The following is a 72,089-nucleotide window of genomic DNA, read 5'->3' as shown; positions in this document are numbered from 1 at the left end:
AACTACAAATCACAGAGTTTCATGGGATGGAACCATTAATGTAAAATCATAATGCTATGATTTTGTAACATGAAATGGTTCCTGGTTGAGGTAGGCTGATGTGGAAGAAGGGCTGAGATTAGGGGTGCATCTACACTCTAGGAATAATGAAGTCAAACACCACTTGGACCAATCCCCCATCCTTTTGAAAATCAGGGAGACTTCTTGTTTAGAGTGACATGAAAGGGCAGTGCTGTGGAACTGCCAGAGACCATGATAAAGCCAGTCTGGGCTCAAGCACAGGGAGTCACAAGGCAACTGTGGCAACAGGAGTTGGCAGAGAGGCCTGTCCAGACAGTCTTGTGTTCAGATATCTTTTCTTAACCGTTTCAGAAAGGATCAAGGAGTCAGAATGAAAGGAAGCGTTAGAACATGCCAGGGCCAAGTAGCCAAGGGATTTCATGAGCTAGGAGCTAGATAACATGCACGGGAGGAACAACACTGGAGCTGATCATTTGATGTGCGTGTTCTGTAGCCAGCTATTTGAGAGAGTCCAGCTGATGCCTGATTGGGCTGATGGCTTCTGCCTTTTTAGGTTCTCTTTAATTCTGGCACTCCGCTACAGCTGGCCTCTTTCCAACTGTTTTTGGTTCTGGTAATAGCTGTATGAGATGCTCAGCATCTAGTTCTTCTCCCTGCTGCATGAGGGATGGATCCCTATTGGGAGTCCTGGCTCTGCCTTTTTTGCCACTAGAATGGGGATGACAGTTGGAAGCTCCAGCTGCAGCCCTGAATTCCCCAATTGGAGCCCATTATCCTTGTCAGAAGAGACCTCAAGGTAAGGCATGACATGCGAATCTGAGGCCTGGTACATACCTCCCCGAAAGTCCGGGCTGGAGGCGTCCGGTTTTCCTGTGGAGGGACACCACAGCAGCCAAACTGTGCGGCGTCCCACCACCCCAAAAAGAACCCAGAAAAAACGCCATTGGTGCACTCGTGATGTAAGTGATGCACAATGACGTCTATACGTTGTGCATCACTTAAGTCATGATGGCGGCCCCCATATGGATGGGAGGCTGCCATGACACCAGCGCCCGCTTGTCCTAGGGTTCCAGAATGTGCGGTTTCTGCGCACTCGGGAACCTGAGAATTGGCCAGAGGATGGCGCTTCCTGCCTGTCTGTCCTGGTCCTGAGAATGGAATTTTGACTGAGTAAAGGATGCACCTGAGTTGCAGCCAGCTTTTATGTTTTCACAAATGAAAGCCAGCTAGGGGCAACCCAATGCTTATGCACCTGTTACTTGCTCTGCAACCTCCATCCAAGAGTCAAGTCTAAACTGCATGGCTTCTTCCACACTACACAATCATAATGCTATGATTCCACTTTAAGTGCCATGGCTGCATGTGATGTCATGCATTGTATTGGAACTGCTGGGGTTTGGTTCCAGGACACCACCCCCCCCCCCCCCGTGGATACCAAAATCCATGGATTTTCAAGTCCCATTATATACAATGGTGTTGCAAAATGACTTCCCTTATGTAAACTGGCATAATTAAGGTTTGCTTTTTGGATTTTTATAAAATATTTTCAAGCCACGAATGGGTGAATCCATGGACACAAAGGGCCAACTGTATCTAAAAGTTTTGTATGTGTTATTGATTGTATATTAGAGTCTAAAGTAAGGAGCTGTTGTATCCAACTCTCAAACACCCATGTCATGGGCAGCACTTAATATGGGAGAGTTAATGTCCATTGAGGATAGTAGTTGCACAAATCCTCATAGATACCTCGAGGGCATTTAGATGGTTCCCACAATTGGTACCAAACAGATGGGACAGAAGGAAGACCTTACATTATGGTCAAGGTGGGGATCAGAGAAAGCCCTCACTTTTGGTAACTGCAGTGGCATCATGGAAATCTTCACAACTGCTGGCATTTGGCCACTGTGGCGGGATTGTCTGAGAGAACACCCTTTCAGCTGGTGGCACTATTGAGATTGCCCAAATGAAAAACCTCACAGCTGGTGGAATAAAGGTTGGAAAATCCCCACACTGCATTCTATGGAACCCTGTGATTTGTAGTTTGGAGAGGCACTGGAATCCTCTGGCAGAGAATTCTATAAAACAGGCTGCCAAACTCAGGATTCCACAAGATGCTGCCATGGAAATTATGGTAGAATCATAGTGTTATAACTGTGCAGTGTGAAAGGGCATCTGGCCTCATGGCCACAACACAAGGGCTAAAATAGGCAGGTAATGTTTCTGTTGCTATGAGTGTGTGTGAATTGACTCTAGGTTTTTATGGCTGCCTCTTTCACAGATATTCCAAGTTTGACAGGAACATTCCAAGTACTGGATCCTATTTCTGTTTGTCCCTGTAAGAGCTCCCATAGAATCCAGAGCAGATGTGGGAGAAGTGGCCATGAAATCCAGAGTGGATTTTCACCTCCACAGCAATGGATCTACCAGTCACCACTAATGGCCTAATGCTTGGACTCTTCCCTCTCATTCTTCTCTCCTCCAGTTTCATTCTCATTCTTCCCTCCTCTGGTTTTGTTTGCTACCTAGCTAGACGAAGAGCTCATTTTTGGTTAGATGTTGATTAAATGTGGATTTTTGAAAGTGTTTCCTTTGGTCCTCCATTTGGTTTGGACTTCAGCTCCCAGAAGCTCCACCAACTTGGCCAATAGTCAGGAATTATAGGAGCTGAAGTCCAAATCATCTGGAGGACCAAAGGTTGGGAACTATTGCTAGTGCCTCTCCAAACTATAAATCCCAGCATTCCACAGGATGCAGCCATGGCGATTAAAGTGGAATCTTAATAGGATAATTGTGTAGCATGAAACAGTCCCTTATTCATAAAGGAAATTTCCCTTGAACCAAATGGAGAAGTCATGTAAAGGCCATGTTCCTTTTGTAACACCTGATTAGTTGGAATGGCATTCAAAACAAAAAATTGGTCATTACAGAACCATTGTTACCCAACTTTATTTTTATCCAGCCAAGACTTTCGTCTTCTTTAGCTTGGCTTCTTGCTCCCCTATACTCTTGGAATCACCTTCCTGTACATTTGTGGACTCCTCCTTCCCCTGCTATTTTTAAAATCTGAATTTAAAAACTTTATTGTTTTCTAATGCATTTTGATCTTTAGTTTAATATTGTTTTATAAAGTTAGCGTGTTGGACTATGACTCTGGAAACCAGGATTTAATTCCCAGCTGGGCCATGAAACCCATTGGGTGACCTTAGGCACGCCACATACTGTTAGCCTGAGGGAAAGATAATGGCAAACCTCCTCTGAATAAATCTTGCCAAAGAAACCCCATAATAGGTTCGCCTTAGGTCGAACCATAAGTAACAAATGACATGAACGCACAACAATAAAAGTTTTACCTTATTATTCCTTTCTTCCCTCTGTGTATGTGTGTATGCACACACTTTAGATAGTACACCTTTGGCAGGACTCACTGTTTTTGATTGTACCTATAAAATGCCATGTAAATTGATGGTGCTATATAAAGAAACAATGCTGATTATGACGATGATAATGATGCCAGCAACAGCAGCAGCAACAACAACATTATCTGAAACTCTGTGTAGATGGTGCTTTGAAAAGGGAAAGCACAGAGTTTGTGCTGTTACAGTTGTTGCTGCTGCTGCTGTTATATGTATGTATGGACAGACACACACAGAAGGATGAGGGCACTGCGGTAGGAGAATCTGGAGTGGGATTCCTAGCCAAGTGGCATTTCCAACTCTAAATGAGCATCACAAGCCTTGGGCAGAAGCAATGGAAGTGGCTGGTGACTTCTTGGATTACTGGGCTGACAGTTAACTGGCTGGGAGCCTTCAGTCAGAGAGCAAACCTGGGGCTGGGGGTCTCATTAGGGCTGAAGAGCATGTTGGTCTAGTGCCAGTATGCCCACGGCTCCTGCCACCCTCTTTGCATAGTAATAGAATAGCATTAGAGGAATGCAAATGGTTTGCTGTTTCAGTTCTGGAAGCAAGAAGAACTAGGAGGATGCAGCAGGGCAAATTTCATTTGGCTGGAGTGGCAGCCATACATTTTATCACAAAAGATTGGGAATCCCCTCAGAGTAATCCCTTCCCCGCCCCTTGTGATTACAGAAAGTCTTGGGAAAGCAAAAAGTGAACAACTTTGCTTGTTTTGGTTCATCTGGCCCATTGTGTGATTATTTACTTGTACTTGAGAACTGAGCTCGGAAAAGTTACCATTTTGGATTATAAGGCCTTACATCCTCCAGTCAGAAACCCTAGCCAATGGCGATAGTGGCTAGGGGTTATGGGAGTTGTAATTCCAAATAGTGACTTTTCAAACACCGAATTTAAGAGGGGAAAAATGAGACTCAGGTGGGGAAAGGTGCTGAGTAGAGATTTTCTTGCACAGTGGTGTACAAAATGTGTTGACATGTATATTTGAAATTTATTGTTTGGAGATCGACTCCCTGGTTTCATGGGTTTGTAGAAGGGGAGGTTTCAGCAGGTGTTGTTTGCCATGCAACCAGGCAACTAGCAACGCCTGCATCAATAGTACGGGAATGATCTTCAGTTTTCACTGTGGCAACCATGCGTGGAGGTGATCGGACAAGTGTGATGGGGGGAGGGAAGAGATCTTGGCATATGAGTAGGTCAAGAAAGAGTGGACACAGCATGGAGTGACAGCTGGGGTGGTGATGGGCATTGGTTTAATTGACAGAAGAAAGCAGAGGGATTTAGTTGGGCTGAATGGATTTAGAAGGTTGGAAGTTTGAATGCCATTTATTCCAGACTTCAATTTACCATGTGTTTGTTCTTTATTGTTCCTGAAATAAATGTTCTATCTGTTAACCTGGGATAAATTTTTAGTAAAATCGATCCTTAGAGTGTATGAATACCTGTCTTATATATTTTTTACAATATTATTTGCAATTTATTATTCCAGTTACTGAACTCCGTCTCCCTGCAGCTACGCTCAGCATGGGTGAGGGAAGCTGCAGACCAGCTACAACTGAGGGGACATTGGTTTCCTCTCCTGTGACCTATATGGTACTTGTATCACAGCAAGACTGTATTAAAAAAAAGAGATGGGTATATTTTCCAGGCAACATGGCTAGGTTCCCTCTGAGTTCATGCATGCAGCTTCCTTCTGTAAACAGTCAGGTCTGATTAATTCCCCAAATCTCTAGCACTAAGGAGATGCATGGACTGTGGAGGAAAAGAAACATCCAAAGCTGAATTTCATTCAAGACCAGGGGAGCAGAGCCAGTACCATATTTATCACAGGCAGACAGCATTATAGTGTTAGACTGAGATGCAGGAGAATCAGGATCACATCCCTAGTGAGTTGTGAATATCACAGAGTAACCTGGGTTCCATCAGTATCTCACTTCTACCCACCTTACAGGGTTGTTGTGAAAAGAGAGTGGGTCAGCCAAACACGCTGCCTTGAGTTCTATGAAGAAAAGATGGGATACAAAAGTGGAAAAAGACAGCAGCAGCACATGGTCCTTTAGTAATTGTCACTTAAGTTGTCATCTGGACCATATTTTACTGTCACAACAGTAAAATCATGTTCTGATAGGTTTCCAGTGTCTGGTTCTGAACATCCAGTAAACTTCATAATTATATAATGAACTATTATCTTTTCTTCTCTCACATAACTGCAGAATGTAACCAGTCATAGATAGTGCTATTCTATGTATATCTATTCAGAATTGTCCTATTGAGTTCAAAAGGACGTAGGAATGTTATCTTATCATCCTATCTAGTTCATTTTTAATGTAAAGACAGATTAGTTTAACTTGTTTTAAAGGGAATTATCTCTTCCCACAGCATGATGGCCTACAAACAAGGTCAAGCTCTCTCCCGCCGCATTGGAATACCAGATGTATATCCTTGCTTATTTCTGGAATCTCCTCTCTCTGTTTTGAAAAATGTGTATGCTTGAGGGGATGCATCAATTGAAACAACACAAAGAACCTACTAACACAAAATAACTAGAGGAAAAATAAGAATTCGCAGCAATCAAGTGTACTGTTCCAGTCTGGAGCCCATAAAGAATGAACACACCAACAGTTTTACATGGGTCATCGGTGGTCAGCACCATAGCCCCTTCATGTAAGACTGAGTGTCCTGTGAAACGAGAAGCAAGACAACAAACAGAGAGCTCGGCAAGTTGCTCCACCAGTAGCTCAGAGCCAAATGGGAGCACATATAGACTGGCAACCAGTTGGGTGTCTCAAATTCCAGCTCCTCAAACTCTGTGGTCTTAATGAAAGCCATGCCCTACTAGGAAGGTGTCAGAGTAGCTGCCAGGGCTGGAAAGACTTCTTTTGTCCCTGAATGTGGGGTAGGGATGGAAAAGGGCTCTCCTGACTTGCGAGAGGGTTGTGGGGATGATTCCTTTGATGGGGGAAGCAGGTCTACCTATTCAGGCCAAAAAATATTGTAGGATAGTTCCCTTCACACGAAGTACCTAGTGGTGCAGTTTGGGGAGGATCTCTCTCAGGAATGGGTTCTGATTTCTAGAGTTGGAAGCTTCTTCAGGATGTAGTTCAAAATTTAATTTTTCCAAGATCTGCCTGGATCCAACTTTCATAATGTAGTTGGATCTCTCCTTTGATAGCGATGGTGGGGCAATCTGAGTTTGGGGCCATGATTTCCCCAGACACAAGGATTTGGGTGACTGATAAAGGGCTGGCTCTTTTCCAGAGGTCTATCTAGGGGAGAGGATGGGAAAAATGTTGGCATTGTCCCTGCTACCTAAATAAGAATTTATTTTGGTCCTCCCAAAATGGAATTTCATAGAGTGAAATCATTCACATCTAGAACTCTTCTCTCTCTCTCTCTTGTTAACTTTGCCTGTGCCTTTTCTTTGGATGCCTAAACTGCATTTCTAATAGCCTTTTATGAGAGAAAGGAAAGTCATTATGGAACAGAAGAATAGTGGTTTTCTCTGTACCACTTTGTATGTTGTGGCGGCACTTCTGTTCTTCCCAAGGGAGACTATCTTAAAAGCTTGCTTTTTGCTGAATGGATTTTCCCAGCATGACAAAAGACATGCTTTTACGACAGTCTCTCTCGGGAGACGATGCTATGATGGCTTGCAGAGACAGCTACTACCTTCCCACTACCTTCCGGCTTTCTTTTTTTCATATAGTAAGGCTTTAAATGTTCAACTGAAGTTTTAAGTGACTCCAGTGCTAGAATTTTGGGGGCTGAAAGAACACTTCATGGGCTGCGGGCAGAATTCTTATAGGGGAACAAATCTGATGCTTGCTAATTTCTCCCCTCTGCTTCTTCTCCCAAATGTTTGTGGAGAGGACAAACAGAGGCCTGGAACACAGTCCTTTGCTTGGTTGCTCAGAGCTTCTTTTTGCCTTTTCCTCTGACCCAAGTGGCTACTCTTTTTTAAAGTCCCAGCTTCTGCCAACCTAGCAGTTCGAAAGCATGCAGATACAAGTAGATAATCAGCCACTCAGGGCAGGATTTACCATCTAAGGAAAAAGATTTTCAATATCCAAGCAGAACTGCTCTGCAGTGAAGGCTCCAGTGACCTCAAACTGGTAAATAATACAAACAATTGGGCTTGGACTGATGTTTTAAAAATAGCGTACCACCTAAATTTAATCTCTGATATAGATACTGCCATTTTGCTCCACATGTCTCTGATATAAGCTGACTCTCTGAGCTTCTAAAAGAGGCAATGGGCAGCTCCCAAGATATCAACCAGCTCTCCAGCCATGAGAGATGGAGAGAACTCAGAAAGCTGGTATTGCACAGCCTCTTCTCTTCACACTATCTATCTTTCCTCTAGAGTGACAAGCAGTGGCCAATATATTGCATATATTGGAGCTGCTTGGGGAACAGGAGAGGTGTAAATAAAGGAACAAACAAATCCCCCTGCCCTACCCATTTTTTGTACTATCATAGTCTGATGAAGTGTTCTTGAAAACTCAGAATTTCATTTGTGCATCAATTCTGTAGCATTTTGGTTTCTCAATAAATGTAATGTCCAACTTTGATTTTTGTTATTAACTATGGACTATGCTAGGGATGTGGTGGCTTAGTGGTTAAGACATCAGTTCTGACAATTGTAAGATCAGAAGGTTGGCAGTTTGAGGCCTGAGTGCCGCATGATGGGGTGAGCTCCCATCATTAGTCACAGCTTCTCCCAACCTAGCAGTTCAAAAGCATGCAAATGCAAATGTAAGTAGATAAATAGGTACCACTTCAGTGGGAAGGTAACAGCATTCAGTGCAGTTATGCTGGCCACATGGCCACCAGAGTAATCTTTGGACAATGCTAACTCTTTGGCTTAGTAACGGAGATGAGCACCACCTTCTACAATTGGTTACGACTAGACATTCACGTCAAGGGATTACCTTTACCTTTATCTTTTATGGAGCACACTCCTCCTTTTGTCTATTTTTCCAAACTGAACCTTGATAGCATGAGCATGGAAGATGGTAGGTTTATCTTGAGCGGTCCATGAAAAATCAGTCAATCAGTCAGTCACTTTATTGATATTGTGCTTTTTCTCCAAAAGGAGGACTAATGTTGGTTTGTAGAATAAAAAAAAATACATACAGTACAGTTAAAGCCACATACATCTATAAACATGCAAAAATGGAAGATTAAAATAACCTTAAACTGTCTATAGAATTAAAACCACAAATACATTAATTTGAAAGCATAGATTAAAAACAGAAGAGCACTAAAACACTATATAAAACAATCAGTTCCCAATGTCTGTTTCAATTTTAAAAAATGTCCTCACTTGTTGGTAGAAAGACAGTAAGGAGGGAGACAGTCTAGCCTCCCTAGAAAGGGAATTCCAGAATGTAGGAGCAGCCACAGAGAAGGATTTCTGCCAAACATGTCTGTGAAGATGGTGGGAAGTCTTCCTCCAGTGTTCTTAGCATTTGGAGAAGCTAATACAGGATGTGAGGCCCTTCAGATAGTCTGGAACTGGCGCTGAATAGGATTGCTTGATAGGTCATAACCAGGATCTTGAATTGTGCCTGGAAATGGACTGGGAACTACTAGAATTGTTGTAACACAGAATTTGTGTGCTTCTCGTAGACAAATGAAGGTATGTACCTAAGAGTAGGACTGAGGGAAACATAGGTTATACATTGAACTGATATGTTGCCGCTTGATCTCTGTAACCTATGTAAGAACAGCATTGCTGGAGAACGGCTGTTGTCCTTGGCAGGGTTAATTTATTCATCCCTATCAAAAATTCTTTTCATTAAATGAATCCAATGGTTCATTTCTGAAATCCTGCCCTTGATCTAGCAATTATTCAGCGGTTTCTCCCCTCCATTTCCTTACCAGCTCCTGCATGTCTTGTGGCCCTGGCTGTATAAATCAATTGAACAGAAAAATATCCTCCCACTGGGATTCGAGAAGACAGCAGCTCTGCGGGCAATGAGGGGATTTTTTTTTTTGGTCTGATTGCTAATGATTACCCACAGGGAAAAAGAAGGAAAGAAAAAGAAAGCAAGTGAGCTAGGAATGGGTCCATGAACAGGAACAGGAAAAAAGTTTAAACAGTTTAAACAGACATATGATTGGATTAGGAGGTGGACAAAGCATCATTAATGATGCTGAAGGAAAAGATAAACCCCTTTATGAAACCGAGTGGAGTCCTACCCCCACCCTTGTAATGCTGGTATAATTTAGTCAAACTGTACTGCATTATATTCCTATTAGATCTGAGATGAACTTGCCACCTCAGAATTAACAATGGCAAATCCCTAGAGCCAGACACCTCTTAAACTGTGCAAATGTTGAAGTTCATATTTGAGATTCCCTAGCTGACAGGCAGTATTACATTTCAATATTTCAGGGCTTATATTTGATCACTAGGATCTGACAGCTAATACTTGAGATCCAGGACTACCTGATAGTCGACGTTTTTAAACTTGCAGAGTGTCTGTACGTGTGTGATTCATCCACATAAAACAAAGTTGGCAGTGTTCTGACAAACCATATGCTCCCAGTGAGTAGCCTTCATCCATTTATCTGACTTCTAAGAGGTACTGAAGCTGGTGTAGTAGCTCAGTGGTTTATGAATCACGAAATCTCTGAATCGGGAATCTTTATGAACACTCTCTGGGCTTTTCCAGATTGGTCTAAAGAAGCATGAGTTATTGTGATACAGCTCCTTGGGTTTTGTCAGTTATTGCTTCTGCATTCTTTGTTTCCATTCTTCTATTTTTTTTGGGTGGGGGGGTATTTGTAGTTTCTTAAATCTGCACTAAATCTCCTCCAAAGATTTTTTTAAGGGTATGATTTAGTGGACCTATGATTTAAGGGGCAAATTTTCTTTTCTCTGAATTATTATTTTTTTAGTTATGGGATTATGGTGCAAAAGGGCCATTTCTTCTTTTCGTTATGGTATGGCTTCAAGTCATTATTGACTTACGGTGACCCTAAGGAGACCCTCCAGAGGGTGTTTGCCATTGCCATCTTCTGAAGTTGAGAGAGCGTGACTTGCCCAAGGTCACCCTGTGGGTTTACATGGCCAAGCCAGAATTTGAACCAGTGCACAAACCAGTACACCACACTGCCATTTCTTACCTGCCAATATTTTACAAATGAAAACAGAAAACATCAGATTGTGATTAAGATAGTAAAAGTTATTAAGGAGGAGGAACACTCAAGTTAGAAGAGGCTGCCACTGTTTGCTTTTGCATGAGCCTACTGGGAAGCGCACGATTCCACCCTCCTCTCTTCCCCTGCTGAGTTAATTCGGGGCAAACTACTTTTGCACTTTTAACTCAGTTATCAGCAACAGAAATAAGCTGAGGACAGAGGGGGAAAGTGGAAGGCGGAGAGGGAAACTGGGACATTTTAAAAGCAGTTGAAAAAGTGGGACAGCAGAGGATTAATCAGGACTGTCCCTGCCAAATCAGGACAGTTAAAGGGTATGTAATTTCACTAATGTACTTTAACTTAAATGTACTTTACCATAACTCTAAAAGAAATTTAAAAGAAAGGAGAAGAGAAAGGAACACTTTATTCCAAAATGTCTCAGATTTTCAAAGAAACCCATTCAAGGTTGGGAAGGAAATATTGAAGGAGATGCTGGAAACTGCTATCAAAAAGGCTAGAAGAACAGAACCCTTTTGTGGATATTTTAAAAACTCCTGAGAACTACCACAACAAATACTGCAAACTCCTGACACATTTGTCCTGCCTGGAGTAGCCCTATATGGCCCTAGCATTTCTCTTTTACCCTTACTGAACCCTGTTGTTAATCAGGAGTGCTGAGATAATATTGATTTACTCTATAGGATTATTGTTAGAATTATAACAACATCATGAATAAGATGTGCTTTAAATTAAGGATGTGCACCAGGGACCTAGCTAGGATTTTAGGAAGGGGAGGGGGGCCAGACTAAGTGCCACCATTATAATGGGGCTTGAGTGCGGTGGTGCAGCAGCACACAGCATTCATTTTTCTAATGGAAGGGGGGCCCGAACCCCAAGAACCCCCCCCCTTGGCTACATCCCTGTGTGCACAGATTCTCAGAGAAGATTAAGCTCTTCATAAAATGATTTACCTCTGCTTCATCTTATTCTGAGCTAGTCTGGGTATGTCTAAACTGTAGAAATAATGCAGTTTGTCACCACTTCATGTGCTGCAGCTCCATCCTATGGGATCCTTTGTAGTTTTACAAGGTTTTTAGCTTTGTCTGCCAGAGTGCTACAAAACTACAAATCCCAGGATTCTACAGGATGGCACTATGGCCGTTAAAGTGGTGTTGGACTGCATTATTTCAGCAGTGTAGATGTGCCCGCCTGGGTCTTGAACTTGAGAAACTTAGGAAATTCAAGGGTTCTTGCTTCTCATTGATTATAATGTGATTTTAAAAAAAAATGTCCATAACTTTAGTTGAGAGAAAGCAGTAGGGGGCAAAATGAGAACATTGCAACCTTCAAATAAGACTTTGTTCCTCTAATGAAAATTTCCTTCAGCCCCAATTTTCTAGCATTGCAGAGAATGAGACATTGAAAATCATTCCTACCTCTTGTATTTGCTCTGTTCACATTCTTTTGGTACTTTTCCCAGCCTCCTTTTTTGGATGCCTAAACTGTATTTCTAAATGCTCAACAAGTTTAAAATTACTGCAATGCTAGACGTTTGGAAACTGAAGGAAAATTTCATGGAAGGGCAAGTTGTAATATTATTGGGAGGCATGCCGTCATTTCCGAGCCCCTCCATAGCTACACCCCTGACTTCCCCCCCTCTTTGGTAGAATAACATTAGTAGGTATAGTAGTCTCCTCAGGTGAAGGTTACTCTGCTGAATTTCTGAGAATCAGGTGCAGTTTTTGGGGTGTTATGCGCCTCTATAGTTAAATTTCTTTTTCAAGGGGAGAGCTGATATAACCTCTTGGCAGAACTGCATGCTTCTGCTGGGGAATTAATTGGCTGAAGTAAACCTACACAGAAATGAAGCGGACAGAAAGATATATAAAATCCATTGACCAAGTGTGGGGAAGATTAACTCAAAAAGCACAGTGGCTGGGTTGCAATAACAACAACCGGTGAGGCTTGAAAGCAGCTGCTGTTTTCTTGTCTCTGCAAGGTCAAAATGGACTTTAAAATATATATCTAGGTTTATAAATCCAGGAAGTAATAAATAACAGGGGTAAATCAATCAGGAGTGCAAAGTCTTCCGGAAGAAGGAGGAGGAGAAAGAAACAGGGGGAAAACATCAAGAGGTTAGCAAAGCATGTTACGTTACTTTCAAGATGAACAAATGTAATGGCACACTGAAGTCAGCCACAACTGAATTGTGGCATGATGATGCTTTGTGTCCCAAGGCATCATCGTATTACAGCATAGTTATGGATGGCTTCAGTATGCAATATATCTATTTGTCTTAAAATTAACTTGCCAGCCTCTTTCCACACATTCATGCCTTGCCCCTGGAGAGCTGAATTGCTTCTCTTAAGGATTAGTTTTTGGAAATAATAGCATTAAATTAAGATATGGTAACATTTTGGTACCACCTTTTTGCCTCTGACCCACCCGCTGTTGCTTGGTTGCATCTGTAAATTTCTCTGATTTGGACTGAAGTGGTTTCAACTCCAGATTTTTTTTTAATAATAATAACAATAATTAATAATTTGTTTTATTTATATACCGCTATTCCAAAGATCATAACGGGACACAGTAAAGCTAATTAGCAAGTAAGCTGATTTGCCCCCAACAGTCTGGGTACTCATTTTAGCGACCTCGGAAGGATGCAAGCCTGAGTTGAGCTTGGGCCCTTTTGCTGGTCTTGAACTCGCAACCTTGTGGTTTCGAGTGAGTTGCCGCAGTACAGGCATTTAACCACTACGCCACCAGGGCTCCTTTTAATGAAACTGTCATACACACAAGGTGCCCTCTTGAATTCTGCAAAATTTTAGAATGATAACTTCACAAGCTAGGGGAAATTATGATATCTTGAAAGTTTTAAAAACACATAAAGGTGAAATAGTGGACCATAGCGATGTCAGGGGAAAATGAAGCACAGTCTCTTTTCTAAGCACAGAGATTAGAGAGTCCCTGATAAAATGCTTCCTAGGATTGGAAGGTGAACTTGCCATTTGCTCAATCCTGTTTTCATCCACACAGCTTTGTGCCTTTTGTCTTCCTTCCTTCCTTCCTTCCTTCCTTCCTTCCTTCCTTCCTTCCTTTATTATTTATTTACTATAATTATACTCCGCTCTACAGCCACAAAGGATCTCAGAGTTCCTTTCCAAACTCCAAAGCCACAGTGCAGGGACGTAGCCAAGGGGGGGGGGGGTGTTCTTGGGGTCCAGACCCTCCCCTTCCGTTAGATAAAATGAATGGTGTGTGCTGCTGCGCCACCGCACCCAAGCCCCATTATAATGGTGGCACTTAGTCTGGACCCCCCCCCTTCCCAAAATCCTGGCTACCTCCCAGCACAGTGAAGCTTCAAGTAGATTCTAGGTTTGATTCTGTTTGCTTTGGAAACATGCCAGTCCCAATAGGGTCATTTGAGGACCCTATGGCTTTTCGTGGGCTTATCCTTTCATATTTACCACACTGACCTTTTCCCTTCCCCCCTAAAGATGAATTGCTACTTTTGAAAGCCTCCAGAAGTGGTAACTAATCTTTTTAAATCAGTCACAGACTCTTCTAGCTAAGGCTAGAAACTAGTCAAAACTAGAAGTACTTGATACTAGAGTGCTAATGCTAGAGACTTTGCTTATTAAAAACCATGAGTACTCTAGTACCTCTAGCACTATTATTCTAATACTGCTAGTATCTCTAGGACTCTGGGTTTTGAATATTAAAAACAAGAGGTAGACTTCAAGACACTTTTTGCTTCCCTTTGCTTTTGACATTTTGGGCAGAGGGTTTCAGGATCACAAAATTACCCTCCACAGAGGTTGTCCACCCCTAGTATATATCAACTGTAGACTGGGATGAGCAACTGTGCTGAGGGTGGGAGGCAATTGTTGCCCCATCGTCCCCACTACAGTGTGTCCAGGTGCTATGATAAAATATCATAGTAGAATATGAGTTCCACTTGCCATTTATAGATTAAATCTTGAATAATAATAATAATAATAATAAAATTTATTTATACCCTGCCTCTTCAATGAGATCGAGGCGGCTTACAACATTAAAATATAAATACAATACAATAAAATCTCCCATAAACCCACCCACCCATCCACCATAAACCCAAAGTTAATAACAATAACTAAAACAACATAATTAAAATTGTTAAAACAAAGCAAACAGGGTAGTTAATGGGAGGCGACTGAGTTGTTAATTTGGGAAAGCAGTCAAAATTAGTAATATACCGTATCTCCTCAAGCAGGCCATTCCATAACTTGGGAGCGGCAGATGAAAAGGCCCTCTGGGTAAGCGCTGCCAACCTAGTTTTTGCAGTAAAGTTTTCCCAGAGGTCTTGAGTGTGTGGGGTGGATTGTATGGAAGAAGGTGGTCCTGCAGATAAGCTGGATCCTAGGGGAAGGGTTTGGGTATGCTGAGAGGGTGACAAACTGCTCGCTGTATAAATATGGGTACTTTGGTGAGTTTTTCAGGAAGATCACTTGAAAATCACACCAGAAAAGAATCAATTGAGGGTGGAATGTTCAGGGGGCTTCAAGGGACTTCAAGGCTTTGAGGGTGTATGTCTGTGGGTGCTGATGCTGCTAATGTCAAGTTTGCAGGATCCACATTCACCATCCCTTCAAAACACCCTACCTTATGTTTTAGGGGGATTAGACTGCAGCCTCTACAAGGGATGGGAATATCCTGGCCATTGGGCTCAGAAAAGGCTACCTATATGAGTGTACATGTCTGATAGAATAATAGAATCACAGAATCATAAGAGTTGGGAGAGACCACAAGGGCTCTCCACTCCAACACCCTGCCATGCAGGATAGTTTGCATGCAGACACATAGACAAACCTATGTATGCACACACAAACACAAACTCTCCAGTTCTCATAACTGGTGTTTCAAATAAGGCTATCAAATAAATGATCATCTTCCAGTTATGACACAGATACCCCTGCCTGGTTAAGCAGCAAAGTCACTTTATCCTGCTTCCCTCCTCTGGGAGAAAAGCCACACCACCTCTTGGAAGAGCCTATCCACACAAAGTAATTATAGTGTAACGATTCCACTTTAACTGCCATGGCAACATCCTATGAAATTCTGCGATTGGCAGTTTAGGATGGGGCTTTTGAATCCTTAGCCAGGGGGTTCCTCTGGTACCCCTGGCCAAACTACAAATTGCAGGATCCCATAAAGTGCAGCCATGGCAGTTAAAGCACAATATAGCTGTATAATTTTGTAGTGTGAAAGTACCCTAAGTTCCTTAAATGAGTGATGGCAAAAATGGGGCAGACTTCAGAAAGCAAACTTTGCTTGTCATCCAAACTCCCTCAGTGCTGGAAAAGAGCACTGAGCCTAATTAATATATTCAAGTCAACACTGCAGTTCATGTTGCCTGGAAATCTACTTCCCATCGATTCCTGAAGCTTTTCAAGGTTGTATGCAGATAGATCATCCTGGAGAATACTACTGCAGAGTGCTCCCTGCTCTAGGTTTTTGCTGATTTTATCTCATGTAACTATATGTTGCACAGTTTGAGGAAATGCCTTTTTAAGACCATGGGCCCATACAGACAGGCCAAAATAAAGCTGCTTCAGGTTGCTTTGCAGGTATGTTGTTTAAATGACACATGCATCTTAAGATGTGGCTTTGGCGCAGCTTCTGGCCTCTTAGGATGCATGCATCATTTAAACAGCATACCTCCAAAGTGACCCAAAGCAGCTTTATTTTGGCCTGTCTGTTTGGGCTCTATATTTGCCAGAATCTTTCAAGCAACATGGTTACTGGGCATGCTGTCTGTTAGATTTTGGGAATTATAGTCCAAAATATTGAACTACCCCACAGTATGTAGAGGGGTGAACCATTGCAGAAGACTCTTTTCACTGAACTTGAATGAACAGCAGAGCTCTGTCAGACTTCCAATTGGCAGAATTGTTACCTGGTTACCAGTTTTTTAAGGCATCTCCTGCATTTAGCATTGATTTGCAGACCTGAGGAGCCAAGAACGTGTTTCCTTTTATTGTAAGAAGCTCTAGCTTCTGATATGGAGAAAGGAAGAGGAGCAAGGTCAAGATGTTCTTCTGCATCAGTTGGCAATCCTCCCTTGCCCTGATTCATATGTTATTGTAACAAAGCTTTACTTCAGCAAATTCATTCTCTAGCAGAAGCATGCAGTTCTGCCAAGAGGTTATAGGGACCCCTAATCCGTGAATGGAGTTATGCCAGCCAGTTCTGGATGGGGTCACACTTCCCCTGAAGGACTCTGTCCGCAGCTTGGAGGTGCTCCTGGACTCATCGCTTCAACTGAAGGCTCAGGTGGGTGCAACGGTCAGGAGTACTTGCTATCAGCTTTGGCTGATATGCCAGCTGCGCCCCTTTCTGGAGCTGGGAGACCTTGAAACAGTAGTACATGTGCTGGTAACCTCTCAGCTTGACTTCGGCAATGTACTCTACATGGGGCTACCCTCGTGCCAAGTTTAGAAACTTCAATTGGTATAAAACATGGCAGCCAGGCTGGTCACTGGCACATCCAGAACTGCCCATATTACACTGATTCTAAAATCTCTCCACTGGCTGCCAGTCAGTTTCCAGGCAAGGTACAAGGTGTTGGATCTAACCTTTACAGCCCTACATGGCTTGGGTCCTGACTACTTGTGGGAGCGCCTCCTTCCATACAATCCACCTGCACACTTTGGTCCTCTGGGAAGAATCTGCTACAACCTAAGAAGACCAGACTTTCAGTGGTGACCCAGAGGACCTTCTCATCAGCTGCTCCCAGGCTCTGGAATGACCTGCTGGACAAGATCCGCCATATTACCACCTTGGAAGCCTTTTAAAAGGCTATTAAGATAGATCTTTTCTGGCAGGCCTTTCCAGACTAGGTTAGATCTATTAGATCAATTAGGCTTATCTTCCCCCTATATTGATACGGATACCAAAATTGATTGATGCTATCACTCCCGTCCCTACCCCATTCCTCTAGAAGAACACTGATTCCTTGCTCTCATCTGCCTGAAATTTCAATGTATTCCTATTGGATAGTTTTTTTTAATGTTTAATCTCTTTTTATCACTGTTTTTATGATTGGGGGGAGGGTTGGGATTTTGGAGTTTTTAAATTGTAATTTTTAATTGTTAGAGTTTTATTTATACTGTTGGAATCCACTTTGATTCCCTTGTGAAAAAGCAGAATACAAATAAATATTATTACTATTATTATACCAGCTCTTCCCTAGAAAGAGAAATTTAACTATAGAGGCAAATGCATCTGAGGATGTAGAGTCAAGTCTATGAAAGTTCTTGCTATCAATTTCTCTCCCTCAGTTAGTCTTAAAGGTGTTCCAAGATCCCTTTGCGTACTGATTTTCCAGATCAACATGACTAGATCTCTGAATTGTAACAAAGCGTGTGGCTTGGGAAATATTTGGGCAATTTGCTCTTGTATCTTTGATATGACTGAAGCAGCCATGGGCCAGCTGCATATTAATCAGCCCTTGGGGAGGTTGGCAGAGGGAGCGAAATGAGTAATGGTAGCAGCATGAGGGCTGACTGGAGGCCAGTATGTTGAGTTATCAAGATCCAAAAGGAAGAGGTTCACTAGAGAGAGAATTCTAAATAAAGCCACAAAGGCAGGGCTCAGACTCAGAATTTGTGAAGGCTTAATATAAATTGAACTGCCAGGACAACAAAGGTAGGTTCCTTGGCCCTGTATGCTTACCAGACACTGACCTCTGCTTTCCCACAAGCATTGGGCATAAAAGAGAATTTCCAATGACAAATTTCACAGCTGCACCTGGAGATGTGGAAGCAGTGTTCTCAATCTTGATCTGCCTCTGTTTTACAATTCTTTCCCTTCCCGTTTTATGCAGCACCACACATTGTGATAAAATGGAGGACTGTTGGGTTTTATTCAGTTTTAAGAGATATGGGAGAGGGGTGGGGAAAAGACAATTTATTTAGATCTTGGGTGAAGAGCTTTGGGCCTCCTAGATGTTTGGAATTATAGTTCCCAAGATTCCATACCAGTACCCATGCCTGGTGGGGCTTTTGGAAGCTGAAATCTAAGATGTCTGCATCCCTGACTTAAGAGAACCATGGTGGTACATGTTGGTGATTGTGACAGAGAAAGGGAGGCAGAGGCATTATTTTTGTTGGATGTGGTGATGCTGGAACTTCCCTGTGATTGGTCTTCTTTCCTGATATGGGATTGAATTGCAGTTGGATGACATCCTTCTGAATTCTCATTTGGTTATTTTCTTGGGTTGTGAATTTTTTTAAAGCCTTTGTTATTTAACAGGAGAATTAAGATACATGTTGTATGTTCATCTTGGCTTGGATGCTGTCAGTTCTCCTATGGCTAGAGCTGACAGTTTTCACAGTAGCAGCAAAACTATCTTGGTATACTTGAGGTTTCAGGACAGCAGAAGAAATTTCTTCTTAGTGGCAGCAGCCAGGCTAACTTGTAAAACTAGCAATAAACCTCTCACTCCCACAGGGCAAGGTGTCGTACACACCAGTTTTTATCACACTTCATGCTGTTCTTCAAAAAAGCAGAAAGCAACTCCCCAAAGCCCAACCTACACAATTTGTGTTTTTATAACAATAAGCCCGCATTGTGCTTCATATCAAAATGTAGTGGGAATGGGCCCTAGGGGGACTGAATACACTCTGGGTTTTAGTCCAAATTTTAAAGGAACTATCTAACATGCCAATTCCTATTTCCAGAACAAGTGACTCTGTTGGATTGAATAAATCTAAAGGTATTCTAGGTTGATGATGTCATCTGTCATCCAAAAGAGCTTTCCCTGTTCTCTCTCAGTTGATGTGCAATGCTCACATGGAGCTATGGAAGGAGAAGGAATTTTCCCAGTTAGATTGTGAGCTATCCTTGTCTGATAATACAAAAGACCTGCTTGTGATGTAAATGAAAATTCCTAAAACAGTTTGCTGGTATGGATCACATGCACCTCCTTGGGAGTGTGGGCATGGGGGCAGTCATGGCAAATGCCTGTCTTCAAAAATGTCACACTATACCTCTGGGGAGAGGAGTGTGTGGCCCATGGAGCCCACTGCTGACCTTCTAGCAACTCTCCAAAAACAGCCAACAGTACAGGAAAGCTGGCACTCAGAGGCCACCCACCACTATTGCCCTTTCCCTCCTGTTCTTGTCCTCTGTTCCTGGGTTACTGTGATGGAAATTCTACAACATACCTCCATGTGTGTTGATCCACAGTAACTTTCAATGCTCCCTTCCCCATTCTATACTTGCAGTGCAATTGTTAACACCATGCACTCATTTTGAAATGTGCCAATTAACCTGTCCTTTAACTATTATTATTATTATTAACCTTTATTTATGAAGTGCTGTAAATTTACACAGCACTGTACATACAATCTTTTAGTTAGACGATTCCTTGCCCTCGGGCTTACAATCTAAAAAGACATGACACAGAAGGAGAAGGGAGTGGTGGAGGGAAAGGGTAAGAGGTCCAGCAGTTCCTCTCTACCTCCAAGGCCTGGACCAAGGCAGATGGACTGGAGGGAGGGCTTGGCTTCATAATGGATGGTTAATCATTTTCCAGGGAAAATACATACTCTCAAGTAGGATAATACATATACAGTACATAGCAATACAGGAAATGGTTCAATAAACAGGCACCACAAGAACATCAAATAGTAAGCGACAATTATGCAATGCCTGGGTTTAGTTTTAGTCCAGGATGGCAGTGAAGGAAATAAGTTGAAGGGTATTTAGTCTACATTATGATTCTGACAAATGCATTAGATCTTCTCACCCCACACGTTTTGTTCTGCTGGGGCGAGCAAGCCTTTCTCCTCTTTGTGTGCCTGTTTGTCGGGTGACCTGGACATTAACTACACCCACAATTTTTCAATATAAAGGAAAAGTATAAGGTTCTTCTCATTGTGAATATCTATAATGCCAGTTGAATCTCCCAAAAATAATGATAGCCAAGGATTTGATTGCCAGGCATGTTGGAACTGGGACATTGCCTTGAGCTGGCAGTGACCTAAAAGAATGGATTAGACCATGTGGCATCTAAAGCCTTTTGGAGGACCTCCATTCTCCCCAGTTTATATATATATATGGGGGGGGGCAGAGATATGCATTTTGAGAAGGATGAAATATTGTCTTCTAAAACAAGGTGTATCTCTTTCTGCTGGATCTGATGGCAGAGAGGCAATGTACATTGAGCTATCCAAGACACTGAAACTATTTTGGGGACATGGTTTAGTACCTTGAAAATTTGGATTGAAACCTAGAATAGATTCACAGATCATATCAGAGCCACCAGACATAAATGGCTCCTTAGTACATCCCTCCCCCCCATGCATTTTGAAAATCAGAAATGACCTTCTAGTCCCATCTATTTTTATCAAAAGGGACTGGGGCAGGCTGAGGAGTGGCTCCACAAACTCTTTGAGGTTGTCCAGCCTGGGTTATTCTAATTGTGAGTCAGGCAGCAAGTAGCTCCAGCCTCCCCCTTTCCCAGCATTTCAAGATGTATTAATGACAGACTTACAACAAATGATTTGGGAGGGTTATGTTTTTGATATTTGAATTTTTACCTTTTTTGCATTTTGTACAAAAAAGAAGATTGGTTTAAAAAAAAAAAACAACCCTCATGTTCCTCTATGAAGGAATGGCCACAAAAGAAATGCTTGTTCTGATCAGATGTTGAATTATTGCTACAGTTCATTTGCTGCACTACTGAAGTCTGACTCTCCCAAAGGGCTGAGCATGGATCAAAGGCAGTCTCACCACTCAAAGTACATCCATGGGTATGCATTCTTACCAGAGGCAAATAATAATGTTGTGATTGTTATATCATCCAGCTAATATGAGCTTCTATTCAGTAAACACATGATTTATAAAAGGGGACGCCTGGTTTAAATCAATGACTCAAGCAAGCCTCACTTACTGGTGATTTAAATCATGATTTAAACCCCTGGTTAAAATTACATTGATTTAAATGCCTTCAGTGCTTTCAGCATAGTACTATCAACAATGCAGATGACACCATACAACTAATAGAAAATAGCAAAGGTGTGGAACAACTTCAAAGAAGAAAATCAGGATTACAGTTGAATAGGATGAATACAAAACTAATGGCCATAGACAATTTACATAACTTTAAAGAAGCAGTTGTATTAGTCTCTTTCAGCATAAGAAAGAGGGAGAGGGATCAAAAAAAGAAAGAAAAGAAATGTGGCAACACCTTTATGATTAACTTTTTTATTTTAGCATGAGCTTTTGTGGATATAAACTCATGTCTTCAGGTGCAGTGCAGAGTGATATTAAAGTGTCAGGTTATAAAGTATATTTATACAGAAGTGGGATAGAATGCAATAGAATCCTGAAAGATGCAAATCATGTCCCTTCCCCTAAATTTTAAAATGCCAAGTGAGGATGCCCTCAAATAGAAAGATGGTGTCACAGAATACCAAAGTCAGGATTGTCCATCATATTTCCGAATTCTTAGTATAATTGTGAAAGCGGGACTGTGAAGAATGCTGATGGGAAGAGAATCAACTCATTTGAGATGTGGTGCTGGAGGAGGATTCTGTGAATACCATGGACTGTCAAACAGATAAATAAATGGGTTCAAGAGCAAACCAAGCCTCAACTTTTCCTAGAATGCTCAACAGAGTGGAAGGCAGTAGGAAAAGAGGAAAGCTATATTACAGGTGGAGTGAGAGCCAGTGTGCTGTGGTGGTTTGAGTGCTGCTGGACTGTGACTCTGGAGACCAGGGTTTGATTCCCTGCTCAGCCATGAAAGCCACTAGGTGACCTTGGGCATGACACGCTCTCTCAGGATCAGAAGATGGCAATGGCAAACCTCATCTGTACAAATCTTACCAAGAAACCTTGGGATGACTTTAGGGTCATCATAAGTTGGAAATGACTTGAAGGCACACAACAGCAGCTTACTCAATTAAGGAAGCTACAGACCTGATTCTGCAAGACATGAGCAGAGTGTCTAATAACAGGGTGTTTTGGAGGTCTCCTATTCATAAGCTTGCTATCAGTCAAACTCGACCGGATGGCAGTTAACAACAACAAACTGTATGTTTGCTCTAGTCTAAAGCAGATCCTACTGTGTTCATTTTTTAAAAATTATTTTTAAACAAAACAATGTATGTATATAAAAATGGAAAATGCAAATCATTATTGTGATTTCACACTTATATAAAGTTCATATGTATTATTTCTGATCAGCATTGGATTTATTGCATTCTTTTCACATCTTCTTTCTTTTCTTTGCCTCACTAAATCCCACCCTTTTACTACTCAAAATCATTATTTTGTAAGCATATTTATTTCTTCTGTCATGCAGATATTTACCATCATATTTACATTACACGTTCATCTTATTTTTGCAACTGGCAATATACTTGGGAAATGGAAATCATTAATATATCATATCTCATCTCAGATGAATATATCTGGATGTACATTCTGTACTTAAAATCTATGTAATCATGAATACAGTTGGCCCTCCTTATAGGCAGGCTTGCCTTCTGCAGCTTTGAGCTTACGCAGAAGGCAAGCCCTGGCAGAAATAATGGGGCATGTAGTTGTGCTGTGTGTCCTGTGCGCCACCGTGAGCATGCACCTTATTATTTTCATTGGGGCCTGAGCATATGCTCTTTTCTCCATACATGGGGTGTGTGTGTGTCCAGAATGGATCCCCAGTGTATGGGAAGGGCGGACTGTATGTATATCAAAATAGTCCTTTTAGTCCTCAAAACACAGTCCTGCTAAGTGACTCCATCTTTATTTTCAATAGTGAAACATTTCCAGTCCTATTCATAATTACACAGCAATCCTTCTGTGATCAGTGTCCATGTCTGCCATGTCGCAGAGTTTCAGAAGCAATTCTTGAGGTGTTGGTTTCACATTTCTTTCTATTTTGGGGCATGTACAATTCTAGCTGCTGTTATAATTTACATTAGAATTTTCCAATTTTTCTTATCTAATTGTTCTTCCAGCACTTAGTACCATTGCTTTAGTACACTGCCACTACAAATGTTCCTAGTCATTGTATTTCCAATACTTGTTGGTTCCTCCTTTTACCAAATTCTGCAGTGTTCAGTACCACCTTTAGAGAATTTTGTAATAATTTTCTTTCAAATCATGACACACTGTAAATTTCAAATTTTGTTTCCCTAGTGTTCTAATTGCTGTAGATAACGAATATTTTGTGCCCCTTTGATCATACAATCCTTAACCACTTCCATATTAATTTTTAATACTATTTTGTAGAGTTTCACTACTCTATGGAAATTATCATATACCGAATCCACACCAGGATAGATGCAGGTTGTAACCATCACAGATGGATCTTATCACACTGCCCTGTGCCTCGGCAGTATGCAGCCCATATCCAACCTAGGCTTCTCCATCAGCTTTTGAAGACTGGGAAAATCCCAGTCTTCAAAAGCTGCCAAAGAGGACCGGGTTGGATACGGGCTGCCTACTGCCGAGGCACAGGGCATTGTGATAAGATTCTTTGGTGATGGTTACAACCCTTGTCTATCATGGCATGGATTTGGTGTGCAATAATTTTCTATGTCTGTTTCCTTCACAGTACGAATTGTTTAGGAGTAGGAGCCAAAGCAACCACTACTGTGTTCAATGGGAATTTACTCTATGGAAAGTTGAATTGAGGCTAATAAGACTGTGTGTGTGTGTGTGTGTGTGCGCATGCATGTGTGATGCCTTCAAGTCACTTCTGACTTATGACAACCCTAGGGTGACCCTATCACAGGGCTTCTTGGCAACATTTGCTCAGAGGGTTTGCCCTTACCTTCCGCTGAGGCTGTGACATGCCCAAGGTCATCCAATGGATTTTCTTGGCCTATTGAAAATTTGAACCCTGGTCTCTCAGTGTCCTAGTTCAACCCTCAAACCACTATACCATGCTAGCTCTCAAAAGGACAAATTAGTAAAATGGATATCTGTATATAATTTCCTCTGCCCACGGGAAAATATTTATTTATCTTCTTCTATTCAGGCACTGTCCAGAAAAGCATTTCTCAAAATAAGGAGAAGGGTGAAAACTGAAACATTATATCACTGAATCTATTTAGGAAGAACAAAGTCAGTTGATATTAGGAGGTGTATACAGTCTGTGTGGTGTAGTGATTTGAGTAGTCTGAATCCCTGCTCAGCCATGGAAGTCCCCTGGGCAAGTCACACTCTCTCAGCCTCAAAGGAAGGCAAAGGCAATTCCCCTCTGAATAAATCTTGCCAATAAAACCCAATGATAGGGTTGCCTTAGGGTTGCCATAAGTTGGAAATGACTTGAAGACACACAACAACAACAACAAAGCTAATACTTCAGAAGATAGAATCAGGATTATTTGACTTTAACAGATTGGAGAGCTAGGCCAAAAATAACAAAATGAATGTCAACAAGGGTAAATGTAAGGTACTAGGCAGAACAAATGAAATGCACAAATATTGGGTGAGTGACATCCAACTTGACAACAGAATATGTGACTTGATAACAGTATAATGTGAAAGGGATCTGGGATCTTAATAGATCACAAGTTAAACATGATTTAACATTATGATGCTATTTAAAAAAAAATCATTGGAATTTTAGGCTGCATCAATAGGGATATAGTGGCCAGATCAAGTAAAGTCATAGTAACTCGCTATCCTGCTTTGCTCAGACCCCACCTAGAATATTGTGTCCAATGCTAAGCACCATGGTTGAAGAAGGACATTGATAAGATGCAACGTGTTCAGAAAAAAGCAAACAAAATGTCAAAAAGTGTGGAAACCAAGTTGTATGAAGAATGGCTTAGCTATATTTAGCTTGGAGAAGAGAAGATTGTGAGCAGATATGATAGCCATATTTAAATACCTGATGTCATGTAGAAGATGAGTGTGCCTAATGACCTCCCAAGATTTTGGGGGACACTATGTCAATATTTTCATGTAAATGTTGTTGCTGTTGTGTGCCTTCAAGGAATTTCTGACTTACGGTCACCTTAAGGCGACTCTATCATGGGGTTTTCTTGCTAATATTTATTGAGAGGAGGTTTGTTTTTGCCTTCCTCTGAGGGTGAGATAATGTAAAAGTTATGATGGTACATACTGTTAGATTCTCATATGAGCCTTCTTCATGCAGTTGACTTTGCCAAGTGGAAATGTCTTGTAACATCACAAACCTGGAATGTAAATGTTATGCAAATATTAATGCAAATGATGATTAGGCAAACTGAATGTGATAAAATATCCTACCTCATCTGTGCTATTTCCAGTAAGTGCTGTATCTCTTTACAGGTGGTGCCACAGAGGTAATGAAGGGAGGAACAATGGAAAAAACATCCTCTCTTGATTACATCCCATTTACAGGGAATACAAGAAGATTCACATGCCACCTTTCTTGAACAGGAGAGAACAAAGTTCTGCTGCTTCTCACCTGCCTGTGGCCAAAAACAATAGTACATATATAGTTTGGTTGATGTAGAATAGGTTCAGTTGAATACTATCTGACCCCATCGTCAGGGAGGTGTCCTACACCCATCTGTTCTCCCCACTTACAGGCTAGTTTCCAAAGCCAAACTGGTTTTGCCACTTCATTTCCATACACAAAGGCTAGTTCTCAATACCTTTGTTCACTAACGACCCTTGTTAAAACTGGACTTGCTACTTCATTTCCCTATACAAAGGATTTTGAATGTGAATTGACAATCTCACCTACCAATGGCAGTCGTTTCCACTCCACCAAATGCATCTGAGGAAGTAGACTACGAAAGCTCATGCTGCCAACTTCTTTCTGTTAATCTCAAAGTTGCTACAAGATCTGTCTATGTACAGGTTCAGTTGATCTTATGTAATTGAAAATCAAGTGAAGGAGAGCCTCCTTCATGTTCCACAAATGGGAATTTGGACTACAGCTGCCATAATCCATTTGAATTAGGATTCTCTGGAACTCCCTTTTTGGATTACAACTCCTAGAATCCCCTACCAGCATGAGCATTCTTCCAAGCACTGGGCATAATTGTAATGGAATAACCTGCAAGATGATTTGAAAGGAATGGGTACTGAGAGGACTCCAGACCAAGATCACATGAAGGGTAGGGCAGTGGGAACTCCATTAGGATGAGTTCCAAAATCTTGAAGAATTAGGAGGAAGAAGAGAGTTACACTGGCCAGGTTGTTAGTCAAATAATACTCCGTCTTGATTTTACAGACCTTGATTTTTACCCAGGATAGTGAAATGGAACAAGAAAGCAGTCAGGGGAGAATAATGGAGCCACATCTTTATTTTATTCCTTAAAAGGCAAATTCTACAGCAAGCTAACACAAGGATGTCTTTAGGCCTACGGATGAGCCTCCAGCTTTCAGGGTCTAATGGAGTTTGTTTTCTTGCCCTTTTGCTCTCTTCTTTTGCTGATCCATATCTGGAGCCTGTTTGGTTTCTCCCGCCAGCGTTTCTTTGACTGCCTCTTTCATAATGTTTGTCTGAAAGCAAGGATGTTCTGAAATGCTATTTGCCATTAAGGAGACAGACACAAGGAAGAAAGAACCCTGAACCCATTAAATCCTAAGGTTTAGGAAGCTGTTTATTCAGCAAAGAAGGACTGATCCTGTGTGTGAACATCAGGTTATATTATAACCCATTTTGAAAATGCCCTAACTCACATCACAGGGGATATGGGGAATGGTCAGCCTTCTAAATATTGTTGGATTCCAACTCCCATAAGCCTGTCTTATTGACTATGCTGATTTAAGGTTTGTCTACACTATTAAAAATAAAACAAAACCCAAACCCTCACTCACTTTGAATTGGCTGCAGTCTGTCCATATGACATTATGTCCTATTCGTGGTTGGTGCAGTGTTGCGAGGCACTTGAGGGCTTTAATACACAGAAAAAAGATTTTTGCTCCCCCCCCCCCCAATTTGCTAGGAAAATTTAGATGAGTGGATGTGTGCATTGGTGGTGGAGGAACTTGTGGTGGTTGGGGAAGGACAGACAAGGAATGACACTCACATAGTCATTCCTACCACCAGGAAGCAATGATTCTCAAGAGGCTGGAAGTTTGAGTAGGTGGTTCACCTTTTTTAAATGGTGCTGCACCTGTGCACAAAACTAGGTCTCAGTATATCTATTTGATAGATATTTATACCTGTGTCTGTGCACCTCTGATTAACTGCTTGATTTAGCTTTAGTGATGGCTGAAGGCCAGTCCTTCCATGGTAAAAAAGGAGGCAGAAGAATGTCCCTAGACCAGGGCAGAAATTCCTATGCTCCCTTGGGCAGAGCGGCTAAGAATGTGTGTCCAAAAATGATTTGGAGAAACTGGCTTCTGTGCCACCATTATACTATGAAGTGACCTTAGAATGAGGGAGCATATGGCCACTTAAGATGAATTTCCTGCAGTTTGCCTCATTGTCTTTAGTAATATTATATACAAGCCCATGGTAGCTCTAAATGTGAAAAATCTGGATCTGGTCTAGATTTTACGGACTTGCACTAAGGCTGTTGAGAGTTGCAGACCAGCATCATCTGAACAGTCACACATTCCCTGTCTCTGTCCTGTTATATCCTGAATGTCCACAGATAAAAGAAAAAGAGTCAATAAGTGGCTGGTGTCTTCCATGTCAGTGGCACAGTGAATCCACACTGGATTTTAATCTGCACTTTAAAGGTGCTAAATCCCCACAAAGGGAGGGGAGGACAAAGAGAATTTGTGGGGTGGAGAGACATACACCCATATCAATCTGGTCTTTTTCTTCCTCCACGGTTAATAGCATTTCATTGTATTAATTTCTTGGCTGTAGCCATGGGCCATTACTGATAAAACAAAGTATAAACATTCAAGTGTTTGCAATTGCAATATATAAGTGTCAACTAATTTTTAAAATTCTAACCTGAGGGGTGCAGGAGCAGAATTTTAAACAGCCTCCAAAGACATTAGTAATCTTTCTGGACACTCTCCTGAATCTTCTTTGCTGCGATAGCAAAAAAGAGCTGCATTATGTGAATCCCTTTTATGAACATCCCTCAAAAGAAATATCATAATATTCTACACTGAGCTGTCTGCCAGCTTTGACAGATAATAAGGAGGAAATCTCTTTCTGAGAGATGTATACAATGGGCAAAAAAGGAGATCATGGTTAACAGCAGTGGGAGTGTGTGTGTGAGGAAAAGTTGGGCGGAGGGAGCTTTAGGCTCCTCTTCCCAGTGCTGCAGACATGACAAATTGTCCCTTGTGTGTCTGCTCAGGAGCACAAAGAAAAACATCTGATCTTAGATCTCCCTGGCAGTGGTGGAATAGTAAATTCTGAATCGTGGGAGCTCATTATGACAGTCCCCATGGCTAGAACCCAGAGCTTGAAAAGTTACTTTGAAAAGTAATTTATTCCACTTGCTCATGACAGTGTTTGAAAGGTAGCCTTGTTCACTTTACCCATTACTGTGTTGAAAAATAACCCATTACATGTTGTTCTGCTCATCACTTTTCTATTATTTTCCAGTACTTGAGAGAGAGAAGGAGAGCAAGAGAAAAAACAAAAAACAAAAAACAAACTGTTGGATTGGCAGGAGAACTGCCAAAAACATGTTGAATTTCTGTCAAAATGCCTCTCCAGGTGTCGTTTAAAAGGACTCTCTGATAGTGACTAGTAACCATTACAGTCAGCTCTTCATATCCACAGATTCTGCATCCATGCTTCAACCATCCACAGCATGAAAATATGGCGGGGGGGGGGGGATCCAAAAAACAGACCTTGATTTTGCCATTTTATATAAGGGACACCACTGTACTATGCCATTGTATTTAATGTAATTTGTGCATCTAGGGATTTTGGTATCCACGGGGATCCTGGGACTAAATCCCAGTGGATACCAGGGACCCAGTGTACTTATATACCCTTCAATATTTCACAGTTAGGAGAGGCTACAGCAGTTTGCTTTTGCCGGAGTCTCCCCACTAGTGCAAGATTCCACTTCTTCCTTGCTTCTCCTTCCTGCTGATTTGTGCTTTTGCACTTTGAACTCAGTTTGCAGCAGCTGAGGAGAAAGGGAAAGGGGGAAAGAGAGACAAACACATTTTAAAAGCATCTGAAATAGTGGGATGATGTAGTGGCGTGAGTATTGGACTAGGACTCTGGAGACCAGGGTTCAAATTCTAACTTTGCCATGTAAACCCACTGGGTGACTTTGGGATAATCACATTCTCTCAGCCTCAGAGGACGGCAATAGCAAACACCCTCAGAGGAAACTTGACAAGAAAACCCCATAAGGGGTCTTAGGGTTGCCTTAGGGTCACCATAAGTCAGAAATGACTTGAAGGCACACAACAACAGCAACAATGTGATTATTATCTGGGACTGTTCCTGCCAAATCAGGGCAATTGGAACGTATGTACTCATAGGACAAATACCTTCACTCTAATTTGTTACAATGCTTTTGACATGAAACACTATTATATCCTCAGTACCTGAAAAGTGACTGCTTCCAGGTAACTACATTGCTTGTAACTCATTACATCTAGACTGGGCCATAGGTCTAAGAACAGTCCAAAACCTCAGGCTGTTTTATGGTTCCCCATCAACAAAGCAGTTCTAGAAGTTTTCACTTCCACGAGAAGCAGGTCTTTTGTAAAGCTAATGGGCTGTATTGGCACTTTTAAGATCAAATCACACCCACCCACCCAAACCCAACACTTTGCATTACAAGTGTTATGAATTACAAGAATTTGTTGTTATGTTCCTTCAAGTTGACTTTGATTTATGGCAACCTTATCATAGAGTCTTTTGGATAGAATTTATTCTGAGACGGTTTGTCTTCTTCTGAGGCTGAGAGAGTGTGACTTGCCCAAGGTACCCAGTGGATTTCCTTGGCTGACTGGGGATATGAACGCTTGTCTCCTAGGAACCTGGCCCAACATTCAAACCACAACATCATGCTGACTCTTCATGAGAGAAATAGTTCACAACTATATACCTAAAAGAGGAAAATTCATTCCCTCCAGTTCTCAATGAGAATTTCAGCTAGATTCATTGGGAAAAGGGAAGGGGGGGGGGTATGGTGATAACAGATGAGATAATCTTCCCTCTAATAAACTACTCTTTGTAGTGTGACCACGCAAGCTCTGGCAATTCCACACCATCACTGGCACATGGGCTAAGGGGATGGGAGAGCTTTTCATTCAACCATTTCAGAATAGGATGTTGCCAGCTCTCACACACATGGACCAGGGGCTGTCTTTGTACTACACTGCTGCTCCGACATCACATCTTGTTTGGTCATCAGCAGTGAAAAAAAGAAAAATCAAACCTGTTAGAAAGTTAAGGCTGAACACAGAATCTGAATGTGTTCCTGGAACAAACAGGGAAGCTCGTGAGGAAACTAAGGGCCCTTTCACACTACTCAGATATAGTGCTCTGATATGACTTTAGCCACCATGGTTCCATCCTAGGGAGTGCTGGGACTGGAAGTCAAGGAGGAAGGCGCATTTGGATTCTACAGCCCCAGGTGCCTCTGGTCAAACTATACATACCAGGATTCCACTGGACGTGGGGATGATAGTTGAGGTGGAATCACAGTGCTATAATTGTGCAATGTAAAAGGGCCCTATAAAGGAATCTGTATCACTTCCAGACAGTTTCCAAGGGCATCTCTCAATAGAATGCCTTAAGGTAGTCAGGTTATAAAGGTTATGTCTTGGTTACGAAGGCCCGATAGATTGTATCTTCTGTAGTATGCATTGTTTATGGGAAGTATTCCAAATAATCTTAGCTCCCTGAAACTGCCACCAGAGTGATGAATCTCAGGACTCCCCAAGATTGCAAACTTAAGACATCAGAAGAAGCTGAACCCCAACTATGTTATAGGAATCTAACCCTGCTCAATCACATGGTCTGCCATCCATTTTATCCCACTCACATCTGCAAAAGTTTCAGTGTCTGTGGCCACATCCTGGTGCCAAGCATGACCATGACAAAGTGGGAAGTGAATGCTGACTTGTCACTCCAAATATGACCTAGTTTCCTCTCTGGTGTTAATGACATCTGGCAAGAACTAGACAGGAGATGGGATGAGATGAAACCTAATGGGACCCCACAGGTAAAGGCTGGAGGGAAGGATTGCTGATCACTCAATTGCAGCTGCCTGGAACCTTCTTATTAGATATGGAGGAACCACTTGACAATACTGCCATAATGTTTGTTTGTTGGGCCTACAAACTCTAGCTCATTTAAGCTGTCTGCTTCTTTGAGCTGAATAATCAACAGAAGCTTTAATCAGAAATTAAAATTTGCTTGCCAATTAATTGGGAAGGCTGAGATTGAAGAGCACAGCTGCACAGACATGCCAGCCCATTCCTCCCTGTGTCAAATTCAATGAAACAGCAACTTAATGATTGTTTTTCTTTCCTGATGGTAAGCCAGCAGATATTTGGCATGTTGGGATGAACTACCATGACTCTCCTTATGGCAATAAGAACTGCAGGCAGACAAAGCGGACAGGGCTCAGTTAAAATCAGTGTCAATGCAGCTCTGAAACCTAAGTCTTACACCATCCTAACAGGATTTGAAATTGCTTTGACTTGGGCAGTGGTATTGCAATAGAGAATATTCTATGTTTCATATTCTCAGAGAGATGGAATGTAGGAAATGATCAGCAAGACTCATGTTATTTGTAAATTGCTACATGGGTCATGTCCCAGCAAAAATGCTAGTGTATTGGTGTCTGAATCTGTTAAGGACATAGTAGACACGTATGGGAATGAGGAGGGGGAGTGCTATCCTTTGTCACAATGAGAGAGAGAATGAAGGCAGAGAGAGGCAAGTTCTGGAGAAGAGTGTTACAGGTCGAGTTCTAATTCGATATATATTTGCATAATTTAAACTCTTGAAGCCTGGATATTAAAGAGATAGGTGTGTCTGTGTAAAGTAAAAAGCTGGATGTTTGTGTAAGAAATATCAGCTTACCCTCCAGTTCTGGGCATTAAGTCACCTAAGCCAAAACAAAGAAAATAGGTAGAAAACAATCTGAACGGGAAATATTAAACAAGTGACCAGAGTATAACAAAACCCCAAATGCGTTCTGTATTGGTACAAAAGGGTTACTCATATCTGGTGGCTGATGGAATCTGATGCAATCAGCTGATGGCAAGTAGATAGAATTGGTGATAGTGACAGTTTCAGGTGATTAGTCCCATAAAATAGCCTCATATAAATCTTCTTTCTCATGGGGGAGGGTTATTGTTGACATTAATGGGGATTATTATATAAGTTGACCTCATATATAAATCAAGGGCAAGTTTTAGGGCAAAAAATATGAATTTTAACATGTCCTGAGGATAGGTTGAGGATAAAACTTAGAGGCATATTATAAAGGATGTAAAGAATGAAGTAAAGGAAAACAATGCCAAAGAACTTACAAGATTCCAGCAGACATAACTATTTGTGCACATACTAAAGGCTAGATGGATGAGAGAGAATAAGGGGGTCAGTGTTTCCAAGACAGATTAAACTCTTGCCTTTCAACATATATGTGTGTGTGTGTGTGTGTGTGTGTGTGTGTGTGTTAAATTACAGTACTTACATTGACCTGTGGATAAGTCAACTCAGTTTTTTTGGGGGGGTCAATTTTTAACCTAAATTTCTAAATTTATACATGCGTACATACAGTAGTTATATCCATCTCTGATAGAAGAAGATAAGACAAAAGAGAGAATAACGAAAGCATAAAAGCCATCTCTTGATACATGAGAATTAGATGGTTTACAAAGTCTCCAACAGTAAGATCTTGCTGGGATTCAATATGATGAGATTCAAAAACTGTCCTTGACAGTTTTAATACTTTTACTGTTCATAGCTCATGAATACACATAAAATGCTAGTAAGAGAGAGGGAAGAGAGAACCTCTGGCTTCAAATAAGCTACTATAAATGTAGACAGTTAGCCCTCTCCATATCTATGGATTCTTTATCTACAGATTCAACCATCCACACCCCCCCCCCCAATAAATAAATTCCAAAAGGCAAACCTTGATTTTGCCATTGTGTATAATGGACACTATTGTACTATGTCACTGTATTTAATGGTACTTGAGCATCCAAAGATTTTGGTATCCACAGAGGGTCCTAGACCCAAACTCCAGTGGATATCATGAGCCCACTGTATCTCTTATCTAGATAAATAAATGCCTTTGGAGGAATTTTATCTTCCATGGATGCCTGTAATAATAGAGATACCTGTGTTTGACACATAGGAAACAAATAAACATTCAATTCATTATAAGGCTTACTTGACTTAGCTGCCTCTTAGTAAATGTTTGTTAAGATAAGTGATTCCCTATATGCAGTGTAAAGTTCAATGTATAAATTATCTGACTAGACATTAAGTCTGTGTTTCACTTCAAGGGGAGTGGTTGAATGTGTTTGTCCATTTTAATAAAGTAGGCCAAAAGATTACTGATCATTCTTCCATTTTGAAATATGCTGAGATTCAAATACTTGGATATGCTTAAGTGGAGTGTTGATGCTAAATCTGCCTGTTTGGACTATATCAAGTTGGAAGTCCAGGTAGCCAGAAAGTGGTGAGAGGGATCTCCAAATCACATTGTTTAGCTGTCAAATGGCAAAGGACCCCTAACCAAAAGAGGGGTGGGGAATCACACCTGTTTTAAGAAGTGTGTTTGTGCTCTTTTGTTTGTGCTCTTGTGCCAGTTCCTTCCTCTGAAATGTAGCCTACAGCACCTGATCTCCCACCCAAGTACTAATTGGGGCTGAGCCCATTTAGCTTCCAAGATCAGATGGGATCTATTTGGCATTTATATCCTTTTTTCCCCAATAATACACTACAAATTTTGCACTCATGTCACTGGCAATAAACACCTTTGAAAACTAGACATTCTCTGAATTCCTCTGAAATTCCTGGGCATGGAGGCAGGGAGAGCATATCTCTTGCTTTCAAGCAAAATTATGGTTTCAGGAGTGCAATTCTGCTCTAAAACAAAGTGTACATTCTCCAATTCAGTGGAATTTTAATGTATTTTTTTGCACAAATGTGCAACCAAATTTTGGTGTGGCAACCAAAATAAGCAAACAGAAAGCAGGTAGAGATGCATTCTGCCCATGGCTGGACTAAGGTGAAGACATCCTATTGTTGTTATTGGTGTGTGCCTTCAAGACATTTATGACTTATGGCAACCCTAAGGTGAATCTATCATGGGGGTTTCTTGGCAAGATTTATTTACAGTACAGGAGGCTTGCCATTGCCTTCCCCTCAAGCTGAGAGCATGTGACTTGCCCAAAATCACCCAGTGGGTTTAATGGCTGAGTGTGGAATTAAATCCTGGTCTCCAAAGTCATAATCCAACAGTCAAACCACTATGCCACACTAGATCAGCATTGCTCTACACATCCATTAAAAACTAAACTCCATTAGGCCCACCAATGGGCTAAGATTGCAGCGAAACGTCTTTATGGCAAGGAGGACATATTATTCAGAGAAAAGTCAAGGATCAGAAACTGGCAGAAGAGGCAGCGAGATAGGAAAGGCTGCAGCTGACGTGGCTGTGAAGGAAGTCAGGACCTGGAAAAACAGGCTGTTCAAAGGAGGCATATTTTTCTGTGCAATAGCCACACAAGCCTAGTAAAAGTGCAAGAATATAGTGCACCAACAGAATTCTGGCCAGATTGTATCAGGGCCTGCTACTGGGCAGAGTGAGGTGGCTAAGCTGAAGGTTTAATACAATAGTTCTCCTCCACCATTTTTCTTCACAACAACCTTGGAGGTAGGTCAGACAAAGAAATAGTGGCTTGAACTCAGTGTGTTTCATGGCTCGGTGGGGACTAGTTTCTGAATATCCTACATCTTTGCTATAGAGACTAGAACACGGAGCAATGGATGCAAGCTTCAGGAACAGAGATTCCACCTCAACATTAGGAAGAATTTCCTGACAGTAAGAGCTGGTTGACAGTGGGACACACTGCCTTGGAGTGTGGTGGGATCTCCTTCCTTAGAGGTCTTTAAACAGGCTGGATGGACATCTGTCGGGGATGCTTTGATGTAGATTTCCTGCTTGGCATGGGGTTGGACTGGATTGCCCTTGCGGTCTCTTCCAACTATATGATTCTATGATTCCATTATATGTAGCACCTGGACAGGTCAAATGTAAGAACCATATTCAGTATTGCTCTGATGAGCAAACAGAAGCTGCTGAAACACCATGAGATGTCATAGGTGATTCCAGTGTCTTTAAACATCTGTTGGGGATGCTTTGATTGTGATTTCCTGCATGGCAGGGGTTGCACTGGATGGCCCTTGTGGTCTCTGCCAACTCTATGATTCTAATTATAATCCTAACTTCATCATACTGACTCTCCTGTAGAAAACAAGGAGCAATGGTGATTATGGGGTTATATAGTTTAGCCCAAAGGGGTGGCGAGATACCGCCTCTTTTCGCCCCAGATCAGGACTGCAGCAACTGGAGACAGCGGCCCTGATCCGGCCTTTGGAGGATGCAAAAAAGGAGCAGCAAAACACAGCTTCTTCTTGCACCCTCTAAAGGGCACCATATCCACTATGGCAATTAGTTGCTTTCTGAAGTGGAGCCAGTGGGAGGCTACCAAAAGTATGCCAATGCTTTCCCATTTAGCAGGGATACTAGTGTCTTTTTCATCACTCAGTCTCCTCCAAGTAAGCACCCAGACTGTTCAATTGTATTTCCTTCCCAAATATACAAAGAGGTCTCTGGGGGCCAAGCAATAACAAGAGAAGGTTGGATGAAGATGTCATTCATTGTAACGTTGTGAGTGTGACTCAGACATGACAACACCCCCCTCCACTTGAAATAATTGTGGTGGCATGTAATAGAAATGAATTTGCTATTCTTAACAGGCCAAGGCTGTTGTGGAGGTGCAAAGAAGGAACTGTTTTGCATATAAAAGATCGAGGGAGGGAGGGAGGGAATGTGGGGGGTGGGGAGGGAAGACGAGAAATGACTTAAAGCCTGAAACACAACCTCCCTTTTTTTGCAGCCCCTTCCAGCTAGCAGAATAGGTAACAGAAAGAAAGGAATCCTTTCATCTCACCCCTTTTGAAGTCTTCACTTTTTATGGCAATAGACAATACACTCTCTATATACTAAATAGGTAGTCCAGATAGCCACTCATTTGGAGAAACTTTACAGCAGTTTCTGACACATGGTGTCATCCCCCCCCCCACCCATGGACCTCCTTCTATCCCACACCATACAGAATCTTTAGCCATGTTTTGTGTAGTAATGCCATAGTAATAGTTGTGACATAAAACAACTAGCAAAATTAAAATTATACCTTTAAATTACAATACCATACACACAGCCTCAGTGCATTTACATATACATAGTTTCTTGTGATTGATGTGCAAATTTGGTAAAAGGTGATTTAAAAAAACACACAACTAAAATAATATATTTTTTAATTTTATTTTTTTTAAAAAAGAAAAAAAACATACCCTAGGACTTCACATTTTTTCCCACTGAGCCTTACCCCATTCACTCCATCTCTTCAGCATTTTAAGGGGACACAGACAAATACCACAGCCCATTTCTGCCAAAGGGCAGATGTTTGAGGAGCAATGGTGTCACCCTCTTTAGGATGTCACCTGGTGCAGTCTGCATCCCCAGCACTCCCCTTGTGACACCATTGACATAGCCCAATCTTACGCTTTGGTCAGATCAAGAATCCTACTGCTGTGTCTTTGCACTAATGTAAGACAGTTTGTAGCCTATGAATAGTAAGTGGTGTCACAATGGAATAAGGAAGGGAGGGAAGAAGGAAGGAAGGATAACAAACAATCGAAATCCAGTTATACAGATGAGTGAGAATATAACTTCTGTTATGAAAAATTATCCTAAAGCAGCCTTCCCCAGCCTGGTGCCTTCCAGATGTATTGAATTACAGCTCACTTGATCTCAAGAGAACATGGCCATTATAGTCCAATACATCACGAGGGCATTAATTTGTGTAACGCTAGCATATTTATGTGGTGTGTGTGTGCTGTGTGCCTTCAAATCATTTTTGACATATGGTGACCTTAAGGTGAACCTATCATGGGGTTTTCATGGCAAGATATGTTCAGAGGGAGTTTACCATTGCTTTCCCCTGCGGCTGAGAGTGGGATAGGACGAAGGTCCATGGAGGGGATGACCCTGTGGCTGAGAGTGTGTGACTTGCCCAAGGTCACACAATGGGTTTCTATGGCTGAGCTGGGACTCAAACCCTGGTCTCCGGAATCATAGTCCAATGCTCGAACCAGTACACCATGCTCACATGCTCACTGTCTAATTAAAAATAATTATAATTGTAAGCAGCTCTGAGAGCCTTTGTGACTGAAGAGCGGAGTGTAAATACTCTAAATAAAAATAAAATACAATTTCTTTGTACCCATCACTGGGTCCAGCAATGCCTAGGCTCAGAAGCAAAATGAAGGGACCTTCCTCCATCCCAACTATCATTGCTGTGGCCTCAGAGGGAGAGAAGAAGAGGCAGTATCTGCTAGACCTAATTCCGGTCCCACACTGACATCCCCCTTTTCTTTTATGTCATGTATTAATTAGATTGTAAACCTAAGGGCAAGGGACTGTTTTGTTGTTCTTGTAAAGCACCACGTATGGGGATGGTGCTATATAAATAAATGATAATAATAAGAACCAATAGCAGCTCATAGCTCCTGTGGCATGGGAAGGCAAATCACCTCTGGGGTTTATTCTGAACTTTAAAGGAGCTATCCAATGTACTGAATCTTATTTGCCACTGTTTATAACCTGTTCTGTATCATTCTTTGTTCTGAATCCTTTTCACACTACAGAATCATAGCACTATGATTCCACTTTAAATGCCATAACTGCATCCTAGTTTGGTTAGAGTTACCAGAGGAGCTCTCTGGCTGAGGATTCTAAACTTGTTGTTAACTGCCCTTGAGTTGATTTCGACCCATGGTGATTTAATGGATGAGACATCTCCAAAAACCCCTGTTCTCCACTGCTCTGCTTAATTCCAGCAACCCCATACTCATGACCTCCATAATAGAGTCCATCCATCTGGCATGTGGCCTTCCTCTCTTCCTACATCCCTCCACCTTTCCCAGCACTATTGTCTTTTTGAATGAGTCCTTCCTTCTCATGATGTGTCCGAAGTACGACAGCCTCAGTTTGGTCATCTTGGCTTCCAGGGAGATTTCTGGCTTGATCTGCTCTAGAACCCATTTGTTTGTCCTTTTGGCTGTCCATGGGATCCTCAGCACTCTTCTCTAGCACCACATCTCAAATGAATTGATTTTCTTCCTATCATCTTTTTTAACTGTCCAGCTCTCACATCCATACATGGTAACAGGGAATACGATATCTTATATGATTCTAACTTTTGTGCATAGCTGTTTATTTTAGAATCTTTTCTACTTCTTTCATGGCTGCCCTCCCCATTTTTAATCTTCTGATTTCCTGACTGCAGTTCCCACTCTGATCAGTGTTTCATCCCAAGTATGAGAATTCTTTTACTATTGCTATTACTTCATTGTCTAGGTTGAACTTCTGAAGGTCCTCAGTGGTAATTATTTTTGTTTTTTTTATGTTCAACAGTAAGCCTGCCTTTGCACTTTCTTCCTTGCTCTTCCTTAGTAGGTGTTCCAGGTCTGTGAGGTTTTCTGCTAGTGCTATGCTGTCATCTGCATATCTTAGACCGCTGATATTCCTTCCTCTCATTTTCACTCCTCCCTCTTCCATGTCCAAGCCTGCTTTTCTTATAATATGTGCTGCATACAAGTTGAACAGCCAGGGTGAAAGGATGCAGCCTTGTCTGACCCATTTGGGAACCATTCTGTTTCTCCATGTTCTGTCTTGACAGTAGCCTCTTGTCCCGAATATAGATTCCTCATCAGGACTATGAGATGTGTTGGCACTCCCATGTCTTTAAGGGCATTCCATAGCCTTTCATGATGTATGCTGTTGAAGGCATTGCTATAGTCTATAAAGCACATGCTGATTTTCTTTTGGAATTCCCTGGTGTGCTCCATTAGAACCCTATGTTTGTAATGTGGCCCATAGTGCATCTTCTTTTCCTGAACCTTGCTTGGACCTATGGGATTTCTCTCTCCATATATGGTTGGAATCTAGTTTGCAGAATTTTCAGCATAAGTTTGCTTGTGTGGGAGATCTGTGTTATGGTCCTAAAGTTACTGCAGTCCTTTGTATCTCCTTTTTTGTGGATGTATATTGACCACTTCCAATCTGTTGCCCATTATTTTGTTTTCCATATCTGTTGACATATGTTGGTTAGCACTAGAGTTAACTCTGTCAATGTGGACTGCAGCAGCTCAATTGGAATATCATCTGTTCCTGGTGATTTGTTTTTCGCTATTCCTCTTAATGCAGTTTCCACCTCACTTTTTAGAATTTGGGGTTCATCTTCATATGGCTCTTTGTTCCACGTGTCCTTCGTTTTGTCATCTCTTTTATATAATTCTTCTGTGTATTGCGACCAACATCTTTTTATACTTGCTAAACTGTAAATCTCAAGATTTCATAGGGGTGAACCATGGCTGTTAAAGTGGAATAAAAGTGGTACAGCTGTGTTGTGTGAAAGAAACAGATGTATAGGGAAATTATTTGTAACAGTAGAGTTCTAGGTTTGCATAAGTATCAAACATGAAAAATACTGTAGCTTGGTCAATATTTTGAAGCTAAGGCACAATCTATTGCTGGAAAACCAGATATGGAGAATTTATTATTAGGCTTGATGAATCTCTGATTGCATGAATAAAGGCGTATCTCTTTAAATAATAATGGGTACCTGGTACCTTAGCGATGGAACATCTATCAGGGGATTTGAAGATTTATTTTTTCCCCTCAAGGGTGGGGTTAAGGAGTCATTGCTCAGGAGGTGATTTTTCCCCCCAACAGAAATTGTTAAGGAGACTGTGGCCATGGTACACCTTGCATTCTGGGACCAGTCTTTGATTAAACTTTCAAGAGTACAGATGCTTTTGATGTATAATGGAGATAATGTTATACTGCAGACATTGTAGAATTATGTATTTTCCTCTGCAAATGAGCTCAAGTCCAAGAGTGGCTCTGGCTGCTTGATTAAAACTTTCCCTTTCAAATAATAACTTGCAGAGGTGGGAAGAGTGAACAATAGCTAAGGCTGTACATTGGTCTTATTAAAGAAAATACATTTGTGATGGAAGGAAAGACATAATAACCAGGATGTGATAAAGGAACACTTGAATAAGTAAGTGTTTACTTCTCCCATTGAACTCGATACTGGGATAAATGAAATGTGCCTCTTAAGATGACTTGCAGGAGCTGTAGGGATTAGGTTTGCTGAGCCAGTCCCCAAAAGGCATCTTATCCCTGAAGCAGTGGTAATGATGGAAGGATTCATTCAGGTACAGTTGGTAGGCACATCATGCACTCAGAGTCATCTCTCTTTTCCTTCCCTCTCTGCTAGTATTATTACTTTCTCTCCAACACTATGCTGTAATGAATGTGAGAGTACCTGTCCCTCAGAGCTCTAGATGTGACTGTTAGGTTGACAGAGATTATGCCTAATATATCTTTATATCTTCAAGAGCCACTGGGCAAGATGGAGTTATTGTGTGTGTGCCCTCTATGTTACAAACCCTGTGCAGCATTTTGTCCATCTTCCTCTCCTATCTTACATGAGACTAAATGAATCAAATATTGCTTTCTAGGCCCTTTCCTGGATGAGAAACCTACAGTTCCTGGTCTACATACAATCCTTGCCCTCAAATTCAAATATTCTCTTGTGATGGATCATTTCCAACCTCTGGCACTTGTGCAGCAGCAGCTCATTGAGTGTTAGAATCAAAGGGGGCTCCTGTACCATAAATCATTGCATAGAAAAGGAAATTTTATAACATATTGCTTGCCACACAATCAGGTAACAAGCAATACCTGCTGAAATTCCATCTTCTAGATCATTGTTAATGCTACAGGAGCCCTCTCCAGGTTTCACTTTGGCAACCCTACTTGGGATGGTCAAAGGGAAGACAGAGGAAGAAGTGAGAGCATATTTTTCAACATTTCACAGTTGAAATATTGAAGTGCTGTCAAAATGACAAAGCTTATCAGTAAGGAAGAACACACAGGCTTGGAGTGGCTGTAGCAGTTTGCTTTTGCCTGAGCCTACTGCGAAGGGAAAAACAACAATAACAACAACAACAACAACATTTTAAAATTTATATTCTGCCTCTCTGGTTGGATTGATTCTCCATCATTTACTTCTTCATCTCTTCTCCCTCTGCTGAGTTGAGGGCAAACTGTTTTTGCACTTTAATTCAGTTTCAACCAATTGAGTTAAATCAAGGGTGAAGGGGGGAAATGGGAGGAGGAGAAAACAATTGGGGTATTTTTAAAGCATCTGTAAAAGTAGGATGAAAGAAGATTAATAATGGTTGTCCCAGCCAAATTTGGAGAGTTGGAGGGTATGAGAGAGACAGATAGCAAAGAGAAAGAGTAAAAAAAAAAAAAAAATGGCCTTCATTACATTACCTCCTGAAGGAATGTAGGTAGCCCATTTTGTTTTCTGAATATGGAAACAGCATTATACACAGATGTCCTGATTAACAGTCATTTGTTAAAATCTCCTGGAACACAGAGCAATAGTTGGCTTTAAAGAAAAGAAAACATTAACTGAACAGGCTGAGGATTGTCCAGATCTCTGCAGAGATGAATCAGGCCCCAGTGGACTCTCATAGCTTCTGTCCCAAACTGAGTAAGATCCCTTCTGTTCTTTCTCCAAAACCATTGCCTAGCAATGAGGCCTTCTGTGTTTGTATCTTAAAGAGAAAGTGGAAGATGCTGCTGCTGTTGCTGTTGTTGATGATGATGGAGAATCAATTGTACCAGTGTGCAACAAAAACGAAAACAATTGAAAACACACTGCAATACAACCACTGAAATATATAACATCAAATAATCAAAATGACTATCAGTAAAACATTTAAAACCAGAGGCACAAATTGGACATCTGTCAGCTTACAAAAAGGGTTGGGTGAAGAGGTAGGTCTTCAACAGGAGCCTAAAACATGCCACTTTTGGTGCCGCCTGCATAACCCATGAGAAAGGGAGGACTGCCAATAATGACACCTGGCAGCTTCCATATCAACTGATGAAATGAATCTGCTCCAGGTTTTATTCTGAACATCAAAAGAGTTATACAAAAGTGTTGAATCTTGCTCCCAAAATAGGTTCAGCACCTTGGATAGCTCATTCACAACAGATTTTCTGTCCCAAAGACATGTGATACATTTCAGGGGGTTGTCTGCACTGGCAAAATAAAGCGGCTTCAAACTGACTTGAAGCCAAGTTGTTTAGATGATGTACGGTGTGCAACTGGGTGGAAAGCAACACAAAGTTGTGCTCTGGTGCTATAACCAGAGCAAAAAGAAGCTCTGACACTCTGCCTCAACACAGAAAATGTACATCACCAGACATGCATATAAACAGCATAATGCAAGTGCAGCAATGCGGAAAAGCAAAAATGCAAAAGTACAACAAGCATGGCAGGTTGCCAATAATGCATTGGATGTAATTGCAACATACACAAACCAGACAGGTCAATGGGGGCATGGTGAGAAAGGGGGGGGGAGGGGGCATGTACGAGGTGCCTCCATTAGTGTGCTTTGCCAGTGTATCACTGAGTGCACCAATGGTATATTGAACATGCAGTTGTATGGTCAGTCACACAGATTGTCCAGTGGAATGGTAGCTGGGTGGGAGGAGGTAGGTAATTGATGGTTACATGCAGTGTGTTTGTATGATGGTGTCCATATATGGGGGAGGGGGGGCGAACCCCTCTGGGCAGTGCAGCTTGATGCCCATGGGTGTTCAGCCCACCTTCAGAGCGGCTGTATGGACAGTGGGGTTTTCACCCACTTTCATAAAAACCAGTATCAGCCTGGTTTTTCCTGCCCACCTGCCCAGCTCATAGCTGGGGAGAAAAATCTCAGGATGAATAATGCAGAGGAGGCAGATGTGGAAGTGGTAATGAAGGATAACATTTTATTTGCGTATGTGGTGGCAGAACTGAGCATTCCATAAACACCAGAAGCAGTGAAGGGCCTGGAGAGATCCCTCACATTTCAAGTGCACTGTAGGTACATCTGTACCAAAGAGGAGGCCTGGTAGGGACAATGCCAGTTGATACAGACCCAGAACATTTTTCTGTCTGACTAGTTGCCCCAAAGTGCTGTCTCTTCAAGGCCTGGATTTCTATATGACACCATGAATAACTTTTATAGGTTTGGGGGCCACACTGGCTCCCCAAGTCTCCTTGAACCCTTTCCTCTGCCACTTTTATGCTTGAAAACAAAATTCCAATTTTTCCACCCACCAAAATGTTTTCCAAGCACCGCCCCTGAATTAGAAGTTTGGTTCAATATTTCATTTTGTCAGAAGCAAAAATATTGCTGAGGTTTTTAGAAAGAAGGCTAAAATGGCCCAGGGGAGCAAAACAACAACAACAAACAAGGCAAAATTGCCATTATGCCTCATAACAGGGAATGAGATGATGCTCACCTAGTAACCCAGGGGAGAGTGTATCTAAAGAGAGGGCCACCAAGAAGAAGACTTGATCCGAGATTGCTGCCCAAAGTTAAACTATAAATCATCGTACAACAAGACAGAAAAAGGGCCTCCCCACCTCCCTACAGCAGATGGGAAAAAGCAGAACGGGGATGTAGGACACTGGCTGTCCTCTGCCCTACCTTCTCCAAAGATTCAGCAGTAGAACTCAACTTTCCTTTCTTCTATTCAGCCTGGAGCAGGGTCCTTGTGTAAGTCCTTTGGAGTGAATTTCAAGTATGGGGAAAGGAAGAGTTAAAATATAAGGATGGGAAGAATTGTGTGTCTTTCAATTTTTTTTTGAAGAACTTTATATTTCTCTTTAGAAATATAATGGAAGATAACTTGAGACTTAAAAAAATGTTGACTGTCCTGTTTGGAAAAGCCAAAGGTTGAATCTAGGCCCATTTGATGGTAAAATTTGTGATCTATCAAAGAGTCATATGTTTCCTACAATATATATATATATATATTTACTTTCAAAACCCAGTTTTGCTCAATACAAATTTCTTGTTTGTGTTTATTTTCTGTTTTAATGATCTGCCTCTCAGTATCTGCAGTGAACAGCATAGGTCTGCAAGATGAGCAAGGAGCTTGTTTTCTTAAGAAGATCTCCTGTGCTAAGCATTGTGAGGACGCAAGGGACACCTAATTAGAAAGGGAGAAGGGCAGCCAAGGCCTGGCAGAATCAATTGCAAAGGAAAAAGAAAGCAATTAGATCCAAGAACAAGCACGCTGACTGCAGAAGTGGTGGGCATGTTCTGAAGATTTTCCCTTTTGTATAAATAATGGTGGGAAGTTGTTTGCGAGGACAAAATACCAATTTTGAGGCATGCACCTGATTTTATGATGGGCCTCTTAAGGGAGCAAAAACTCGATAACCAATTGGCTCAGAACTGCAGAGGTGTATGTCACAGCTGACTGACGCGCTAGGCCAAGGAGCGATATTGTCTCCAGAGACGCTTCTGAACGATTCACTTCTGCCAAAATCAAACAGTGCACTTGGTTCACAGAGGAAAGGATGGCAGCAAACAAAGGTTAGCCAAGAAAGATGTTTCTTTCAAATAGTGTGAGCTAAAAGCTGACATTCTGGATTTGCTCAAGGTCAACAGTTGCTAGAAGGGTAGGATCTATGGACCGGGCCCCATCCTGCCTTTGCTCTGTCCTTATATGCAGGGCACCCACAAGACAATTTGTGGGACAATGGAAGGTCTCTCTTTCCTTCAGATCAAGCTACAAAAGCAAGTAAATTGTTCCGGCACCTACGGGAGAAAATCACACCAACTCTTCTCTCCCTTCTCTCTTTTCTCCCTGTGAAAATACAAAAGAACCAAATCAAATTAAACCAAATAATCATCTGCGGCTCTTTCATGTCATCCATATCCAGCTGTCTGAAGTGACTGCCTCACTCTGTCTAATGGTAGGAATGGCCCTACAGTTGACCTTCCGTATCCACAGATTCTACCACCTGGTGTGGTGTGGGATGTGTGTGTGTGTGTGTGTGTGTGTTGGTGGGGTGGTAGCAGCCAAAAGGGAATGCTCGGGCCTTTCCTTCAAGGCATTGGTGTTGGTCTCCTTGTGAGGCTTCCACTGCTGTGGAAAAGCTGGAAAGGGAGCAGTGGGAAGAAACCCGACTACCTCTCTTCTGAGGTATTACTTAGTGTGGGCTGCACCCCCTGCACCCTCCTAGTAATGCCACTGGATTCTACCATCCACAGCTTCCACCAGCTTGAACAAATTCAAATGTTTCCCTCCTCCCAAAAAACTAACCTTGATTTTGCCATTTTATATGATAAGGAATGCCAGTTTACTATGCCACTGTATGCAATGGAACTTGAGTACCCACAGTAGTCTTGGAACCAAACCCCAGTAGATATCAAGGGCCCACTGTACTCACCTATCCTTACTTGGTCCTTCCTTCCCTATTAAAACTGTCTTCTCCCATCTCTGCATAAGAGAGACTTTGTTGTTGTTAACCACCTTTGAGTTGATCTTAACTCATGCCAACCCTGTGGATGAGACACCTCCAAGACCCCCTATCCTCCACTATTCTTCTAAGCTCTTACAGATTCATACTCATGACCTCCTTAACTGAGGCCAGCTCTTAACTGCACAGCTCTTGCATTCATACACAGTAATGTGGAATACAATTGCTTGTATAATTCTACCTTTGTGCTTAGTTGTATCTCTTTGCTCTTTAGGAGCTTTTCTAGTTCTTTCATAGCTGCCCTACCTATTCTTAATCGTCTTCTGAATCCTTGACTGCAGTCCCCATTCTGATCAATGTTTGATCCAAGATATAGGAACTCTTTTACTATTTCTATATCCTCATTGTCTAGGTTGAACATGTAAAGATCCTCCATGGTCATTATTTTTGTTTTCTTTATGTTTAACAATACACCTGCCTTTGCACTTTCTTCTTTGACCTTCCTCAGTAGTTGCTCTAGGTCTTTGATCTTTTCTGCTAAAAATATGGTATTGTCTGCATATCTTAGATTGTTGACCTTCCTTCCCCCCTTTTAAACTCCTCCTGCTTCTGTGTCCAAGACTGCTTTTCATATATGTTCTGCATACAAGTTGAAAACATAGGGTAGAATCATAGAATCATAGAGTTGGAAGAGACCGCAAGGGCCATCCAGTCCAACCCCCTGCCATGCAGGAAATCCAGATCAAAGCATCCTCGACAGATGGCCATCCAGCCTCTGTTTGAAGACCTCCAAGGAGGGAGACTCCACTACACTCCGAGGGAGTGTGTTCCACTGTCGAACAGCCCTTACTGTCAGGAAGTTCTTCCTAATGTTGAGGTGAAATCTCTTTTCCTGGAGCTTGCATCCATTGCTCCGGGTCCTGTTCTCTGGAGCAGCAGAAAACAAGCTTGCTCTCTCCTCAATATCAGATCCCTTCAAATATTTAAACAGGGCTATCATATCACCTCTTAACCTTCTTTTCTCCAGGCTAAACATACCCAGCTCCCTCAGTCGTTCCTCATAGGGCATGGTTTCCAGACCCTTCACCATTTTAGTCATCCTCCTTTGAACATGTTCCAGTTTGTCAACATCCTTTTTGACTTGTGGTGCCCAGAACTGGACACAATATTCCAGGTGTGGCCTGACCAAAGCAGAATAGAGTGGCATTATTACTTCCCTTGATCTATTGATGCAGCCTAAAATCGCATTGGCCTTGTTAGCCGCCGCATCGCACTGTTGACTCATGTTCAACTTGTGGTCTACTTGGACTCCTAGATCCCTTTCACATGTTGTCTCCTTAAGCCAGGTGTATAAGATGTAGCTTTGTCTGACCTTTTTGTCAATTGGGAATCATTCAGTTTCTCTGGGTTCTGTTCTAACAGATTTCTAATCAGGACTATCAGATGTGTTGGGACTCTCACGTCTTTGAGGACATTCCATGGTCTTTCATGTTGAAGGCTTTGCTATAGTCTATAAAGCACATGCTAATTTTCTTTTGGAATTTCCTGGTGTGCTCCATTAGCCAGCATGTGTTTGCAATGTGGTCCCTGGTTCCTCTCCCTCTCCTGTACTTCACTTGGACCTCTGGAATTTCTCTTTCCATGTACGGTTGGACTCTATGTTGCAGCATTTTGAGCATGATTTTGCTTGCATGGGAGATAAGTGCTATCGTCCTATACTTGGTGCAGTTTTTGTATCTCCTTTCTTGTGAATGGGGATGTAAATTGATCTTTTCCAATCTGTTGGTCACTGTTTGGTTTTCCATATTTGTTGACATATGTTGGTAAGCACTGAAGTAGATTTTGTCAGTGTGGATTGCAGAAGGTCGATTGGAATGTCATCTGTGATTTGTTTTTCCTCATTTTTCTTATTTCAGCTTCTACTTCACTTTTTAGAATCTGAGGTTCATCTTCATATGGCTCTTCATTCCATGCATCCTTCATTTTTTCATCTCTTTTATATCACTTTTCTGTGTATTGCCTCCAGTGTCTTTTTATTTCTTCTTGGTCTTGAATTATATTATTTGTATTGTCAGAGAGCATCCTAGCTCTTCTGGTTCTCAGTCAGTTATGCTTAATAGTGCAAATCTGTTTCTTATACTGTCAGGGAATTCTGTTGAGATGTTGTTCAGATCATATTTTAGTATGATGACTGGTTTTGATTTTTTTTTCCCCTTCAGTTTTGCTCTTAATTTTGATATAAGAAGTTTGTGATCTGTACCAGTCAGCACCTGGTCTAGTTTTGGCCACCAGGATGGAGTGTCTCCATCTTTTGTTTCTGATTATGAAATCTATTTGATTTTTGTATTGGCCATCTGGAGATGTCCATGTGTGTAGCCTTTTTTCTGGTTGTATGAAGGAAGTGTTTGCAATGAATAGTTTGTTGGCTTCACAAAAATTGATCAGACATTCACTGGCCATATATTTTTTTTGCCTAATCTGAATTTGTCTACTGTTTCTTTTATTTTTCTTTGCTTCCAGCTTCTGAGTTCAAAGCTCCTATTATCAGCTTGACATCCTGTGTTGGTGTGTTGTCTGTTTCTTCCTGGATTCCTTCATACAATCTTTCAGTTTCTTCTTCCTTTGCCTCAGTGGTTGGTGCATATACTTGTATCATGGTGACATTTATAGGTTTTCCATGGAGCCTCATTGAAATGATTTGGTCTGATTTTGCATTGTAACTATGGACTGCTTTTGCCACATCTCTCCTTAGTATGAAAGCTACCCTGTTTCTTCGTGACACTACATCACCCAAATATTTGCTTCTTCTGCCTCCAGCCTCTTCCTTTTTGTATCTGGTGTGTTTTGCCAGTAGTTTCTCACCAGATCTTTCTTCTTCTTCTTCTTCTTCTTCTTCTTCTTCTTCTTCTTCTTATTATTATTATTATTATTATTATTATTATTAACCTTTATTTATAAAACGCTGTAAATTTACACATCTCATCTTCAGCCAGCAGTGCATGCATGTCTGTCTCCTATCCCGTCTCTTATTTGCTGCTTGATCCCAATATGCTGGAGTCTATCCACAGTTGCCAAGCAACCATCCAAGATGCTACCTACAAATTGGTACTTTGGACCAGTGATGAATGATGCTGGAGGCAGAAACAGCTTCTAGGTCTTCCATTGATGACAAATGTGCTGAATTAGTGGCTCAAAGGACAGGGGTCACTGTAGGTGCGGCTGAGGTTGCCACTTTCCCCCTCCGGATTCTGTTCATTTAACCACTGCCTAACACAGAGAAATTTCACAAATCAAGCTTTTATTGGTATGGGAAAGAAGTGATTTGGGAATGGGTTGATTCACTTGCTACGTTTCTGACAATCACCTGTTAGTGGATGCTATAACATTTCTCATTTGTGCAAAGTGCTTCACAATTCAGTGCTGTAAGACAATAAAACAATCAAATAAAAACACAATCATAAAACTGAAGAGAGAGCTCCCAAGAGCTCATGGCTGGAAAAGAGAGAAAAAGCCAAGGCAAAAAAGATCAATCTGCAATAAATGCCAATAAATGCCAGCCAGAATTCAAGCCTGCTGTATTGCAGAGGTGAGATTACCAGAGAACCTGGGAAATCTTCAGCTACTCAGTCCAAATGTGGTGTTGGTCCCTTTCAGCATTTCTTTTAGGAGATAGTCCTGTAATTTATTTACAAACATTCCCTTTCTCACTGTGTGTGTGTGTGTGTGTGTGTGTGTGTGTGTATGTGTGTGTGTGTGTGTGTGTGTCAACACCTTCAGGACAAAATCCAATTGCTAGTTCCAACTAGAGTAATTCAATCCGTCATTTTACATACATTTTGGCTTGTGAATTTTCCATTGATTCAGTGGGTCTACAGTAGTTGGGTGTAGTATAGAAACCCAGCATGGTTTAGTAGTTTGAGCATTGGGCAACGAATCTGGAGACCAGAGTTTGAATCCCTGTTCTGCCATGGTAGCCCATGGGTGACCTTGGACAAGTCACATCCTCTGTGTCTCAGATGAATGCAAAGGCAATCCACCCCTTTAAACAACTCTTTCCAAGAAAACCCTGAAATGGAGTTGCCTTAGGGTTGCCACAAGTCAGAAATACTTGAAAGCATACAATAACAACAACACTAGTTGGGAGTGGCAAGTTAGGTTTAGACCCCACAATTCAGTAAGGCAAGAACTTCCAATGGCACAAAATGGGTTCCTCTCATGAAATTTTGTCATTTCACTGATTCAAGTGCTCCATCATTTTGTCCTCCCACATTGTGAATTATTTAATTCCTTTTCTTTATCCTCATGATTATGAACAAAACTTACTCACAGGGAGCTTCACAATATTCTTGGGATTTTCTGCTATGCAGTTTTCTTACAGTTTGTTCTGGCTACCTATCATTTGTCCATGCTGTTGTTGGTTTCTCTCAGCCAGGTTTCAGATCTTAATAGATCCGTAGTTCCATATTTCCCAAGAGACTTGGGAAATGGAGACTTAAAAACAAAACAAAACACCTAACTCCTAAATATTGCTTTCCTTTGCTTTTGCAAAAAAATGTCACTGTTCATTAAAAAAATAATAATCTAGTTCCGTATTTCCCTGTAGGTCTGTATTTCCCAAGAGATTTGGGTAACAGAGACTTTTTTTAAAAAGCTAACTTCTAAATCTAGCTTTCCCCCTGCTTCTGCAGAAAATGTTATTGTTCATTTGCAAAGGGGAAAAAAAAGTCCGAAGGAATTCCAGATTATTTTTCCCTTGAGAAAAGATAATGGACCTGTTTAAAAAAAATCAAGTGAGAATTTACAGAGACTCTCACTGCACTCGTATGGCAGAAATAATGTGGTTTGACATGGCTTTAACTGCTATGGCTTAAATCCTGGGATTTGTACTTTGTCAGAGCTCTCTGGCAAAGAAGGCAAAATATCTGACAAAATGACAAATTCCAGAATTCCATTGCATTGCTCCATGGCAGTTAAAGTGGTGTCAAACTGCATTAATTCTACAGTGCAGATGCAGTCTTTGTTAATTAGATCAGAATCTGCTGGTAGATCTCAGGTAGGATTGTTTTAGAGTGGTACCTGATCCCCAAATTACTTAAAAGGAGGAACCAATAAATAATAATAATAATAATAATAATAATAATAATAATAATAATAATAATAAATAAATAATCCTGGCCTTTCCCCTGTAACAGCAGAAAATAATGCTATTAATTTTTTATTTTACTGAAACCAAAGAGAGGATGTATGGATAAGTGAGGAGGGGTGATTTTTGTTCTTTCTGAGACCCCGCATCCTGGCCTGAATCCCTTAAACCAGACATGCACAACTTGGCAGTAGGAAGGGGCCACAATTAAAATAGCTTAACTTCTTTGGGCTACAGATAGGTTTTAATTAAATATTAATTAATTAAAGTATTATTAATATTAATTCCGTCCTCCTTTTCCTCTACCTGGGCCTTTCCTCAAGAGAAAGCCAAGCAGTGGAGGAGCCTTGCAGGGCAAGTATTTGCCTGTGCTCCTCCTCCGCCCTTCCTTCTCCTCAGGAGAAAACTGGATGATGGAGGAGCCTTGCTCTGCAAGTTTTTGCCCATCCTCCTCCTCTGTTGCCTGACCTTCTCCTCTGGAGAAGGCTGAACAGCAGAGGAACCTTGAGGTCACTCCACATCCTTGCGAGTTGTCCAAAATCTTTTGGTGGGCTGCATGCGGACCCCTGGCCATATGCTGTGCAGGCCTGCCTTAAACTAACTATTGCTTCTGCCTGGCCCGAAGGAACCTATCTTACAGATAGTGTTGAAGTATGATCCAGTCCATCCTGCCTCAGTACATGGGAACTGAGGGTGGGGGAGGAGGATATTTTTGCTTCAGGCAGCAAAATATCTCAGGCCGTTCCTGTTAGCTTTAGCAGGGTTGCTGAATCACAGACTCTCAGCACATGGTGCCTGAACTATAGCAGTAAAAGAATCTGAACAGATTTTGGATGGCTCCAACCAATATGATTGCTGGCAGAACTACAGTAGCAAACACTACAGTGCTGGTGTTCCCTGAAGTAATCATAATGTGTAGCTTTGTGGTTCCTTCACCCCCGTTGTTAAAAATCAGCCTTAATATGTAACTCACAGGTATATTTCACGTGAGCTATTATGTGATGCCCGCAGATTGTATGGTTGCATGTGTCGGCTATCGTTGTCATTTTGTACATTGGCTTTTGCTGTTATTGATGCTTGCTGGCATGGCCTATGGCTTTAGCTGTCAAGCTATTACTTACTTGAGAATTTGCAGCTGAAATATTTATTTGGTGTACATTGCTCAGTCATTATGTATTTCTGTGTGCTCTTTTTGAATTTCAAACCACGTGTTCTGCCTAGTAAATAGAGTTAGGGCTTGAATTGTTTGGGATGTCTCTTTCCTCACAAAGATTGCTGCTGTAAACGCAAAGGCCTCCCCTTTCACGCAAACAGAGATTCCATATATCATGGTTGAAATGACTGCCTGCTGGCTAAAATGCCAGAGAACAATCCACAAAGTGACTATAAAATAAATGTTTGGAGAGAGGAGCAGCCATTAGCCATTCGAGAAAGGGAAAAGGCCGTGTGCTTTGCTTTTAGAAATCCTATTACGCTCACACTTTGGAAAAAATGACTTTGCACCAGCCTAGTTAGGAGCTCATTAGAGCTGACATGCCTTCTTCTGCCTTCTGTGGAAGGTGGGAGAAGGGAAATGCAGGGTGAGGAGAGGAGGGAATAAGACAAAAGAAACAGTCCCATTGCTATAGACGGACTCTTCAGGTTGTCATTTGAAAGGGAGCTTTTAGCTGTCCTGGACAGCAGGGGCAAAAATACCCATAAAGGTCTGCAAGTGTCCAGCCATATGGCAAGGGGAGAATGACACCAATTGGTAGGATGGCATTATGTGTCAGGAGTGCTGGCATGATACATTTATAATCCACAAAGTGCTTCTGGACACCTGAGCACCAAGAAGTGAGCAGAGAAACAGCAGTGATGCCTCACTCTGGCCATGTCCATGCCCTGGTGGCGCAGTGGTTAAATGCCTGTACTGCAGCCATTCACTCAAAACCACAAGGTTGCGAGTTCAAGACCAGCAAAAGGGCCCAAGCTCGACTCAGGCTTGCATCCTTCTGAGGTCGCTAAAATGAGTACCCAGACTGTTGGGACAAATTAGCTTACTTGCTAATTAGCTTACTTGCTGTTCACCGCTATGATCTTTGGAATAGCCGTATATAAATAAAACAAATTATGATGATGATGATGATGATGATGATGATGATGATGATGATGTCTGAAGGCTGCAATTATAGTCCTATGGGAAAGAAGCAACAAATAATAGGAAATGGTATACAAAAGGGCAGTTTAAAAGGGCCCCAAGATTCCCCCAGTGCCTCCTGCAATGATGACAAAATCTCTTAGGTCCCATTCCCACTGGGCATATAATGCGACGTATATTGCTGCGATTCTGACTTGGATTTTTCCCGCGAGTCGTAATTGAATCTGACCCATCGTTCCCATTAAAAACGGGTGCAAACAGACCCAGGTTTTTTTAACCCTTGTTTGTTCCCATTGGTATTTTCCCTGTGGTAATTTGAAGTGGGTTATTTTGCTCCCTGTTCCCATTGCCCTTCTGGAACCTCTTTTTTTAGCAGCTGTCAATCAAGAGCTTAAGCGCTTGACGTCACAGCCAATCAGTCACTTAGGCGGTTTTCCCCTCCGGGAAAGGGAAAAGGGAGCCTCTATTTCCCTCAAATCCCTTTGCATCCCAGGCTCTTCTGTGTCTTCCCATAGTCCCTCTGGGAAAGAGAGAAGGAGCCTCTATTCATCCCAAATCCCTTTGCATCCCAGGCTCTTCTGTGTCTTCCCATAGTTCCTCTGGGAAAGAGAGAAGGAGCCTCTATTTCCCCCAAATCCCTTTGCCTCACCCATTGCTCCCTGGGCTTTCTGGGGGGGTGATCAAGCAGGCATGTACTACAAAGCCCATCTGCTGCTCAAGCGCTCAGGGAGAGGCAAAAAACGAAAAAAGAAAAAGTAATAGTTTAAAATGGTGTTCAGTGGTTCTCCTCACACATCGGTCTATGAATGTGGAGCAGGGAGGAGGTTGCAGGGGGCATAATGTGTTTACTGCATTTGGAGGTCAATATAGTGCGATCACCTTACCCTGCTTCCCACTCCACTGGGGGAAAAGCAATGCGAATGGGGGAAATGGTGCCGGTAATGCAGGAAAGAGAACAAAGTGGGTGACACCCCCAGGCCAGCCCCTTGAGCACTGCTCCTCCCGTCCCCAAGTTCCCGAATCAGACACCCTTGTCGTTCCCATTCATTTGCCCCGAATCAGACTCAGGAGGCACAGGAAAAACCTCTAAAAATGTGCACTCTTTTTAAACCGGTTTATCCACCACTGATTCGGGTTTTCCAAGGAAAAATCGGATACATGGGGATCAGATCCGAATTCCAATGGGAACGAAATCTGCACAATGAGGATCTATCACACGCTCAAATGGAAACGATGTACCCCTAATTCAATTCTTGATCCATGTTATAACCCAGTGGGAATGGGGCCTTAGGATCCCATAGGGGGAGGAATAAGCTCCTTATATTTTGGGGTGGCTGGCTGGGTGGGAATGGCTGTTAAAGCAATAAGGAGAGAACCTAACCATTTGCCTGATGCATTGCTGTATCATTCCACACATGCCTGTGGCAATTTGGTAGCTGTCACACTCCACACAGAGTTAATAATGGGCATCGTGTTGCCAGTGAATCACTTTGACAATTGTCTTTGAAATAACAGTGTATTAAATGACCCCTACATGTCAAGCCCTTTATTGTGAGCAGTGCTTCCGATTGCCAAAAAAAGACATTTTGGGACAGCAAAAGATTAAATGGGGGAAGAGAGAAAGAGAGAGAGGCTCTTATCTAATTCACATGATCTGTTGGAAACATTGCTGCTGCTGGCTTTGCCCTCCTCTCTCAACTGGAAATGGGGCTATACTTCCACATGTTTATTTGACACTCAGGAAGACAAGAGGGAAAAATGTGAGAAAAGGTAAAAAAGACATAGTAGAGGCAAATAAAGCATCCCCCTCCTCCCCACACAGTAAAAATAGCTGGTTTTGTGAAATACCACTGTGAGCTGGTTTGTAACCCACAGTAAATTTGTTTTTATTTATTTAATTTAGGAAGCCAGAGTGTTAGCACCTCCTGCATGCCCCGCATCGTATTTGTGGTTCCCATATTTCATATATCTGGTGTCAGCATGTTCTTGATAGATCAGTGACCTTTAGGAACACTAAAGAGCTTATCCCATTAACAAATAAACTGGTTTATAAGAGGGATGGACAATCTGAGGCTGAGTGGAGCTTTCAATCTGAGCTTCTTTCAAAGGACAATACTCTTTACACTGAACAGCTTTCTCTCTAGAAATGGCCATTGGTTAGGAATTATGGAGCTGGAGCCAATACGGTCTGAGCACTGGACTACGATTCTGGAGAACAGGGTTTGAATCCCTGCTTGGCCATGGGAGCATAACCTTGGCCATGACACTTTCTCACTCTCAGAGAAAGGTGAAAGCAAACCTGCTCTGAACAAGTCTTGGCAGGAAAACCCTATGATAGGTTCAGCCTTAGGGTCACCATAAGTCATAAATGACTTGAAAACACACAACAACAAGAGCAACAAAATCCAGCAACATCTGGAAGGGCCACAGGTTCCCTGCCTTCGCCACCTGACTAAACCATATAATTGGTTTTCTAAAGAAACATTCTTTTCATGATTTCTCAAACAATACACTCTTAACACCCAAGTACAGTGGTTGTCAATGTTTGGTCTTCCTGATTTTTTTGGACTTCAGTTCCCACCAGCTATGGCTATCATAGACAATGGTCAGGGATTAGGGAAACCAAAGTCCCAAACATCTACAGGTCCAAGGGTTAAGATCTACTGCCCTTGTAGAAGCCCAATACAAAAACCTTTGTTCCATATTGAAAGCCAACAAGTCAGTAGAAAGGCTAAAAAAAGGAATCCTTGCCCCTGACATACTAGTAGAGGTAAGCTTCTTTTCAGTCTATAGGAGAATGGAATCCTATGAGTTCCTTCTTTTATTCTTATAGTGGCTGAATACCTCTCTGAAAACTAGGCTGCTGAACAAAACTTGCCCTTCTATTTTTCTGCCCTGTGTGAGTTACACTTTCCCTATCTTTATGTCAAGATGGAAAGATGCATCATGACAGCCGCCCTTTTGTCAGGATGGAAGGAAGACTGGTCTCGTCAGTCAGTCTTTTCTTTATCTTCAGTCAGGTTCTGGCTCAGTGTTTGTTACTGATGGAAGACACCACTTCATCCTCAATTTCAGTGCAAGTATATTTTTCCCCCAGGGGGAAAAAAAAAGAAAGAAAGAAAGAAAGAAAGAACTTGATGTGCTGCCATCTCTTCTGATATTTATCTTGCCTGAATAAACTAGAATCCATACTATTGATAATCTTAAAATCTTAGTTCTCAGTGATGACAGCTGGAAACTTCTTAGGACAATTTTTTTATTGTTGTGTGGCTTCAAATAATTTCTGATTTATGGGGACCCTAAGGCAAACCTATTGTGGGGTTTTCTGGGGCTGAGAGTGTGTGACTCACCCAAGATCACCCAGTGGGTTTCCATGGGTTCCAGGGAATCGAACCCCGCTCTCCAGAGTTATAGTCCAATGCTCAAAACCACTATAGCATGCTGGCTCCTCTAATCTGCTACCAGAGCCTCAAGGGTCATCACACAGAAAAGAAAGCCAAATAGAGCAGCAGACAAGGGGCTTTTTCCGTACCTATCTGCCTGCCACCAGAACACTTCTGTTCTCCTTCCTGAGGGAGATGGTCAAAAAAGTGTGCTGTTTGCCAAATGAGTTTTTTCAGCATGGCAAAAGACACACTTTTATGGCCTTCTCCCTCAGAAGTGTTCCAATGTCATATGGAGAGACACAGGAAAAGCCAGTACTCTTCCACTCTGTTTTGGCTTTCTTTTATCAATATCACATTGATAATTATCTTTGCTGTCCTACTGGACTAGCCCATTGATTATATTGCATTTAATACCCTTTCTCATTGGCTATGGTGCATTGAGTGCTTTGCTGCTGAATTTTGTTGGCAAACCTCAAAGTAAATTTTAAAAAGTCTAGGGGCAAAGGGGGCACTGGGAGCCACATGTACCCTATGGATGTACTTTGCCCAACTCTGGTATATAGGATGCTGTGGGGGTCTGGAAGGAAGCTGGGGGCATCTCCCCCTCAAGCAGATACTTGAACATGACTTCAGATCGAGCATCTCAGGAATCTGCGTTCTTACATATTCCCATGCAACAAGTGCAGCGTACCTGATCCTGGTGCCAGGGCATCAGTAGGAGACAAAATGGCTCCAAAATACCACAGAGATGGTGGTGGTGGGAGCCTGGAAAGGAAGCAATTGAAGTATGGAGAGAACATATTCATTTTGCTAGTCTTCCCTTTTCTGCCACCAAAGACAAGAAGGACATTGAACCCTATGGTAGAATCAGTTTTGCCTCAAGTCCATTAGTCCATATTGAAAAGGAAGGGTAACTACCCCAAGCCCTGTTCATGCCTGCAGTTAGACATGAAGCAGACAAAATGCATCCAATGGGAAAAGAGCCCTCTGATGGTGAATGTTCAGGTCAGTTCTTTCTCTTTTTGCTTGTACATGTGAATCAACATTTGAATAGGCACAATGGACAAAAATTGATCCTTATTATTATTAGGGCAAGGGCACTGGATATCTGGTTCATTGTTAGCTTTGACTTTTGAAAAGGTTTTATGTAGTTTTTTTTTTAAAAGAAATGTCAACCAAGGGTTACGTTGGGACCAAGCATTAAATCTTTACCATTAAAAGAATGAGGCCACCATTCCAAGCTTGCTGCCAGGAATGAGTTTGGATTTCTTACTCTGAAATTATATGACATGTACAGACAATGGTAAGAAGCAGAACATGATGACCAAATGGTTCTGTTTCAAAGATGAAACTGTCAGCCCTGAGGCCAGAGATCTCTCTTTCTCTCTAGAAGTCAAGAGTGACAATTTTTTTGGTGTAATGTGGCGTTTAAAGAAAAGCCGAAAGCAAATTTCAAGCTGAACTATGTCTGTCTTGACAGAAGGAAAACTGTAGTGGGTTGGACCTCTGTGTCTATGGAGTAGTATAGAGAGAAAGTACTTAATGCAGCTGGAACAATCCTGAAATTTAATTACACTGGCCCAGTTCCAAGAGAACCACACTGGCAGTGTGGAAATCTTCACCGCCATACTTATGCTGGTTTTGGGGGGTGGATAAGTGGAGGTTCATCTTCATCCCTGGGTGTTCAAGGACCACCAGAAGGTCCAGTTAGTGGGAGAGAGTGGGGTGAGGTGTCACCTGGAGCCTTTGGCAGTTTGCCACAACCATGGCAAAGAAGTGGGGAACATGCCAGTGTAAGCCATCAACAGGGCCCTGACCTTTGTTGGTTGGGAAAGTGTGTAGCAGTGATGCTTCTCTAGGTTGAAGCGTAAACACTGTAGGCTAGTGGTGGGGAAATTTTGCGTTCCAGGGGCCAAATTCCAGGCAATGGTCAGAGTCAGGTGCATCAGGGTGGACCAAAACAAATGTGAGCGCCACATATAGTTCAGACAAATGTGGACACTTTCATTCTATGCATATCAAGCACAGGTCAATTCTATGTGTGTCTGCTCACCAGTATGACCAGCTAGAACCTAGGCAATACTTTTTCTTACCTTCTTAGTTAATTTGACCAACTTGTGCATCATTTTGTTAAGCAAATGTGTTCAGCATCCATAAGATAGATGCTTGTGAGCTGATCTAATGGTACAGAACAACCCTCCCCATATTTTGGACTAAAATTCCCATCAGTTCCCTGCCATCAAGTCCAATTGTTCAGACTGAAGGGATCTAATTCAAAACATCTGAGGCTTGCCCTGTAATGGAAGGCTGATATGCAGCAGTTGTTTCACTTCCACTCTACCAATGAACAGCTGTCTTGATATGTTCTTGAAGAGCCTGGAAAAGTTAATGTTTTGGATTGCAGATCCCCGTCTAGAATTACCTGTGGACACTTTAACTGGAAGTCAAGGGGGCTACACCTGAACATGTTTGGAGGGAACCAGTTGTGAGGAGAGCCTGTTAAATTTTGACTACACAGAAGGGGATACCCAGAATAAGTTACATTTTTAGACTACAATTCCAGTTTTAAAATATATATACTTATCATGAGATCTCAGAGAGGCCATCTGGGGTGTTGTAGTCCAAAAGCGTAACTTTTCCAAACTGTGCTTGGAAATAAGCCTTCCCTTTCAGTGTGTGAGTTTAAGATTGTAATATAAGACTGTTACATAAGACAAGATGCTTTCAACTAACGATCTCCTTCCTTAATGTTTTCCACACAAGAATTGATGTATTATAATACAGGAATTAAACCCCTTTATAATTATAATTAAAGGTAAAGTTAGACTTCTTCATCAATGCCCTTCGTAAATTAAACATGTGCTCTGATTGCCTCATTATGAAAAGGCAATCAACCTGAGTACAGGCTGGAATTTTTCTTTTTTTCAAAAAAACATTTCTTTGCTAAACAAATGATAGGTTTCCTTATTCTCTCACACAGCTGCAGGTTGCCTTGCCTGTTAGAGATCATCTTTAAAATTTATTAACTACTTCATTTGGATTCTACCCCTCCCCACATGTGAAACTGTCTCATAAAGGATTAATAATTCAACTTCATTTTTAAAAAGAGACTATGATATGTGTGGCGAAAGGGAAAGGAATCATGCTAGTGATTCCAGCTCTGGTCCATTTTAGCTACTGAAGGCTCTTTCACACTACACAAGAATAGCCTTTTGATCCCACAAGTGCTGTGGTATCACCTTGTGGAATTTTTGGGTTTGCAGTTTGGTCAAAGGTACCAGAGGATTGCTCTGGCTGAGAAATGCAAATATGCCTCCCTAAACTCTAAATCCCAGGATTTCATAGGCTGGGGCTACAGTAGTTAAAGTGCAATCATACCATTATAATTGCATAGTGTGCAAAGGCCCTGAGACACTTTGATCAGCTTGTGGTAGGGAGCATCTATTTACACCAGCTGTCTCATCTAGGCAGCATTTCTAATGCTCAGAGAATCATGAACAAACAGGAGATCAATAAGCAGGACAGTTTTAGTATACAGTGGGCCAGTCACATTGATGGGCTATCTATCTGCAGACTGGAATATCCACAGCTTGCCATGCGTCATATTATTTAATGGTAGTGCATGATCATGGACAGGCCGACATAGGCGGGATACAGACCACCCAAAAAGGGTGGTCTCTCACTGTCCTGGTTTGCTCCATGAGGGAGCCACAGTGGACAAACTGCGCAGCTCCACCGTGGAACAAAAAGAACCCGCAAAAAGCGGGTTGTTCTTGTGGTGCCTTTGTGATGCTGCAATGTGCCAATGGCGCACTTGCGGCATCACAAAGGCGCCGGGACGTGCGGACGTTATGCGTCTGTCACATCAAAATGGCAGTGCCCGTGTGTACAGGACGCTGCCATTTTGATGCCCCTGTCACGTGCTAGGGGTGAGGCTGGTATGGACGCCATGTCCTCGGCCAACCCCTAGCACGTGATGGGGGCAGCAAAAAGGCCCATTTAAATCAGGCCACAGACACACACATGTTGCTGCCTATTGAACAATATGGGGCTTGAGTGTCCACAATTTTTCTTATCTCTCTCTCTCTCTCTGTGTTGGTGTTGGAACTGAACCCCCATGGATAGGAAGGGCCCACTGTAATTATATTTAGAGACAAGAAAATTTCTCCAATTTCCCTTTTCCTGAATTTAGTTTTTAAAAACATCTTGTTCTTTCTATTCTAAATTCTGTTTCTCCAAATATTATTAAATGATTCCAAAATGACCTGAATCAATGTTCTCCTATTTAGTCAAATTTAACAGATTTCCAGCATGGGGAGAACCATGTTGTACCTGTTTTTCTCTTCAAGATGAAAAGCAACTCCAAAAAGTGGCAATCTGTTTAGTATTAGCATGGCTGAATGCACAGGAATTCAAATCTAGATGTTGAAAAGTTAAGCACACAAGGCCCTGGGGAATGGATGGATGCTATATTTAGTTTTAGTTTCTCCCAGTTTCATCCTGGTGGTCTTTTCTTGAATCTCTGAAACTTTCCATCCAGAATACTGTATGAAATTTGGAAAATCCTTGTCAAAAATTGAATGAATCTAAATTACGACCCATTTCTAATTGTGTTGTTTTCATACTGAAAGCAGCCTTGTGAATATGTTTTGGGAACAGAAGGTGGGTATATACATATTGACTCTGTCTGGGAATACACTGCTTATGAAATCATGAGACGAGAGGATGTGATAGTTAGGCAACAAGGAAAATGCATTTCTTTCATAACAAGGAATGAATGATTTAGGGTGGTTTTCTTCTATACAATGATTGCCTCCAGATGCTTTAGACTACATGTCTCCGCAGGTACAGTCAAAGATTATGGAAGCTAAAACACCAGCATAGTGCTGGATTCAACCCTTTGTGGCATCTTTCTCCCTAAATGAGGGTCCTAAGCACTTTCTGTATGCAGTGATGGTCTGGTTCTAGGAGAGGGGTTGGAAAAGTCACTTTTTTGGACCACAGTCTTCTAACCAGCATAGCTGCTGGCTACATTGGCTGAGGATGTAGGAGTCCTGGTCTAAAGCAGTACTTATTCAAATTCTCTCCTCCCCTTGTCATCAAATGACCAATTCCGCAAAACATTGCATTTGTCAGGATCCATGAAGGACATACCAGGCAGCCAGTTGTCAATATAAGGTGGCAAGTGATCAAGATATCAGGATGTCATCCAGTAACTTAATCCATTTGGAAAAAAGAAAAGAAAAACAACTATTAATCACATCACGGCATATCAATTCATGTCCAATTCCTTAGAGCAGTAGCACTGCCAAAACTGACTAACACTCAGATCTCTAAAAGCATGAAAGAAGGTTCCCTGTGAAGGAACTTTTATCTACTCAAGATATTTCACCAGCTGTGATGTTTTTAAAGGTTGATGTGATGTTTTTAAAGGCTTTAAAGGCAGGTATTCTTTTTGTTTTGTTTAAAATCATGACTTTTTGCATTTAGAGGTTAAACTAAACATTTTTTTTACACTGAAGCAGAGCTTAGAAAAGTTACCTTACGGGGCTGCAGTTCCCAGAATTTCCTAGGGGAATTTTCCAGGCTTTGTGCCAAACTCAGAGGCAAGCAAATTAAAGAAATTAAGGTTTAAAGCACAAGATAACTCTTTGTAGTATGTAGTGAAGTTGAAGCAGCAGCTCAGTGAAAGATAGAGGTTTGAGCAATGGGGGTTGGGACAAGGGCATTGCCACTAGAGAGTGGATGCACGAGACCTTTTCATAGCATTCAGAGAGAGCAATCCTTGATTTGAATAAGAATGGGTAAAGTGTGGCCCTTCAGGTGATGTTGGCCTGGAAACTCCCTAGCCATATAGTTGGTGGTAAGGAATGCCTACCAACATCTGAAGGGCTGCAGTACTTGTGTAAGTCATGTTCACATGATATTTGGCTCTTCCAGACTGGTCTAGCAAAGTGTGGATTTTCACAATGTAACTCCTGGGTTTTGACGGTTGTTTGCCTCCATATCCACTTGTCCATTCTTTTGGGGGGCTTGTTTGTAGCAGTTCCTAGGATCCACACTAAGGCTTTGGGGAAAGTTTATTACAAAAACATTAACTGGGGTTTGGTTTGTGAGGTGAGCCTAGAAGGACAAATTTTCTCATCTCCATCTTCTTTTTTTGGAAAAAATTATTTTAGGATTATAATGCAAAATTTCATTTGTACTGATACACTGATGCAGTATAGCAGTGCTTCTCAGGCTAACTGATGGGGAAGAGCAGCAATCCCCCCCCCCTAATGTGCCAGGGACTAGCACTAAATTTATGCCCATTGGGTACAATTGTTTCATTCTTTCCTGGAAACATGCTGGGGATCTGTAGCCAATAGCTTAGAGACTTGGACCGAACCATGGATTCCCACTGTGAGTAGCACTACATTGTAATTTAAGGAAAAGGGGGGAAAAAAGAGAAGGAAAGAAGGAGAAGACGAGAAGAATATTTTTTCTGATATGTTAGAAAATTAAAAAGAAACTCAACTGAGGGTGTGAGTAAAATATTTCAGCTGGTGCTGCCAGTTGCCATAAAATAGTCTGGGGTTACAGAAATATCATTTGTATATTTTACAAACCCATGAGACCTAGAGCAGCAAATACTGCAAACTCCTACCACTTTTGTTCCCACTGGAGGACCCTGGCATCACAGTTGTCCCCCCCCCCCAACTGGGCCAGCAACAGACCATGCTGATCACTGTCTGAAGTAGGGCAGCAAATAGTACTACATACCATAATCCGGGTCACCTAGATTCAGAGCCTCATAAGCCATTGTAAAGAGAAGAGGGAAGAGGGTCGGGTTGAGCGGGCGAGAGGAGGGCTTCAGGACCCAGGGGAGAGGGAAGACAGACCGGGAAAGGAGGAAGACCAGCTGGATCCAAGAAGGGAATCAGAGACCCCACCTTGGGGGTGGGAAGAAGCCACTGGAGGGTTAATAAGGAGAAAGGGAGAGGCGAAAGGGGGGCGGAGATTTGGCGGAAGATGGAGACGCGGAGAGAGGGACGGAGAAGGGAAAGCTGAGGGTTACTCTGCTGCGGAAGGAGAGAAGGTGACCCGTGAAGGTGGTGGACCAGGAACCCGGGTGAGAGTGGGGCCAGTTCTTGCAACACACCCAGCCTGTGCTCGGAGAAGGGAAGGGACACAGGCGCAGCCTTGGAACCTGGGCTTAGGGCAGGAAGGAGAAGGGGCGAGAGGAGGTGAGGAGAGTTGGTGGGCCGTGAGGGAACGCCGAAGACTACTGGGGTCCCACGCCAGCCCGGCACCTAGAGACGAGGGGGAGTCCTCGGTGGAAGACTATCGCCCGGCACGTCCTAGTACCCTGTGACTGCTCCTCATAAAGGAACCAGCCCAGTGAAGTAACTGGGGGATGTAAAAGGACTTCCTTTACGCTTTCTGTTGTGTTATTCCCTAAAGTGGCCCCAAAGGGACTCAAGTTAATAAAGTTTCATTCTGTTTCAAGCATTATTGGAGCTGCAAGTGATATCTTTAATTTTTGGTTGGAGAGTAAATGGAGCCTAACCCAGGGGTGCCCTCGGCGGGCATTGGAGCCACGCCCACAGCCATCTATGTTTTTGGCATGAAAGACAGAGAATCCTACAAGCACTTTTCTTTTTCCTTGGATATAAAATAACCAATTCAATAACATTTGCTACCTGCATAGAATCCCCCAAATGAGTCTGGGGGTGGTAATTATTCAGGATTAATGTGCAGGCCAAAGTGTATTCCTGTGTGGATGGTGGCAATCTCATTGCTTCACATGGTTCAGTCAAGCCCAGTGATAAGACAAAAGGGTTGGTTGAAATTTCTGTGGTCCTGTCTGCATGGGCCAAAAGGCCCAGTCCATCCTCTTCCCTGTTTTGGTATTATCCTTTTTGGATGATTCCTATCTCAAACCCCAGTTTTACAGCAGAAATGGGGTATAATACTCTTATATGGTTTTTAAACACTTACATGTTCTGGATTTTCTGGGAAAATGCACAGCCCTCTGTTCCTGCACTGCAGTGGTTGTCTGCTTGTCACTTTGTCACCTTGTGAAGTGAGTGGCCTTTGGTGGCAGAAAACACACCAGGTGACTCAACAGGAAGCCTGAGCAGGCAGCCTCCATGGTGCAGGAATGAAGGACCAGGTGATGGGGAGATTGGGACAGCTGTGGGGCCTGGATACTCTGGGCTGCCCTGGCATATCCTGGCCCATGTAAACACAGCCCTAGTGTTCACAACCTTACCTTGATTTAGCAGCTCCACAAATCAGTGATGTAGACTTGAGTCGATTAAGTCAGACTCAAGTAGCTTCAGTGACTTTTGGACTTGACTTGGCCAAAATGACACACTGGCATGATTTGACTTGAGACTTGTAAATTTGTGACTTGTGACTGCCTTGCTGTTACTATTCACTTTGAGCAGCAGGCAAAACGTACCCCCAAAGTGTGGGGCACATTTCTTGGAAGGGAAAAGCAAATGCGTTAGGCAATTGGCTTAAGGTGGACGGATCCTTCTACAGCTTTTCAAAAGCTTTAGAAGGTTCCTCTGATGTGCAGCAGGGACAGGCTGCCAAGCACACCTCAATTGCTGTCTCGTTGGCTCACAGACTTGACTTGAAAGTATCTTGCAAGGATTTGAGACTTAACTTGAGGTTTGAAGGTAGAGACATGAAACTTGACTTGAGACTTGGACTAAAACACTTGAATCACTGCCACAGACAGGGCAAGACACATCTTGAATGATCTGAGAGTTTTCAGTGGTTTTTTCCCTAAGAATGCACAGTTGCCTTTTGGAGTTATAACTCCTCAGATTATCCAATCATCTCAGGATTTTGGAAGTTGCAATCCAAAAAATATTTTCCCCAAGCCTTGTGGGAAAGTGATGCTGAGTTTTGCTACTCATATCTCTGAGCATAGAATCCTTCACACATAAATCCAAGAGCTCTTTGTGCCTCAGAAGTGGATTCCTTTGGGCAGAGAGCCCAAATTTCACCAACGGTCTGACAATTATCACATATAATTGCAGAATGGGAAGTTTTCTATTGCTCAAACTATGACGATTAATAATCTTCACTCAACTAAACACTGAAGATAAAGTACTAATTATAGAAATTGTTAGGCATTAAAGTTACAATAGAGTTGGAATGTGTCTGAAAAGCTCTTTTGTGCTGTGTTCATAGCCTGTAAAATACTTTTTTTTGTATTACAACTGGAAAAATAACACTGGCAGTGCTGGCAAGGGGATTCTAGGAGTTATAATTCAAAAAGGAATTAGGTATGTATGTGTATACACACACACACACACACACACACACACACACACACACACACACTTCAACTGGTATAGCCTTCATATGGCAGTATGACTGCCAGTTATGATTAAACTTTGCTCCTTCCTTCCTTCCTTCCTTCCTTCCTTCCTTCCTTTTTCTCTCAGTTACATAGATGCAGAATTCACATGAAGTTTCCTTGATGACTTTCTGAGCAGATGTGCACACATGGAAGCCAGCTTTGGAGACTTCTGTGATTAGGTTTAGTGACTTTGAGCTATCTGAGAATGGATTTCATGTAAGAAAAATGGCTTTTTAAAATCATACTATGAGCAATCAGAATAATCAGTCCTAGCTATAATCCTACAGCATTAACTTATCACATTGCTAGCTCAAATAGCAAATACATGTTAACAGTTCTAAGGGGAGCAAACTAGGCCATAACACAGAATAACCACTGTATAGCAGTAAGTAAGGGGTCAGAAATGGAACTGGGGTATTAATATATCATCATTGTCATAATCTAGGTTCAAATCCTCATTCAGCTATAAAGCTCACATGGTGGCTTTGGCCACTCACTTACCTTGCGAGTTTGTTGTGAGAATAAAAGTACAGTCAGTCCTTCTTATACATGGATTTTTTATACATGGATTCAAGCATACACGGTTTGAAAATATTCCAAAAAAGTATAAATTTACCTTGATTTTCCATTTTTATTAGGGACACCATTTTGCTATGTCATTATATTTAATGGGACTTGAGCATACACGGATTTTGTTATACACTGGGGATCTTGGAACCAAACCCCAGCGTATAACAAGGGTCCACTGTAGGAAAAGAATTGCTCATTCCACTTCTTCCTCTGTTTTTAGTGAAACATGAGAGAGGTAGGAAAATGGTAGGAAAAGAGTGGTTAAAGCAGAAAGGAACAACTTGGAAGAGCCTAGGTATTTGAAGAAAACACAAATGCCATCTGTTCTAGCCCTTTTCATGCAGGAATACAGGACTAAAGTAGTTCTCAGAGATGGCCATTCACCCTCCAAAACTGAGACCCTCAAAGAACAGGAGTCCACCATCATCCGAGGCAAGTTATTCCACTGTTGAACAGCTCTTACAACCAAGACGTTCTTCTTGATGTTTCCCTGGAACCTCTTTTCTTGTAATGTGAATCCACTGGTTGATGTTCTGGTTTCTGTAGCAGCTGAAAGCAAACCCGCTCCATCAATTGCATGATATCCCTTCAGATATTTAAAAATGGATATCTTATTACCTCTCACTTTTCTCCAGCTACATGTGTGGCTTTCTAGATGTTGATGACTATATTCCCCATCATCCTTCACCATTCGCTATGCTAATTAGAGCTGATAGATAAGGCTTATTTAGAGTCTAAAACCATTTGGAGTGCCATTGTTTCATCATCCATCAATGTATCTTTGCATCCGATAACCTATTAGTGCTCTAGTCCTGGGAACAATGGTGAATCCTAGCATTGAATCTAGACTGGGTTGTAAACTAAACTTTACAGGAACTATCCAAGGTGTTGGTTCAGGTAGATCACTTTGGATATTTACTTTGTAGTCTGGACTAAAACTTGAATGACAGCACAATTTATATGGAAGCGATCAGCTCCTGCTCCCTGAGAATAAATCCTATTTAATTCAGTGGAATACTGTATATTTCTAAGATGTTCTGCCGACTGCACTGTAGAAAGCATTATGTGTTTCTTCCTGCTACAACACACAAGCACACCTGTGTAGCAGACATGACCTCTCAGAACAAAGCAATACAACTTGCAAGAACACATCAACAAAAACATGGCCAATGACACAAGTGCTGCAGTGTACACAGAGAGACAATTTACAACCATTAATTCCACTTTGCTGGAGAGAAATGTAGGTGCGATTTGATTGTGAGAAGATTCACAGGGCTCATGCTGTGCTATTCATCGACTCACACAGACTAAGCCATTTACTGAGCTTCATTGTAAACCTGATGGTGTAAATAAATGCCTGGGCTGTCTTCCATCACTCCCCTCCTCCCCCCCCCCCCCCCCCCCCCCCCACCACATAGGCTCAGTGAGTGACTCACTAACCCAAGACTGCTGTCAGTAGCAGCTGCCACACTGAATCACTAGGCATATTTCAGGATTTGGCCATTCATGAATGTGTAGGATGCAGTTGCTCATGGCTGCTGCAGAAAATGAAGGCTGGGATAACCTGTGCTTTCAACACTCTCACGTACATCTACCGTTGTCATCAAAGAGGTGGCTGCCTTATATATGTAGATATCTGAACATCCAACACAAAACTGGATCATGAGCCATCGGGAATATAATTAGTCACAGTTTCAGGGATGGTCTTGCAAAGTGAGATTGCCACCTCGTTGGCAAAAGTTATAAGAAAGTGGCAAGGAAGGTAGAGCTCTGTGTGCCACATGGTCTGCCCAGTCTTCTTTGAATTAACTAATACTCATAGTCGTTGAGTTAAACTTAGAAGAAGGGAGGCTGGAACAAGGTAGTTCATTTGTTGTTATTCTTATCCACCCTCGAGTCAATCTCAACCCATCGTGACCCCGTAGATGAGACATCTCCAAGACTCCCTATGCTCCACTGCTCTGCTCAGGTCCTGCAAATTCATACCCATGATCTCCTTAATAAAGCCCATCCATCTAGCATGTGGCCTTCCTCTCTTTCTGCTTCCCTCTACTTTTTCTAGCACTGTTGTTTTTTCCAGTGAGTTGTGCCTTCTCATGATGTAGCCAAAGTATGACAGCCTCAGTCATAGTTCATAGGACTGGAAAAATGCAGGGCACTCTTAGAGTGCATCTGCATTGCAGAAATAAGGCAGTTTGACACTACTTTGACTGCCATGGCTCTGGAGTATAGAATCCTGAGATCTTTAGTTTTGGGAGACACCAGCACTCTTTGGCAGAGAAGGCTAGAGACCCTGAAAAATAACAAATCCCAGGATTCCATAGGATGGAGTAAATAAATGGCATTATTTCTACAGTTTAGATGCACCCTAAGTCAAGTTAAAAATCCTGGAGAGAAGCTGCCAGTCAGTGTAGACCAATCTTTCCTGACCTAGTGTCCTCCAAATATCCCACATGATAACGCCAGTACTCCCTGGTTCGCATAAACACAGGCTGGGGACAATGAGACCTGTCATCTGACACATCTAGAGTGTGCCAGATTGGTAAGGACTGTTGCTGATGATCCAGAACTGGATAGATTAATGGTATGATTTGATGTAAATCAGCTCCCTAGGTTTTATTTTTAGTCTGCTCTGTGCTAAGCGTTGGAGATAACGATACATGCAAGTTACTGGGGGAAATAGAGGCAAAGATGGCTAGTTGGAATTTCCCAGTGTGTTCCCTCTTTATATTGTTTGCTATTTGTGTTGCTCCTGTGAGGTTTTGGCCTTACATAAGAAATGTTGCATTTATTAGAAACATTAAGGTAAATTATAGTTATATATCAGGTTTGAATACCCTAGAGACACCATATCCCATCTGATCTTGGAAGCTAAGCAAGGTCAGTCCTGATCAATAATTGGATAGAAGACCACCAACAAATGGCAGTGCTGTATTTTGGAGGAAGGAACTGGCACAGCCACCTCTGTGTATTCCTTTGCCTAAGAAATGCATCCATAAGCCAACAGGTGGCTTGAAGGTATGCACATACACAGAGTTGTGTATGCAATCTGTAGTATATAAGGTAAGGATCTGTTGAGAAAGTGTGAGAGAATGGAAGGTTGGGAGTGACTGGTTGAATATATGGGAGGATTTTATTTTAAAAGGCTGATGTAGGGGATTGTGTGACAGAGTGAGGGTTTGGTCTGTCATGGTTAGGATTAGGAATATGTCAGAGTTAGGACTGTGAGTTGGAGATGTTAGAGAAGCTAGTCAGGGTCACAATTAAGATGTAAGTAAGACAGACAAGTGAGTTAGAGTATGTGTCCATCAGAATTTAGATGCATTAAATAAGTAATCTAAATTTCTGTTTGATAAATCATTTTCATTAGGATTTAATTTACATGTGTCTGTATGTATGTGTAACCAGATCCACTAATATTATCATCTTGAAGCCAGTAAGAGACCTCATTTATGTAGCTGATTCCAATAAAGCTTTCTGTTCACTGAAAGTAGTCTTTTGTTGGTCTTTTTAAATCCAAAACTCCAGCTTCCATATTGACTAATGGTTCTTAATGCTTTTGGGTCATGGACCCCCTTAAGAATTTGTTGAAAGATATGCCCCCCCCCCCCAAAAATGCACATGAAAGCAATTTTAAAGTAATAGGAAAGATATTGAAGTAAAACAGCAGGAGTATCTGTCTGTTTCTATTTGCACTGGATTAATGGACCCCTTGAGAGCCAGCATAGTAAACGCTGGACTATGACTCTGGAGACAAGTGTTTGATTCTCTGCTTGGCCATGGTCCCAGAAAGCCCAATGAGGTTCATAAGTTAGAAATGACTTGAAAGCAAACAACAACAACAACAACAACAACAACGGATCCATCCACTAAATCACTAAGAGCCCATCAGCCAAAGGTTAAGAGCTAAGACTTTGAAGGGAGTGACAAGTCAAAGCACCATCATCCATTCTTCTTGCACTTGGAGCATACTGAGTGATCAGAGCACCAAGGCAGAAATGAGAAGTTGACTCTCATCGGCTGGTACTACTGTACCCTCCTGCATGGAGAGGATGGGAAGGTCTTTCAAGTTTCTTTTGAATTAGAAGTAGATTACTAGGGTGTTAGCACCTTTTCTGAATAAGATGAAGACTATGGCCCCATACAGACAGGCCAAATTAAAGCTGTTTCGGGTCACTTTGGAGGTATGCTGTTTCAATGAGGCATGCGTCCTAACTGTCCAAAGCTGTGCACCAAAGCCACAATCCAGTCCTAAGGGCTGGTGCACAGCTTTGGCACAGCTTCCAGACTCCTAGAACGTATGCATCATTTAAACAGCATACCTCCAAAGTGACCTGAAGCAGCTTTATTTTGGCCTGTCTGTATGGGACCAAAGGTAATTCACTTAAGACCCATCCTCCTTTAGCAGAGTTCACAAGTGGAAGCACTGAATCGCTTGGGTATCTCTGAGGCTGCATCTGCATGAACCAGAAAATTCTAGGAGCAGCCCTGAGTATTCTGGACCTGAAGCTGACCTGAATTCCCTCCATTCCCTGGGCACTCCTGAGTGCCATGGGATAGCTGTTCACAAATGCATCCTTCTGTGTCACCTGCTGCCTAGGAAGTAAAAAAAAATGAGACCCCCAGTATTGATCATATGGTTGGGTGTCTCATTCTGGTTGCAGAAGGGGTGACTTACACTGGCAGCAGTGGCGGTGGTTTTTGTCCTGTTTTAGCCTTGAGAGCTTAGCCAAACCCTCAGTCCAGAGTCTCAGTGTTTCAAGCATTGAGGGGGAGAGAAAAAGGGAGCTTGCCTGACCAAGTCATTGGTAGCAAACGTAGTGGTTGTCTAATCCAGTCCAGATTTGTCTTCAGTCAGGCCAGTAAAACAGGTTCAAACGGAAAATTCAAGGGAGTAGTCCAGGTCTGAGCAGAACTCTAGGCAACACGCAGGCAGTCAAGGTTCAAGGCAGCAGCAAGTCATTTACTGAGCATGAAGGATGGTTCTTAACCATGTTTGATTGAGGGAGGTGCTGGGATATGCTGTTGTCTCTCTTTTCCCTGCCATCTCTCTGTGGGAGAAGGCACTGGTAAGTCTGGCTTGGGTAGAGGGAAATTTTGCTCCTGGAAATTTGGTCCCGGTACTGGCTGCAAACTTAGAAGCTGCTGGAGTGGCTGCAATCCTGGAATGTCCCCTGAGCTCCCAGTTTCTTCCTCTGACTCAGAGGACATGCCTGGCTCCTGGAGGCAAGGCATGACAGGTGGCACAGTGGGATGCACATGTGAACAGCTGCCTGGCTTCTCTTTGGAGTGCGCTGGATTTTCCTGGAAGATCTGGAACAAAGTATGAATTTTTAAAATCCATTCTAAGGGCAGTATCATG

The sequence above is a fragment of the Sceloporus undulatus genome, chromosome 1 (genome assembly GCF_019175285.1).
Source record: "Sceloporus undulatus isolate JIND9_A2432 ecotype Alabama chromosome 1, SceUnd_v1.1, whole genome shotgun sequence".
NCBI classification, from domain to species: domain Eukaryota; kingdom Metazoa; phylum Chordata; class Lepidosauria; order Squamata; family Phrynosomatidae; genus Sceloporus; species Sceloporus undulatus.
The sequence above is the reverse complement of the archived record's forward strand: the minus strand, read 5'-3'. Positions refer to the sequence as shown.